The following is a 72,089-nucleotide window of genomic DNA, read 5'->3' on the forward strand; positions in this document are numbered from 1 at the left end:
GCGCGTACTCTGACCACCGGTTCTCTGTTCGGCTTTGCATTCAGGATGTCGATCTGGAGTGAGTGACCGACGTCGGTATTCCCTGGGCTTGGGCTGGTGAACTATGGGGTCGCCACGACATTCCCATGTGTTGTGTGTTCCTGACTGGTGGAACTTACAGAACATCGGCGTCCATTTTTTGCCCTTCTTCTGCCAATTGGTCTCCACATGCACCGCATGCGTTCTTGGCTCGGGTTACTGTGGCGCTCCTGCGGCCCGGGGCCCTCTTGGGGGATGATGAATGCTTGGTACTTTCCGATCGGATGGCGCATGGGGCTTGGCGGGCGCTTCTTTTATGCGGGCCGCCTGTGCTTCCTCCACATTGATATACTCCATGACCTTCTTCTGTAGATGAGCGAAGTCCCTCGGTGGCATGCGGATGAGTGACCTAAAGAACTCGCCTTCCGCGAGTCCCTGGGTGAAAGCATTTACCAGTACGTCCGAAGAGACCGCGGGTATATCCATCGCGACTTGGTTAAAGCGCTGGATATAGGCCCTGAGCGTTTCTCGCGGACCTTGCTTTAGCGAGAACAAGTTGACACTTGTCTTTTGATGTCGGCGACTGCTCGTAAAATGGTGCAGGAAGGCCGCTCGGAAATCTTTAAAGCTGCGGATGGACCCACTCGGCAGCCGTGTGAACCACCGTTGCGCGGGCCCCGATAGGGTTGTTAAGAAGACCCTGCACTTAACCCCATCGGTGTATTGGTGCAGTGTAGTCGCATTGTCGAACTTGGCCAAGTGATCGTCAGGATCGGTGCTTCCATTGTATTCTCCGATCGTCAACGGGGTGTAATGTCGGGGTAGGGGATCCTCCATAATTCCTCTTGAGAATTGATCATTAATCCTTTCAGGGGAGTCCTCGTCTCGTGCTTCCTTTCCCTTCCTAGCATCCCTTTCGGGCGCCTCATCTGACGAGGAGCCCCGGTCTCGGCGGGCTCGACCTCCTTCCTCCGAGGGCGTCCTAAACAACGCTCGGTGAAAAGGGATGAGCGCATTTGGTGCTGGCCTGATCGTGTCCGATCTTTTGCGGATTTCCTGGTTGGCTACGGGTTCAGCCCCGCGACCATGATCCCCTGGTTGGCCGAATCCTGAGACGGCTGGCTCCTGTGCCGGCCGATCGGCCAACATTCGTTGCTGCTGCTCCATTGCCCTTGCCACTCCAGTCTGGATTAGCTTCTCCAATTCTTCCATCGTCAACGTTACGGTCGTTGATCGTTCGGCGTCCTCCATCTTCTGCTTCTGGGTTTAGGTTGAGATTCCCACAGACGGCGCCAATTTGATCCTGCCCAGAAGCTGAGTAGATGGCCACCGGGAAGTAACGCTGAGGTGGCCCTTCGTCTTCACTGATGCTCCCGCACTCCTGCAACCACAAGTCGTTAGTGTCAAGCCGGGAGGGAGTTCCCGGCGACGACCCTCTGATGCTCAAGTCACACACCGACACACGAAGAGGACAAAGGAAGCAAAGAAGAAGAGAATAGTGGCTCCAGAAGACGTCTGTGCGTACCTCCGTTGGGGGGGGGGGGCTGCTCCTCTCCTTATATAGGGCTTCGACGAGTAGACTGCACGCTTCCCGGACGGACGCGTATTCCCAAACTTTCCCCAAAAGCTAATCATTGAGAAAGATCCCTGACCTCTTACCATAATGGGGCAAGCGTATCTCTGCCGCCGCGGCGAAATCTTCTTCTGTACGATTCTCCGTCCTTCCCCGCCGTCAGTCGGCGAAACTAACTCCCAAAAGGATTTTCTATCCATATGCCCCATTAATCGGTGACACTAACTCCCAGAAGGATGTTGGCTTATATCCCCGTTTTATTTGTCAGTTGCCGTCTGGCCGGCTTCCCCTTGATCGGGTCTACCGGCCTCTTCTTTGGCTTCTTGCGCCTATGTCTTGACCGATCGGCGTGAATGTCTTTTGCCTCGCTGGATTCCGCCTTAATCGGTCCGACCGGCCTCTTCTTTGGCATCATGCGCCTATGTTTATACCGATCGGTGTGCTGTCCCTTGCCTAGGCCCGACCAACCCCCTCCGAACTTCTTCTGATCAGACGAGAACGAGGGGCCTTCTGTCACCGGCTAGTCTCTCGGTTGACCACCCCTTGACTTCGACATCTACCAAAGCGCTGAACTTCCTTAGGGGACTTCCTTGGAGGTGGGCCCTTCTGGGTCACCACCGGATCAGATAATGCTTTAAAATTTTTTATCATACTTAGGAAAATATTCTTCCTTAGAATTTTTACTTGAAAAATCTTTAGAACTATTTTTGCCTAAGTTAAAAAGTCTTCTAAAGTTAATTTTTTTTTGTTTAACTTTAAAAAAAAATTTGCAAAAACTTAAGGAAAATCTTAGAAAGTTTTTCTAAAGACTTAGAATTTTTTTAACAGACTTAGAACTTTTTAGAAAATCTTTTTCAAATATCTTCATAATTAACTTAGAATTTATTTTGAAATATCTTGTACCCCGTTTTTGCTGTGATCAAAGGGGGAGAAATAGGTACAAGTTAAGTTTAGGGTGAATTAAAACTAACTTTGGTTAAATTTTTTTATTCTTGTTGCAATTTAGTTTAATTGCAAATTTAGACTTTAAACATTAGTTTTATAATTTTTTTAAATTACTACTATTTTTTTTTACCCTAACTTAAACTTGAGTTGATGCACGTCAAAAAGGGGGAGATTGTTGAACCCCGTGGTTGTTTTGATGTGATCAACCAAGTTAGTTAGGTCTTGTTTGTTTTTGATCCCTGTGTCTAAGTGTGCAGGAGCTTAGGAGTGCCGAAAGTCGAGCGGAAGACGCAGCTAGCGAGAAGGACGACACGGGATGTGAGCTGACGGGCTCGGTACGTCCGAAGGACGAGAAAGCTGCGGAAGAGTACACCGGTGGGTGAGAAGAACGTGCACGACGTTCGAGGGATGTAAAGTTGGGATGGAAGACTGCTCGAGGAAAAGACCGAAAATTAGGTTCGGGTGAGCCCTATTTCGGTTGGCCGTAATCACCCAATCAATCGGAGCTTCGGAAGGAGAAAGGAAGTCAAAAGGAGCTGAAGAAGCTAGCCAGCGGTGTCTCAGACCAATGCTGGAGGCGCCTCAGCTGCCTCCACTGTCTGAGGCGCCTCAGACAGCTTGGAGGCGCCTCAGACCCAGTCAGAGGCGCCTCCAAGGCCATTTGAGGCGTTTTAGACCCAGTAAAACTTGTCGTTTACAATCGGATAAAGCTTTATCCGGTCAAACAGTTAGAGGCGTCTTGGACCTTGTTGGAGGTGCCTTGGACCTTCAAGATGGGATTTCCAAGAGCTATTTAAAGGCCCCTGGAGCTAGGAAATATTAATTCATTCAAGCATTCAACTCTGTAATCAATTCCTAGCAACTAGTGAGCGTTCTAAGTGTAAAAAGGCTTCTCCGCCTACAATGAAGGAGACTCTGCTAGTGGAGTTGTTCAACCACCTTGGATTAACAACCGTCTTGGTTGTAACCAACTTAAATTTCTATCTCCCTTTTCTTTTCTGTTATTTCATTATTTTTTATAGTTGCTATTATTTTAAGTTGAAAGTCTAGAGGAGGGTATACTCTTATTTTTAGGCAATTCACCCCCTCTTGCCGATCCCGCTGCACCAACACTAAGTTCCTGCACACTTAGACACATGGGTTAAAAACCAACAGGACCTAACCTGAGTTGGTTGATCATATCAAAACTACCTTGGGGTACTAACAATCTCTCCCTTTTTAACGTGAGCAATCCCAAGTTAAGTTAGGGTAATAACAAGGTAATCAAATTGGTAAATTAATAATGTGCAAAAAAAATTAAATAAGTTGCATTACCCTCCCCCTAGACTTAATCTTCACTTCTCCCCCTTTGATCACATTAAAATGGAGTAAACTATGCAAAGTTTAAGGAATAAAATCAAGAAGTTTTTGAAAAAAAAATGTTTAAGTTCTGAAAAATGTGAGAGTTTTAAGCTTAAAAAAACTGTACTTAAAAATGAAAATAAATTTTACAGCTAAGTGAAGAACTTTTCTTTATTAGAAAAATTAAGTTCTGAATAATTTCTAACAAAAATTTTAACAAACAGTTTAAAACATTAGTTAATCAAATGATTCACAATTAGTCAATTAAATATTTTATTTTAGTAATTGGTTTCCAGCTGTGATGAGGCACTAGGACTTCTTAGTTATTGGAACAACAACCACTTCTAGACAAAGCATTTTAAAGAAATTAAATATTTAATTTTCTCTCTAAAAGCCCTAGGTAAAAAAAATCAATCTAAACATGATTTTAGAACCCAAAATAGATTCCTTCCTATAGGATTAATTAAATTTTTTTAAGAATATATTTTTGTGATATTTTCCTAATTCGACCCTTGTGGTATTTAAAGTACCAATTTAATCCATTGTATTTTCTAACATGTTGAATATGTGAGCATGCATTATTTTTCCAATTTTCTATTTCCTTTTTAAATTTTTAATTTTCAATTTTTACTTTGTTGAAATCTTCTAATCGACAAGAACCAACTAAACTTGATTTAAATTCTTTATTTTTCTTTTTTCTAACTTACAGCAATTTTTCGATAATATTTTTACAAACTGAAATAACTTGTCAGGAGGAAGAGACCATACCTGACTTAGCTTGTCAATCCCCTAATCTGAAGCCCCCATGAAGTGCTGCTTTCTTCTGATGTCGCTCTCCTTTATCGATGCTCTCGATACTCATTTCGAACGAGATTACTTCGTCTTCGTCATCGTCTTCTTGGTGACTTACCACTAATGCAAGTCCGGCGAGGGTTTCTATCTCCGATTCGGATGACATTTCATCCCACGTTGCTTTTAGAGTTTTATACTTGTTCTAGGTTGTCTTCTTGTCCTTTTCCTTGTCCTTACTCTTCAATTTTAGGCAGTTATCTTTCACGTGCCCTTCTTCATTTCAGTGGTAGCATTTTACTTTTTTTTGTCTTTGTTTACCCTGCATTTGATTAAATCTTTTAGATTTAAATAATTTTTAAATCTACTTACCATGAATGTCATTTCATCGTCATCGAGAGAAGATTCATAATCTCGTTCGTACATTTTTGCCTTTAAGGAAATATTGTGTTTTGTCTCTTTCTTCAGATCTACATATCTCATTTCATGGACTTCAAAAGTTGAAAATATTTCTTCTAAAGTACTTGATTCTAGATCCTTAGATATATAATAAGCATCTACTAATGATGCTCATTCAGTAGTCCTAGGAAATGCGTTAAGTGCGTACCTTAGCGAATCTCAATTGCTTATCTTTTCCTCGAGATTCCTGAGTCCGATGATGAGTTCCTTTATTCTTGAGTGAAGGTGTGCAACGATTCTCCTTCTTCCAACTTGATGTTACTGATCTGGTTCCTGAACAGATCCCGTCTCACGATTTTTGCCTCCGAGGCTCCTTTGTGTAGTTCTAGGAATTTCTCCCAAAGCTCCTTGGCTAACTCGTAGGCTTCAATCTGGTTGACTTCTTGAGGCGGTAAAACACTAAGCAGGTGAAACTCTGCTTTACCATTTGCCACGAAGTCGGCTTCCTCCTTCTTCGTCCATTTATATTCTTCTTTACCCTCAGGTACTACAAAACCGAATTTCATTATTAAAAGTAAATCGAAATATTTCTTAAATAATACCTTCATCTTTTTCTTCCATCTCGTGAATTCTCCCTCGAACTTCGGTGGATAGATGTGTTGGTGCAACCTTAGGTCAAGGTTGACCTGGTTGACCCGACTCGAGTTGACCTGACTCGAGGTATATTTTGATGTTTGACAAAAATAGAGAAGTTGTATTTTGATGTTTGACGAGGATAGAAAAGTTGTATCTTGATGTTTGACAAGAATACAAACTTGGGAGATTGTGGGTGCAACCTTCGGTTAAGGTTGATCTGGTTGACCCGACTTGAGTTGACCTGATTCGGGGAAAGTCCAAGTATGGAGACTTGGCACGGAAAGGTCCAAGCAGGGAGCTTGGCACGGGAAAAGTCCAAGTATGGAGACTTGGCACGGAAAAGTCCAAGCAGGGAGCTTGGCACCGGAAAAGTCCAAGTATGGAGACTTGGCACGGAAAAGTCCAAGCAGGGAGCTTGGCACGGGAAAAGTTCAAGTATGGAGACTTGGCACGGAAAAGTCCAAGCAGGGAGCTTGGCACGGGAAGTCGGAGAGGGCTCGGCAGCTCGTTCTCCGGACTAGGTCAGAGAGGGCTCGGGAGCTCGTTCTCTGGACCGGAGAGGGCTCGGCAGCTCATTCTCCGGACTAGGTCAGAGAGGGCTCGGTAGCTCGTTCTCTGGACCGGATGAAGTCGGAGAGGGTTCGGTAGCTCGTTCTCCGGACTAAGTCGGAGAGGGCTCGGTAGCTCGTTCTCCGGACTAGATTAGAGAGGGCTCGGGAGCTCGTTCTCTGGACCGGACGAAGTCGGAGAGGGCTCGGTAGCTCGTTCTCCGGACTAGGTCAGAGAGGGCTCGGGAGCTCGTTCTCTGGACCGGACGTGGAAGTCGGAGATGGCTCGGTAGCTCGTTCTCTGGACTAGGTCAGAGAGGGCTCGGTAGCTCGTTCTCTAGACCGGGAAGACTTTAGGATTTAGGGCTGGGAAGCTCTAAGGCATTGGATCGGTCTGGTGACTGATCCAGTGATACTCAGGTTTATCTGATCGGTCTGGTGACCGATCAGTAACCAAACAGTGGTTCGCTGTAGGTTATCTGATCGGTCCACAGACCGATCAGAGACCGATCAGGAATCGGCAACCCCTCACTGTGAAGAATTGGGATCGGTCTGGGGACCGATCAGACTAGGGCCTGATCGGTCCACAGACCGATCAGGAATGTCCTGGACCGATCAGGCTATGGCCTGATCGGTCCAGGCCTAGCCGTTGAGTCACAACGGCTAGAATTCTGTCTTCTTTCTTCGCAGGTTCAGGTTATAATCGTGTTCGAGGGCCTCTACAGTAACTCTTCTTCTTGTTCCTCACTCTTGCGATCTGAGCTTTGCTGAGCTCCCTATTCTTGAAGCTTCGTGTGAGCTTCCCTCGACTGGGTGATCAGCTGCTGTTGACATCGTGAAGTTGCTGCTTCATCGAACTCCAGTCGACGAGAAGGCAAGCAAAGTGTTTTTACATTTATATTGTTCTTGTTTTCTTTCTCTATTGGTTGTACTCCATTCTTGCTGTTGCAAGAGAGATTGTGGCGAGGTTTCTCCACCCAGAAGGAGTTCATATTAGCCGGTTATCCGGGGTCTCATCCACCGACGGATTGATAGGCTTCGTCCACCTTACGGACACGCCGAGGAGTAGGAGTATCATCTCCGAACCTCGTTACATCATCGTGTTTGAGGTTTGATCTTCTCGACTTTCGTTTCTACATTGTCTTTCCGCTGCGCTAACCTAAATTGTAGGAAGAAACGAAAATTTGGGGTCGGCTATTCACACCCCCATCTCTAGCCGCATCCGAAGGTCCTAACAAGTGGTATTAGAGCAAGGTTGCTCTTCGTCGAATTAACACCCGAGGGAGCACAAGCTAGAGAATGGATCTACTTGGAGAAGACATCACGATTCCACCCTTCTACGATCGCGACGACTTCGCGTATTGGAAGGTAAGAATGAAGTATTTTCTTATGACTAACCTAGTGAATTAGAATTGTGTACAAGTAGGTTTTACTCCTCCGGTGGATAAAAAGGGAGAACCTCTCGAGAAGAAGAAGTGGACGAAGGAACAAATCCACCAATCCACAATCAACGATGAGGTAACGAAAATCCTTGAATTTTCATTACCTAATGATATCTTGTGTAAGATAGGTGGATACAACGATGCCAAGGAGTTGTGGAACAACTTGGCTAAGTTCCATGAGGAAAGCTCCAATTCAAGTCATGAAGAGGAGTCAAGTGAGCCAAGTAGCTCACATCATGGAGGTATGGAATTAGAAGTTGAGGGCTACTCAACATCTAAGGAAGAAGAGGAGAAGAGTTCTTCTTCAAGATTGGAGCAAGAAGAAGAAATCTCTACCTCCGGAAGGGATGAAGAAGAGAGTTTATGTTCATCCTCAACCCTAGGTAACTCAAGCAACTTAATTTCAAGTAAATTACATATAATGTTCTTTGAGTGTAGGGAATATGGGCATTACAAGAGTAAATGTCCAAAGAGGATTAGGAAGACTCCACCGGCACCAAAAGTCAAGGAAGCCGGAGTCCCGATACGCAAGGGCAAGGAGCACGTGGTGTGCTTCCAATGCAAGCAAAGGGGACATTATAGGAGCCAATGTCCGAGGGGGAGGCAACCTCACAAGGACAAGAGACCAAGCACATCTATGGGGGGAGCTAAGGCAAACCCTAAGGTATCTTTTAAGGCACATTATTGCAATTCTAATAAGAAACATGCTAGTAGCTTTATTGCAATTGTCAATGATGATAAGCATGATAACCATAGAAACCGATACATGTGCTTAGGTGCCAAACATGTTAGTCTAGGTAAGGATGATACTAGAAATGCCAACCCTAGAATTAACTCATCTAAGGTTAAGGAAAACCTAGATAGGAATCTCAAAACAACAAGACATATGCCTAGGAATACCTCAAAGAAAAATGACAAATTAAAACTTGAGGTATTAGAGAAGGAAAATCAAGTCTTGAGGTCAAGACTGTTGGTGCAATTTCCAGTAGGTCGAGGTTGACCTAGTTGACCAAGCGTAAACCTTGGTCATGGTTTCGATGTTTGACAATACAGAAAGACATGTAGACATGGACAATGCAGGTGCAGTTGTCCATGCGGAGAGATACTAATCAAGGTCTGATCAGGTTGAATGAAGAAGAGTCAAGTAGGTCAAGGTTGACCGGATACTTGACTGGGAAGTCCTAACTGGGATGTTAGGCAGAGTGAAAATCCTAGTGAGTGAAGCTAGGTGAAAGTGAAAGTCCTGGTGAGTGAAGTCAGGCAGTGGGAAAGTCCTGGTGAGTGAAGCCAGGCAGTTGGAAAAGTCCTAGTGAGTGAAGCTAGGCAGTTGGGAAGTCCTGGTGAGTGAAGCCAGGCAAGGGAAAGACCTAGTGAGTGAAGATAGGCAGATTGGAAGTCCTGGTGAGTGAAGCCAAGCAAGGGAAATCCAGATGGGTCAAGGTTGACCAGACATCTGGTGAAAAGTCCAAGCAGGGAGCTTGGCACGGGAAAAGTCCAAGTATGGAGACTTGGCACGGAGAAGACCAAGTTGGAGACTTGGCACGGAAAGTCAGAGAGGGCTCGGTAGCTCGTTCTCCGGACTATGTCAAGAAAGGGCTCGGTAGCCCGTTCTCAGGACCATTTAGGGTTTAGGGCTGGAGCTCTAAACCTGGATCGGTCTGGTGACCGATCCAGCGATACGCCTGAGTATCTGATCAGTCTGGTGACCGATCAGATAACAAACAGAAGGGTTCTGTAAGTCATCTGATCGGTTTGGAGACCGATCAGAGGAGTTGAGCCAACTACGTGAGTGAACTCGATCACCGGGGACCGATCGCGAGGAGTCTGATCGGTCTCCACGATCGATCGATCAAGAGAGGTGGGATTCTCTGAGAGCTGGGAACTGATTGGTCCCCGGACCGATCAGAGGTGCCACAGCAGCCGAGCCTCCTGATCGGTAACCGTTGTGAGCCAACGGTCTTCTGTCTTCTGCTGTCTTCTGGTTTCTTCTTCGCAGGCAGTGCAGGTTATAAAAGGAGATCGAGGGCTTCTACAGAACTTCTCCCTTCTTCTTCCTCCTCTGAACTGAGCTGCTGTTCTTCTGAAAGCTGTACTCTTGAGCTTTGCTGAGCTCCGAAGCTTCGTGTGAGCTTCTTCGACTGAGTTGCTTGTTGGCATTCGTCCGTGAAGTTGGTGCTTCATCCGGGACTTCAGTCGACGAGAAGGCAAGCGAGTATTTGTACATTCATTGTGTATTTTGTTCTTGCTCTTCTTTGTATTTCCATATTGCTGTTGCAAGCTATTGTGGCGAGGTTTCTACACCCAGAAGGAGTTCATATTAGCCGGTTTTCCGGGGACTCATCCACCGACGGATTGATAGGCTTCGTCCACCTTACGGACACGCCGAGGAGTAGGAGTTTCATCTCCGAACCTCGTTACATCGACGAGTTTGAGGTTTGCTATTCTCCGTTGTCGTTTCTATTGTTTATTTCCGCTGTGCTAACCTTGATTTGTAGAAAGAAACGAACGATTTGGGGCGGCTATTCACACCCCCCTCTCTAGCCGCGTCCATCGATCCTAACAAGTGGTATCAGAGCGAGGTCGCTCTTCGTTGGATCAACACCCGGGGGAGCACGAGCTAGAGAATGAAGTTATTTGGAGAAGACATCACAATTCCACCTTTCTACGATCGCGACGACTTCGCATTTTGGAAGGTAAGAATGAAGTACTTTTTTATGACTAACCTTGAAAATTGGAGTTGTGTTCAATTAGGTTTCAAGCCTCCGATGGACAAGAAAGGAGAAACCCTAGAGAAGAAGGAGTGGACCAAGGAACAAGTCCACCAATCCCTAGTCAACGATGAGGTATTGAAATTTTTTGAATTTTCTTTACCTAATAATGTTTTGTGTAGGATAGGTGGATATAACGATGCCAAGGAGTTGTGGAACAACTTGGCAAAGTTCCATGAGGAGAACTCCACTTCAAGTCATGAAGAGGAGTCAAGTGAGCCAAGTAGCTCACTTCATGGAGGAATGGATTTAGAAGTTGAGGGCCACTCAACATCTAAAGAAGAAGAGGAGGAGAGTTCTTCTTCAAGGTCGGAGCAAGAAGAAGAAGCTTCTACCTCCGGAAGGGATGAAGGAGAGAGCGTTCATCCATCCTCAACTCTAGGTAACTCAAGCCATTTAGTTTCTAGCAAATTACACATAATGTGCTTTGAGTGTAGGGAATTTGGACATTACAAGAGTAAATGTCCAAAGAGGGTTAGGAAGACTCCACCGGCGCCAAAGATCAAGGAAGCCGGAGTCCCGATACGCAAGAGCAAGGAGCACGTGGTGTGCTTCCAATGCAAGCGAAGGGGACATTATCGGAGCCAATGTCAGAGGGGGAGGCAATCTCACAAGGACAAGAGACCGAGCACATCGATAGGGGGAGCTCCCCAAACCCTAAGGTAATCTCTAAGGCACATTATTGCAATACTAGTAAGATGCATGCTAGTAGTTTGATTGCAATTGACAATAATGATAAGTATGATAATTATAGAAATCGATACACATGCTTAGGTGCCAAACATGTGAGCCTAGATAAGGATAACACTAGGAAAGCCAACCCTAGGATCAACTCATCTAAGGTTAAGGATAACCTAGGTAGAAATCCCAAAACAACTAGACATATGCCTAGGAATACCTCAAAGACAAATGACAAGTTAAAACTTGAGGCCTTAGAAAAGGAAAATCAAGTCTTGAGGTCAAGACTTGACTCTCTAGAAAAGGCTCTTAAGGATTTGACTCTAGGGTCTAGGGGTCAAAAACCCAAGTCCAAGGACAAGAAAGATTTGGGTCACAAACCTAAGTCCCAAGTAGTCAAGCCCAATTATCATAATGTTCCATTTGATTATGGAACAAAACCTAGGGCTAGGAAGAACAACACCAAAGTCACAAGGGGAGTCACCCCTAGAGTTGATCTTGATGAGTCCCAAATGACCAAGGCTTCAAAGCCTAGGAGGGTCATTAGGAGGGTTGCTAGGGAAGTCATCCCTAGTGAATATTTAGTGAACCCAATGAGCTCAAATAGGTATTGGGTTCCTAGGAGCGTGATTTCATCACGCTAGATTAGTTAGGGTGTGCCAACCTTACTTGAATAGGTAGTTAACCTAATCATGGCAAAAGGTGGCACTTTAGGATTTTTCAAGGTATAATCAAGCCTTGAAAATGAAATTAAGAATTATTCCTAAGGTGATTAGAATGTGCCAATCAAATTTGAGGAGTTTTCTAGAGTCAATCTAGTTGGCACATAGTGATCTAAAAGTCTTGAGGATATGATTTTAGGTCTATTACACTTAGGAATATAGAATTTATGGCAAAATGATCAAAATTATCAAAAATGGCAACTAAGGCTAGAATTAGGTATTTTCTATACCTTGACATGTTATTTTCCATATATTGTTTGTCATATGCCATGTCATGACATCATATTTAATCTATGATCATTTGAAATGTCATGATAATGCTTAGGTTATTTATATGTCATGCTTTATTTAAGTTTCATACTTTATGTCATGACATCATGACATTGGCACATGTTATTATGTATGATATCATTTTATGCCATGTCATCATTTCTTGCATTTATAATCAATGAAATTGATTTAAGGTTAAAAACACAATTTGATATGGAGATCAAATTGATGTTTAGAAAATGCATGAGGCCTTAGCCTAAGATAACCTAAACCCATATCTCACATCAAAATTGACTTGGATGTGTTTGATACACCTTAGATGTGTGTGAGATATTAGGATGATGAGTTAGGAACAAGGTGCATAGTTCTTGTACCTAGATGAGACTAATTCAAAATTGGGGATCATAGGGAAAGCTTATGTACAAGTCATGTACATTTAGCCCAAAGATTGTGGTCCTAAATTAAAGGGTTTAAAATCATTTCAAAATTGATTTGAAAAACCTTGATGAAGCTTTTCTAGTGATAGCATTCATCATTGAACAAGTTGATACAAAGATAAGTTAACTTTGAGCTATTTCAAAGACTTTTGAACTTTGTATCAAGATTGAAAAATGGAAGTTATTTTCATAGAAAACTATTTTTCCATGATAATATATGTTATGAGGAATGTATCCTTAAAGTTTCACAATTTTTGGAATTTTCTGTAATTTTCTAGAGGTTTCTGAATTTCGTGGAGAGAAATCAGAACTTATCAGACCTTTATCAGGTTTGTGGACCGATTAGAAGCGTTTCTGATCGATCCAGGGGAGCCTGGATCGGTCACTGTGACCGATCCAGAGGGAGCCTGATCGGTCTGGTGACCGATCAGGGCGTGCCAACCTGCTAAATTTCGACTGTTTGTCTGAAATTGCAGCTATGGAAGTGGTGTTTTAGAGTTCTAAAGGTTTGAAACTCTCCAAGAAATTGTTGGTGCAATGGTCAAGGGGGAGTTGACCTTTATGGGGAGTTTTACCTATTAGTCAAGGAGGAGTTGACTTTTAGGGGGAGTTTTTACTCGTCGAAATTTTTGAGGATGAGTGATATGGGATTATCACTAAGTTGATTGTTGAATTTAGTATCAAGGGGGAAATTAAGGGTTTCAATGAAAGGTATGAGACTTTCATTAGGAAGAAACTCTTGACCTTGATTCACTCCTTTTGATGTGTGTCAAAAAGGGGAAGAATGTCTAGAGAATGTTCAAGGAAGAACATTGGAGTTAGTGGGAGAGTTTGTTGATCACGACGAGTGAAGTTGTGAACAACGATAACTTACTCTTCAGGGGGCGAGTTTGTTGATGTGTGCCAATAGGGGGAGAATGAAGGGTTTAAGTTAGGCCTTCATTATCTAAGAAGGAGGTTGCCTTCTTAGAAGGAGAATGTAAGGTTGTAACTTATGTTTCATTACCTAGTGGCATGAGGAAAGTTGAGGCTATTAGATTAGCCTAACTTAAAGGTATTGTCAAACATCAAAAAGGGGGAGATTGTTGGTGTAATTTCCAGTAGGTCGAGGTTAACCTAGTTGACCAAGCGTAAATCTTGGTCATGGTTTCGATGTTTGACAATACAGAAAGACATGTAGACATGGACAATGCAGGTGCAGTTGTCCATGTGGAGAGATACTGATCAAGGTCTGATCAGGTTGAAAGAAGAAGAGTCAAGTAGGTCAAGGTTGACCGGATACTTGACTGGGAAGTCCTAACTGGGAGTTAGGTAGAGTGAAAATCCTAGTGAGTGAAGCTAGGTGAAAGTGAAAGTCCTGGTGAGTGAAGCCAGACAGTGGGAAAGTCCTGGTGAGTGAAGCCAGACAGTGGGAAAGTCCTGGTGAGTGAAGCCATGCAGTTAGAAAAGTCCTAGTGAGTGAAGCTAGGCAGTTGGGAAGTCCTGGTGAGTGAAGTCAGGCAGTTGGGAAGTCCTGGTGAGTGAAGCCAGGCAGTTGGGAAGTCCTGGTGAGTGAAGCCAGGCAAGGGAAAGACCTAGTGAGTGAAGCTAGGCAGATTGGAAGTCCTGGTGAGTGAAGCCAGGCAAGGGAAATCCAGATGGGTCAAGGTTGACCAGACATCTGGTGAAAAGTCCAAGCAGGGAGCTTGGCACGGGAAAAGTCCAAGTATGGAGACTTGGCACGGAGAAGACCAAGTTGGAGACTTGGCACGGAAAGTCGGAGAGGGCTCGGTAGCTCGTTCTCCGGACTAGGTCAAGAAAGGGCTCGGTAGCCCGTTCTCAGGACCATTTAGGGTTTAGGGCTGGAGCTCTAAACCTGGATCGGTCTGGTGACCGATCCAGCGATACGCCTGAGTATCTGATCGGTCTGGTGACCGATCAGATAACAAACAGAAGAGTTCTGTAAGTCATCTGATCGGTCTGGAGACCGATCAGAGGAGTTGAGCCAACTTTCTGTGAGTGAACTGATCAGTCTGGGGACCGATCAGCAGGGAGTCTGATTGGTCTCCATGATCGATCAGAGACGCAGCCACCTCTCTGTAAGAGAGGTGGGATCGGTCCGGGGACCGATCAGACTGGGGCCTAATCGGTCCCCAGGACCGATCAGAGGTGCCTTGGACCGATCAGGCTGAGGCCTGATCGATCCAGAACTATCCATTGGCTCACAACGGTCTTCTGTCTTCTGCTGTCTTCTGGTTTCTTCTTCGCAGGCAGTGCAGGTTATAAAAGGAGATCGAGGGCTTCTACAGAACTTCTCCCTTCTTCTTCCTCCTCTGAACTGAGCTGCTGTTCTTCTGAAAGTTGTGCTCTTGAGCTTTGTTGAGCTCCGAAGCTTCGTGTGAGCTTCTTCGACTGAGTTTCTTGTTGGCATTCGTTCGTGAAGTTGGTGCTTCATCCGGGACTTCAGTCGACGAGAAGGCAAGCGAGTATTTGTACATTCATTGTGTATTTTGTTCTTGCTCTTCTTTGTATTTCCATATTGCTGTTGCAAGCTATTGTGGCGAGGTTTCTACACCCAGAAGGAGTTCATATTAGCCGATTTTCCGGGGACTCATCCACCAACGGATTGATAGGCTTCGTCCACCTTACGGACACACCGAGGAGTAGGAGTTTCATCTCCGAACCTCGTTACATCGACGAGTTTGAGGTTTTCTATTCTCCGTTGTCGTTTCTATTGTTTATTTCCGCTGTGCTAACCTTGATTTGTAGAAAGAAACGAACGATTTGGGGTGGCTATTCACACCCCCCTCACTAGCCGCGTCCATCGATCCTAACAAAGACTTGATACCTTAGAAAAGACTCTTAAGAATTTGGATGAGTCAACTCTAGGGTCTAAGGGTCAAAAGCAAAAGTCCAAGGACATGAGAGGTTTGAGTCACAAACCTAAGTCTCAAGTGGTCAAGCCCACTTACCATAATGTTCCATTCGATTATGGAACAAGACCTAGGGCTAGGAAGATCATCACCAAGGTCACAAGGGGAGTCACCCCTAGAGTTGATCTTGATGAGTCCCAAATGACCAAGGCTTTAAAGCCTAGGAGGGTCATTAGGAGGGTTGCTAGGGAATTCATCCCTAGTGAATATTTAGTGAACCCAATGAGCTCAAATAGGTATTGGGTTTCTAGGAGAGTGATTCCTTCACGCTAGATGGTTTAGGGTGTGCCAACCTTAATTGGATAGGTAGTTAACCTACTCATGGCAAAATGTGGCATTTTAGGAAGTTTCAAGGTATAACCAAGCATTGAAAATGAAATTAAAAATTATTCCTAAGGTGATTAGGATGTGCCAACCACATTTGAGGAATTTTCTAGGGTCAATCTAATTGGCACATAGTGATCTAAAAATCTTTAGCATATGATTTTAGATCTATTACACTTAGGAATATAGAATTTATGGCAAAATGATCAAAGTTATCAAAAATGACAACTAAAGCTAGAATTAGGTATTTTCTATATCTTTATATGTTATTTGCCATATATTGTTTGTCATATGTCATGTCATGACATCATATCTAATTTACTATCATTTGAAATGTCATGATAATGCTTAGGTTAGTTATATGTCATGCTTTATTTAAGTTTCATACTTTATGACATGACATCATGACATTGGCACATGTTTTCACTTATGATATTATTTTATGTCATGTCATCATCTCTTGCATTTATGATCAATTAAATTGATTTAAGGATAAAAACTCAATTTGATATGGAAATCAAATTGTTGTCTAGAAAATGCATGAGAACTTAGCTTAAGATGACCTAAACTCATATCTCATATCAAAATTGACTTGGATGTGTTTGATACACCTTAGATGTGTGTGAGATATTAGGATTATGAGTTAGGATCAAGGTGCATAGCTCTTGTACCTAGATGAGCCTAACTTGAAATTGAGGATCATAGGGAAAGCTTGTGTACAAGTCATGTACATTTAGCCCTAAGATTGTGGTCCTAAATTGAATGGTTTAAAATCATTTCAAAATTGATTTGAAAAATCTTGATGAAGCTTTTCTAGTGATAGCATTCATCATTGAGCAAGTTGATACAAAGATGGATTAACCTTGAGTTATTTCAAAGTTTTTCGAACTTTGTATCAAGATTTGAAAATGGAAGTTATTTTCATAGAAAACTATTTTTCCATGATAATATATGTTATGAGGAATGTATCCTCAAAATTTTACAATTTTTGGAATTTTCTGTGAATTTTTAGAGGTTTCTGAATTTCGGGAGAAAAATCAGAAATTCCTATCAGTCCCGATCGGTCCAGGGGATCTGGATCGGTCACTGGACCGATCCAGGGAGATCCGGATCGGTCCGGTGACCGATCGGGCGTGCCAAATGCTTTCTGAATTTATGAAATTTCAGCTGGAAGTTGGTATTTTAGATTTCTAAAGGATTGAAACTCTCCAAGACATTGTTGGTGCAATGGTCAAGGGGGAGTTGACCTTTAGGGGGAGTTTTACCTATTGGTCAAGCAGGCGTTGACTTTTAGGGGGAGTTTTTACTCGTCAAGATGTGTGATATGAGATTATCACTAAGTTGATTATTGTCTTTAGTATCAAGGGGGAAATTAAGGGTTTCAATGAAAGGTATGGGACTTTCATTAGGAAGAAACTCTTAACCTTGATTCACTCTTTTTGATGTGTGTCAAAAAGGGGGAGAAATGTCTAGAGAATGTTCAAGGAAGAACATTGGAGTTTGGGGAGAATGTTCAAGGAAGAACATTGATTAGAGAACTATTGGAAAACCTAAGTTAGGTTATCGGGTTAACCTAACTTGATTATGATTTTTGTCAAACATCAAAAAGGGGGAGATTGTTGGTGCAACCTTAGGTCAAGGTTGACCTGGTTGACCCGACTCGAGTTGACCTGACTCGAGGTATATTTTGATGTTTGACAAAAATAGAGAAGTTGTATTTTGATGTTTGACGATGAAAGAAAAGTTGTATCTTGATGTTTGACAAGAATACAAACTTGGGAGATTGTGGGTGCAACCTTCGGTTAAGGTTGATCTGGTTGACCCGACTTGAGTTGACCTGATTCGGGAAAAGTCCAAGTATGGAGACTTGGCACGGAAAGGTCCAAGCAGGGAGCTTGGCACGGGAAAAGTCCAAGTATGGAGACTTGGCACGAAAAAGTCCAAGCAGGGAGCTTGGCACGGGAAAAGTCCAAGTATGGAGACTTGGCACGGAAAAGTCCAAGCAGGGAGCTTGGCACGGGAAGTCGGAGAGGGCTCGGCAGCTCGTTTCCGGACTAGGTCAGAGAGGGTTCGGGAGCTCGTTCTCTGGACCAGACGAAGTCGGAGAGGGCTCGGCAGCTCGTTCTCCGGACTAGGTCAGAGAGGGCTCGGTAGCTCGTTCTCTGGACCGGATGAAGTCGGAGAGGGTTCGGTAGCTCGTTCTCCGGACTAAGTCGGAGAGGGCTCGGTAGCTCGTTCTCCGGACTAGATCAGAGAGGGCTCGGGAGCTCGTTCTCTGGACCGGACGAAGTCGGAGAGGGCTCGGTAGCTCGTTCTCTGGACTAGGTCAGAGAGGGCTCGAGAGCTCGTTCTCTGGATCGGACGTGGAAGTCGGAGAGGGCTCGGTAGCTCGTTCTCCGGACTAGGTCAGAGAGGGCTCGGTAGCTCGTTCTCTAAACCGCGAAGGCTTTAGGATTTAGGGCTGGGAAGCTCTAAGGCATTGGATCGGTCTGGTGACTGATCCAGTGATACTCAGGTTTATTTGATCGGTCTGGTGACCGATTAGTAACCAAACAGTGGTTCGCTGTAGGTTATCTGATCGGTCCACAGACCGATCAGAGACCGATCAGGAATCGGCAACCCCTCACTGTGAAGAATTGGGATCGGTCTGGGGACCGATCAGACTAGGGCCTGATCGGTCCACAAACCGATCAGGAATGTCCTGGACCGATCAGGCTATGGCCTGATCGGTCCAGGCCTAGCCGTTGAGTCACAACGGCTAGAATTCTGTCTTCTTTCTTCGCAGGTTCAGGTTATAATCGTGTTCGAGGGCCTCTACAGTAACTCTTCTTCTTGTTCCTCACTCTTGCGATCTGAGCTTTGCTGAGCTCCCTATTCTTGAAGCTTCGTGTGAGCTTCCCTCGACTGGGTGATCAGCTGCTGTTGACATCGTGAAGTTGCTGCTTCATCGAATTCCAGTCGACGAGAAGGCAAGCAAAGTGTTTTTACATTTATATTGTTCTTGTTTTCTTTCTCTATTGATTGTACTCCATTCTTGCTGTTGCAAGAGAGATTGTGGCGAGGTTTCTCCACCCAGAAGGAGTTCATATTTGCCGATTATCCGGGGTCTCATCTACCGACGGATTGATAGGCTTCGTCCACCTTACGGACATGCCGAGGAGTAGGAGTATCATCTCCGAACCTCGTTACATCATCGTGTTTGAGGTTTGATCTTCTCGACTTTCGTTTCTACATTGTCTTTCTGCTGTGCTAACCTAAATTGTAGGAAGAAACGAAAATTTGGGGTCGGCTATTCACACCCCCCCTCTCTAGCCGCAGCCGAAGGTCCTAACAAGATGCTCGGTCCAATCATCTCGTGTGCTTTATTCGACGGTTAGTCCTCCTGAAGTAAACCCGCTCTGATACCACTTGTAGAACCCTAGGCGGCCGGCTAGAGGGGGGTGAATTGTCCTATAAAGGAAAACAAACCTTCTTTAAAGTTTATAGCTTTATAAGAATCAACACTTGCATAAAAGAAATAAGAGACTAAATAAAGAAAGAAAAAAAAAGCATAAAATGTTTACTTGGTTATAATTGGGGAGGTTGTTAATACAAGGAAAATGAAAAACTCACTAATGTCTCCTTCAGGTGGAGAAGCCTCTTACAGCAGTTGAAGTACTCAATTACAGAACAAAGTAATTGAGTACTACTGCACTTCCAATATCAAGAGGCGTTCCACAAGAAGAAGAAGAAGTTAGGGTTATGGTTTCATGTTGTAAGTCTTGTAAGATTTTACTTGTATTTACTTCCCTTTTCTTTCTTCTTGTACTGAGAGTTTGTACAAGGCTTCTCTGCCTTTGGTAATTACCGAAAAGGAGTATTTTTCATAGTGGAGTGTGTGTCGCATGTAGATCCTTGGATTAGTCACCTCTTCTTGAGGTGGATACTAAGTAAATCCTAGCGTTAGCATTGTAAGTGTGCTTTGTGTGTATTTCTGCTGCATATTATCATCATCAAAGCAAGCAACGAGTGTGCGACGAGCTATTCATCCCCCCTCCCTCTAGCACAAATCAACCTTAACAACTCATTGGAACCTCTGCCAAGTGATCCAAAGAGTCAATCTAGCATGTCAATAGAAAATGGTCAAACTTAGTTAATCGATTAATGCACACTCAATTTGAATCATGCACCGTCTAAAATCCATCATACTATGCTCCCTTTTCACTTAGGTACAAAATCTCCCGAAGTAAGCTTGCTAGTCTCTGACCCTCCTTGTGGGTTATGGGTCCACCATGCTTTCGTTGCATCACTCTGATGTTCTACCTTTGCTTGTTGACACACCAAACATCGAACTGCAAGGTCCCCAACATCCTTTACTTGAGACTGTGCTTCTTGATCTCCAATAGGTTATTGGCAATTCCACTCCCTACTTTCCAACTCGATTTTAGTTGGTGTCATAGAAGATCTACATCCTCTGTATCAGGTTCAGGTCCTGAGTGTCAAATGGTCGCTTCCGTGATCAACCCAGACCATGACTATGAATAAGACTGACTCACTAAGTGTCAGAGCCAAGTAAGTGAGTAACTAATAGATAGGTATTGAAACAACAACATAAGCCAACTAAATTGGAGAGAGCTTAACCAACCATATCTTAATTCCAATGATATTTGACTTGTCTAATAATAAACTACATCAAGTAGCGAACACAAAAAAAAAGGTAAGATAATCATTAAAAGTATACCTTACTTTCCTATATCTCAAAGATGTCCTTCGGTTTGCCTTGCGTACTAAACTTGAAAAATGTAAATCGACATGAGATGAAAATCCTAAAAAACATAAAACCCCAATATTCAAACTCGAACCATGCTCTGATACCAATAAAATTGTCACACTCCGAGGATGTACTTGTCCGTCAAATCGGACGGTACCCTCTAGTGACAATATAGGAAATATGATATTGAACCAATTCAAGCTAACATAAAATACCAATATAATATAATAACACCAAGTCACAAATAACAATGCGTGTATGTATGCATAAACATGTGATCATATTAAACTGACCAAATAGTTATACCATTTTAATAAAACTTCATCGATTCGATAAAAGAAAACATAAATAGTGGCAGCAGAACAAAAGAATAAAATAACTCGAACAACTGAAACAGAAATTCAACTCAAGTGGAACTACAACCAAGACCTCTGAGTAACACGACATATCCCCTACCTGCTAATATGGAAATAGAAGGGGTAGTGAGTACAACAACTCAATGGGTAGAAGAAGATAATGAGACCTATAGGCTAGAGCTCATGGGGCCAAGACCTATAAGCTGGGACCTATCTTAGTCTGCAGATTGTTTGTGTCTCAAACATTTGGTTCGGGATTGATTTGATCTAGAGCATCTTTATTCAAGATCTTCTTCGTACTTATTATTTTGGCATGACATTGTAGTTATTATCCAGTATTAGAGGCAACAATCAAGATTAAGCAAATTAAAGTCTGATTTTTAGTGATAGATCACATTATATAATACACTAAATCAAAATACATAAATATACTTAATTATTTGAAAGTAAATTTTTCTTTCTTTGTCTCAAGGACTAGCGTAGATGGTTGATACGCAACATTCTTGCCTTGCCACATATAAATATACTTAATTAAAGTGCACAGTAAGTTATAATTTTATAATCATGTACTATAATTTTACATACCAATTTATCATAATTTCATATATTATAGTTTTAAAATATCATATGTCTAATTTCAAAAATAAAAATAAAAATAAAAATATAATATATTTTTTATATATACCATAATTTTTAAATTTAATATAATAAAATTTAAAAATGTATAAGGGGGTCCACCAAGTACGGGTCAAAGGATAACATCCAATGTAGAGGTCAAAGTCAAGGAGGTCAACATCAGAGAATGAACGTGCTCACCAAAGGAGGGTCGAGCGGAGCCCTACTATAGTGGCCGATCGAGCGTGCAGCGCCCGATCGGCAAATGGCTGGTCCAAGCAGAATGCCCATATATCCAAGATCATCCATCACTAAGCAGAGAATGTTGGGACGACCGGAGCGTTAGTCCGGTCGGGCGCAAACAATCTACCGAACCAAGTCATTACAGGAAAGCAGTAGAGGTCGACTGAGCAGGGATCCCCGGTTGAGCGGCTCCCCCGCTCGACCAATCAGTGGGACCCCTCTCATATCCTCTGATATCTTTTTGGGAGATAATGTCGCTGGTAACGAGGTATGGTCAACAGGCGGATCGTACGACGGAAACTTCTACTATCTTGTCAGGGATTTGCATGCTCTATTAAGATATGGTGTCAGAGATACTTTCCTGACAGATCCTTTCATAGGACAAATTAGAGAACGTGGGCATGCCTTGAGGAGCGTGCATGTCATCCGCTGGGGTGCTATATAAAGAGGGGTCCATGCACCGGCAGACGTACGCGTTATTCACTATTCACGCTTGCACTTACTGTTGCTCCTCTTTCTTCTACTATTCCGGTGACTGACTTGAGTGTCGGATGGCCAACGCCGAAGACCCCTTCCTGGCCCGACACTGACGTTTCTTGTGTTACAGAATGGAGCGGAGTCTACATCTAGTTAACACAGAAGCCACATCTTCGGCTAGCCGTCTCCACGATTTTCAGACATGATCAATTATGTATGGCTCATCTTTTGATGCATATTTGGATAGTCTATCTAGAGTGTTGCGTAGATGTGTTGAGACTAACCTTGTGTTGAATTTTGAAAAATGTCATTTTATTATCGAACAAGGAATTGTATTGTAGGAAAGGAATTGGGGTAAACCCTGCTAAGATTGGTGTCTCAGCTTAAAGTTCCCACAAACGACACCAACTGATATTGCCAAAAAGTTTAGCAAACTCAAGTTTTCATAACCAAGGGATGAAGTTTAGGAGTCATGAATCTAGGGTTTTTTGTTTCCTACCGGGATGTTTACCTTTTATATTTAAAATGCCCTAGATCTTATCTAAAAGTAAGATCGGGTCCTCCGTCGTAGAAGACGGATCTTCATGTTTTGTCCTATCCTACTACAGAACTTTACCTCCCCTTCAGGTGGAATCAAGATATGGTTGGGAGACCCAGTCTCAAGTTCACGGTTATGGGCTTGACAATGACTAGGCCTCCCAATCAGGCTTTGTGTAGTGTAATCTTACTTGTTCAGCCTGTCCAAGGCAGAGGTTATTATCGTTGAGACCTATATTGTCGAGACCTCTAAGACTTATGCGGTCGAGACCTATGTTGTTGAGAGCTCTAAAAACCTAGGCGATGGCCGAGACCGTAGGAACCAAGGCCATTGTGCCAAGACTTTTAAGCCTGAACCCTCAAGGTTGAGACCTCTAAGTTGAGGCTCACGAGGCTGAGACCTATAGGCTGGAGCTCACGGGGCCAAGACCTATAGACTGGGACCTATCTTAGTCTGTAGATTGTTTGTGTCTCGAACATCTGGTTCGGGATTCATTTGATCAAGATCATCTTTATTCAAGATCTTCTTCGTACATATTATTTTGGCATGACGTTGTAGTTATTATCTAGTATTAGAGACGACAATCAAGATCAAGCAAATTAAAGTCTGATTTTTAGTGATAGATCACGTTATATAATACACCAAATCAAAATACATAAATATACTTAATTATTTGAAAGTAAATTTTTTCTTTCTTTATCTTGAGGACTAACGTAGATGATGGATACATAACATTATTACCTTACCACATATAAATATACTTAGTTAAAATACACAGCAGGTTATAATTTTATAATCATATACTATAATTTTACATACCAACTTATCATAATTTCATATATTATAGTTTTAAAATATCATATGTCTAATTTCAATAAAAAAAAAATATAATATATTTTTTATATATACCATAATTTTTAAATTTAATATAATAAAATTTTAAAATGTATAATTTAACCGCTCTCTCCGAAATTTCCCACATAATATTAGGATATGTAACTAAGACTCAAATCTCTTAATTATCCCGGATTACCTGCTCTCTTCCATAAAATAACCGATGGGGTAGCTCATAAAATTTGTTGTGTCCGGAAAGCCGTAGACTGCAGATTAATATTGTGTAAAAAAATGGCCTTCTCTGGAGCGAAGGAGTCTTTGTTGTGCACGAGACGAAAAGTCAATGTTTGAACGCTTTATAATATTAATATTTACTGCAGAGTCGGAGGTTGTTTTCTTCTAACATGTGTCGCGTGTTTTCTTCACAAATCTCAACGACTCACACTCCAGCAAATAAAAACAAAGAAGAAGGAGAAATAATAATCCCTAATTACATGTAAGTCAACACACTGATCTCGTTCCCTCCTCCTCATCCGATGGTGGAGGACGGCGCCGGACGAGGAGGCGCAGGCGAAGGGTCGGCACCGGCCCAAGTGGGAACCAAGCCGCCGCGCCCCTCCATCACGCTCCCCGCCCGGTATTCCCTGGAGAACCTCTTCCGCAGCGGCGCCGGGAGCGGCAGCGGCGCCGGCCCCTCAGAGGCCAGCCCCGGCCCGTTGACTCTCGTGTCCAGTTTCTTCGCCGAGGACCCCGAGTCGGAGAGCCACTCCTTCACTCAGCTCCTGGTCGGAGCCATGAATTCTCCCGCGGATGGGACGACGAAGGAGGAGGACAGGGGGGATTTGGATGGAGGCGGAGTCGTGCGGCTAGGGCAGGAACCTCCTGAGAGCCTGTCGGTGGGCCAGCATCAGGTGCTTTCGATTCCCCCAGGACTAAGGCCTGCGAGCTTGTTTGATTCTCCGGCCTTCTTTTCTTCCCGCCAGGTAGGCGATGAGCTCGAGTAAAATTGATCTTTTTGAGCAGCATGTGATTCAGCTACAGAAACTATTTGATCTTGATTTACGCTCTTGTTGTTCCTTTGATGATAATGCCAACAATTTGACTGGTAGAAGTTACTTTGATTTTGTTCTTGCTCTTATAGTTTGGAATTCTGAAACTCTTTGGCGTAGATGAGAAGAAAATTGTGATACGTAGCCTTTTGTTAATGGATTGTTTATACTCAAGGACATGGTATTCTCCATGTGTGTTCATGCAACATGATGTGTTGGAAGTTGGTGGACTCTTAAATAGCTTTCTAGGAAGAGAAGAGGAGTTGTAGCATAATGCCTTGTATTGCAAAAATTATTTGTCTTGCAGCTTCACATTACATGACTATTTATACTACTCAATAGAAACTCCTAGATCATACTTCATCAATTAGATTCGTGAATTTATTTTATCTAGTTATGTGAATTACAAGATTCACGTTTCACTTGGTTCATGTACATCAAGCATTTATGATGGTTCATATTCAAGTTTAATTCAACTTCTAACACTCCCCCCTAAACTTGAATCTTCTGACTCCAAGCATGAACCTCAGTCTTCGAAAATCATCAAATTTCAATGGCTTTGTAAAAATATCGGCAAGTTGATTCATAGTCTTCACATATTCTAGTTCAACTTCTTTCTTTGCAATGTATTATTGAATAAAATGATACTTGTGTCATATGCTTGCTACCTTCATGAAACATAATGTGTGTTCATGCAACAAAATGTGTTCATGAACCATGTGGTATTCTCCATGTGTGTTCATGAGGATTCTTGTGCTTAAAGGTGCGATCAAAAGTAGCAGCTTGTCTAGTCGTGGAGTATGAAGTCTTTACCAATTGTCTGAATCTTACATATCAAGAGCCTACCAAAGAGCTTTTTTTTCAGAGCTCTCTTACCGACCAATAAGTTCAAAGCATAACACGAATGCATTAGATTGATCTGAGTAAGTCTGGCGGTAGTATATTGGAGTGAATACATATGGACCACATTAGAATAACTGAGGAAGACTAAAACTAGTTTGATTTAACCTCAAATTTTATAGATCATGGTGATTCTGATTATTAATTGGCGCAACACAACTAATGGAAGTGGCTCAGTTTACGTGACTCTCTTATCACTGATATGGTTGATTTCTTGGGTTTTTTTTTACTTATGCTACTATTTGTTAACATAGAGATTCTCTTGTAGAGGTTCTTGTATCAGTCTTTAGAATTATTAGTCATTTTTATGCAAGTTATCTGATCTCATCTCCACTCCTGTTGAATAAGTATGATGTGTTCTCTCAATGCTCTTTCCTGATTCTGTGTTAAACTTTATGCTGTCTAACAAGAGAAAAAAAAGTTTGCTTTGTTGTTGCACATAACTCTATTGATTGCATCACTTCTTTTTTGTTACATATAAAAGGCCTCCAATTCTCAATCAAAGATGTTGCAACAGACAGAATATCTGCCCACATCAATGACGACTTCATCGGCTCAGGAACAAGGCCAGGAGTTTGTTACTCTAAAGTCACATAATATTGCCATTCAATCTGCTGAAGGCTCTCATTCTGATCAATGGTCCCGGCCTAACTCTATCACAGTTGATAAGCCTGTTGAAGATGGCTACAATTGGCGAAAATATGGCCAGAAGATGGTAAGAGGCAGTGAATATCCTAGAAGTTACTATAAATGCAGCCATTTGAATTGTCCAGTCAAGAAAAAAATAGAGCATTCTGTGGATGGTCAAGTTACTGAGATTGTTTATAAAGGACAGCATAATCATCAGCGCCCAGCACCAAATAAGCGTTCTGGCAGTGGTGGGAGTTTTTCCACTGGATCAAATCAAATCACTGATAGTCTTAACAATCCTGCTACACCTGAATTAAGTTTTCATGATCATCAAGCAAACATCAGGATATCGAACAAGATATCTGCCGTTATGTCAGCTCCTAAAAGGGACCGAGAATCTGATTATGAGACACCTGATCAATTATCCGTATATGGTGAAGATGAAGAAGCATCTGAAGTTAATGGCAATGTAAGGGATAACAACAATAGTGATGCTAAAAGACTGTAAGTAGCATTTACATAATAACATTTCCTTTTATATACACATTCTTCAATTTATGGATTCTATTTCTGCATGTTGACAGGAATGTGTCTGATTCTATTCAAAAACCAACGTCAGAATCTAGGATCATTGTGCAAACAACAAGTGAGGTTGATCTTTTGGATGATGGTTACCGGTGGCGCAAGTATGGACAAAAAGTTGTAAAAGGAAATCCCCATCCAAGGTAACACTATCCTCTAACACTATTCAGCTATTTGTCTGAGAAAATACTCATGTATCTTGATCCTTTGAACGATGCAGAAGCTATTACAAGTGCACCTTCACAGGATGCAATGTTAGGAAACATATCGAGCGAGCTGCTATAGACCCCAAAGCTGTCATAACAACATACGAGGGTAAACATAACCATGATCTACCAGCTTCAAGGAACAGCAGCCATAGCATGGCTGGCACTGGTATTACTATTACAGCTCTAATATGCAAGTTCTCCATACTTCCCACAAACTTCAGAAATAATGATCAACATCTGATTGCCGCTAATTTACAGGTCAAAGATGAACATGAAACCAAATAAACCTATTCCAATTCACTCAAAGTTCCGTATCGAAGCTCGATCAGAATAACAAAGACACCGTTGGTTGATACTCTTCTGTTGTTCTCTTTTTATTGATAATCACAGTTAATTTACATACTTAGTTGGGCACCTTTGGAGGTGTTTGACGATATCAGTTTTACTAAATCTTCCTCTGCTTCACAGATACCACACTGTTAAACTGGCTATAGAAATGTTTGTATCTTATATTTTTGCACCAGAAAATTGATTATAGTTACTTGAACATATACTTTCAGAGTTTATGTATAGCAATTAATGAAACACTGACCTGTTGAGAGTGATTATGTCTATGTTCAATTTGATTCCTTTTCATTGTCTAAACTTTTGCTACGTAAGAAACTTTAATTCGCGTAATTTGTGTTGTTATAATCACAAGGAAGCTTCCATTCACTCAAGTAATACAACTGTTTTTGGCCATTATCTGTCGTATCATAATTCAAGTTTTGTCTAATGGTGCAATGAATCTGTCACTTTGTAAATGGTTGATCGGATTCGACTTCTCGATCGTATAAAATTTAATTCGTTTTGGAGTTTTATCAACAAGAACATAGAAAATGTCAAGAAGCTATCTTTATGTATTTTTGACAAGCACATACAAAACTAAAGCACAGAAAAAACACTGTGATATAGAGAATAAAAAAAAGTTGTCCCCAGTCCACACGAAGCTCGGAGCATATTGGATTTATTTTCTTATTAGAGAGTAAAATATTTTACAAAGTCTAGGACATTTCGAAACCAAATCTTACTGAATATTAGACAAAGATAACCTAATTAACAATTAGGTCATGCCATTAACAATTGCTCGCATGCGGTCATTGGGTGTGTTCATCTTGTACAGCCTAATATTAAACAAAGATAAGATATAATTCGCACTATGACTTTGTACAGATTAATCTTTGATTTAATCTGATTTGTCAGATGGATGAGTATATGTACACATCCTCATTTGATCGCGACAGATTCGATGAATATGATTACCCTTTGAACACATCAGACGAGCGCATCCTATCGATTTCAGATGAATTAAACTTAAGCAAATTTAATTATTATCTTCGTTCCTAATAAAGTAACAATAGAAACTGAAAAACTCTAGTGGTCATCTAAGCTGACAACTTTAAAAATTCAAGAATCATGCCGTTTCTATTTTTATTTTATTGGATATTTATAATTAATCGGGTCAATCGATATTATCATAATGATCTCTTATAGATATAAGAGAATTATAAATGGTGTGATAATTGTAGTTTCACTTATCAAAATTACGTATCATAGTGGGACTCCTCGGATTGGACCATTTGGCATTGACCGTTTTTGGAAGATACGTTACAAATAGCTACTCATCAAATAATTAAGGCCACCAAGTTAGAATCCACAAGTCTTGCAACATGCCCCTTTATAATTCATAGGTTTGTCAAATTAGAATTCACAAAGTTAGAGCATTTTATTGCATGAAGTAATAGACAGTGTGTGGATGAGTATGTAATTTTGTAAAAATATTAGGGGAATAAATTAGGTAGGGCAAGGTTTATAGCTTGGGAATATATTCCCATGGCTAGTTGTATGTTTTTTTTTTTTTTTTTGATAAAATAGTTGTATGCTTTAGATAGACGCAAGAAGAGAGAGAGAGAGAGAGAGAGAGAGAGAGAGAGAGAGGAGGTGTGATTGAGTTGTGGATGACTTGGTATGGACCATGTGTTGGACGGTAGGGGCTGTTAGACCAAATTTGATTTAGTCAGCGACCCGAGCTAGGCTATGTTGCATACACAATATGAGCCTAGTAGCCATTAAAAACTTTTTTTTTTAATCAGAAAACTTAAAATTTTAAATTATTGTAATTTTTTTGTTTTTATTAGTTAGCTCGATTTAGATTATACTTGGCATAAATTTTGTTCATGAGTGAGAAGGATGAGAGTGACATGAGTTGCAAGTCATGCATTCCCAGGGATGTTGAGCTGATTGGTTGTTAGGGTTGTTTAGTTTAAGTGAAAACAACTTCAATTTCGTAGGGATGTTGAGCTGGGCTGGTTGTTAGGGTTGTTCAATGAAAACAACTTCAATTGAAATAATTTTGATCAAACTGTATTAAATAATTTTGATAAACTATTCTATTTTATAACAATTTTGATTAAAAATTACTCAACATAATAATAAATTTGATTAAAATTACTCTAATTTTAGTTTTTTTAATTGATTAATATTGAGAGTGATCGGTCCGATTTCATAAAAATTTTCTACTGACCACCTAGATAAATTGAGAAATACTAATAAAGGTTTATCTAAACAACCAACATTCTTAAATCTACTTTTCATTGTAGAAAAATTTTCTAACACTACATCATAACTAAATTCAAATCTTAAATCTTCTGATTATCCATTAAAAAATCTAACCATTATCCCAAGACCTCATTTTAATAATATTTGATTGGTGGTAATCCAGTGGGATCATTTTAATTAATATTAAAAAATTTATAATTATTTAATAATTTTGATGAAAGCAACTATAATTATGTTAAAATAGGTATATTTTAAGAATATATAAAATAAAGGTATACTTTTTAGAAAAAATCAACTAAACACAGCATAAGAAAAAGGATAGATTCTGAGGGTGTAAAATGAAATTGTGTCATTAATTTATATTTTGGAACTATCTTTTGTCACATTCCACGTGCTTTAAAAGGCATGGAGAATGCCATACTTTAGTCAAATATTTTTCTTGATAATAACATTATAACAACATTAATTGTTTATAATATAAATGCGATATATTCTAACGTAATTACTTGTTTATTTTTTTCATTCTTAATATTGAAATTGTCATGAATTGTTTTTTCAACCTCGCTTGAGGTGAGGGATTCGACTCTGACCTGATGGAAATCCTATTTTGGATTAGAGCGAATCATTTTTAAAATAATATAAATAAACAACTTGTTAGATAAAAAAAATATTAACATTGCACTCTATCTACCTTTTGAAAGAGTAAAGAGAATATATATAGTTATAAAAACTCTCAATTTTTATTTTTATTTTTATTTTAATCTATATATATATCTTAATATCGGGTTCAACTAATCGTAGAAATGGACTATCTGACCCCACTGACTATTAAGTAAATCAGAAAATCACAAGTGAGTCTTAGTCCATGGTATCTTAGAATCACCCATAATTCAAATTTAGCAAACATTTAAAAATATGAAATTTAAACTCTCATTATATGAAAATCATCCTTATCTCTTACCAACGCACCGAGGGCAATTATAAAAGCTCTCAAGCATATATATGAAAGTTCAATAACTAAATTTGAGTTTGCACAAATAAAAAAAATCATAAATTTATTTTTAAGACCCAATATCTATATATTAATTAGTTTTCATGACTTCTACTTTAAAAATTTTGATAGAAAATAAAAAATATCTCTAATTATTTACATAATAAAAGTTTTTTTTAAAAAAAAATTGTTTTACTTTTAAAGTGATATAATTTTAATTAATCGAATTGGTGTAATTTTGATTAAAGTTGTTCATGCCTTTTGAAATAATATAGAGTAGAAAGGATATTTCATATATTAAATTATAAATGAATAGTATGTTAATAATTTTTAAAAGAGAATATCTTTTAATGACACGAATATTTTAATTTAAGTGTCCTTTTTATTAGATGATATATTTATTAAAATTATTTATTTATAGTCGTTAGGGTAATTTAGGATTTAGATTTTTTTAATCTAGTTATATAAGATTTTATACTCTTTATTTTTAATATACATTTTAGATTTATCAAGATATTTATCTTTTTCTCTTCTCAATTTCTGCGTAGTATAAGAATATGCATCTTCATAATTTTAATAGTTTAATTGAAGAATTATTAATTCGATTCATAATTTTTTTTGGTGCATCCTTACCGTTTTTTTTTAGTCTTACATTTTTTTAGTTTCTTTTATTTTCGCATCAACTTGGTTTGTTTACTGTTCGATTATTCGTGAGTACAATTCGTTATGTTATCATGAGTGGTCGTACTGATGATTCGTTTCAATTGATTAATGTTCAACTTGATAGAAAAAATGATTCGTATTAGGGATATGTCATGAAAAAACTTACAGGAAAAATCTATGCGGAGATATTTTTCAAGTATGCGAATTAAACCTATGAACAACAAAATTGATGATTATGTAAAATCATTGGATGTTTGGGAGACTGATAATGCGAAGATTATTACGTAGATCAATAATTCTGTTTCACACTCTATTGGTGTTGAGTTGCCAAAGTACGAACATTCAAATAGGTTTGGAATCATCTAGAAAGATTATACACACAGTCTAACTTTGTTAAATAATATCAATTGGAAATAGATATCCACACACTTCGACAGTAAGATATGAGCTTCCAAGAATTTTATTTTATCATGTAAGAACTATGAGACCAATTGACACTCACAGAATCCTCAGAATTGCGGGCATTCCCCACTTATATCACTCATAGAGAAGAATAACGTTTAGTCCAATTCTCGATTGCTCTTCGTGATGATTTTGATGGAATTAAGTTTTTGAAATTTGAATTACTCGTTGTTTCGCTATGAAAGACTTGACTTGACTATATTATTTTCTGGGGATCGAGATCTCCTTTTCACCAAAAAGTTATCTCTTATTTTAGTCAAAATACATAGCTGATCTATTTGAGCATGCACGTCTCACTGACAACGAGGTAGTTGATACTCCCCTTAAGACTAATACTCAGTACTCTCCATCAAATGATTATCTTTTGCAGATCCTAACATCTACCGTACAATTGTGGGAAGTTTGGTTCATCTTACTGTGACTCGTCCTGATATTGTGCATATTGTACATGTAGTTAGTCAGTTTATCACTGCACCGATCGACTATAGTTCATTGAGTTGTTGTTCTTCACATTCTCCGGTATCTTCGAGGAACTCAATTTGAGAGTTTCTTATTTCCTTCTACTTCCTCGTTAGAGCTATGTGTATACTTTGATGTTAATTGGGTAGGTGACCCTACGAATTGTAAGTTGACTACCGACTTCTGTATTTTTCTTGAAAATTCTATTATATCTTGGAAGAGTAAAAATAAGATGTTATTTTCAGATTTTTCACAGAAGCTAAGTTGACCACCACTTGTGAGATTACTTAGCTACATTGGTTGCTTGTAGATATGAGAATTTTTCTTCGACAACCTACTTCTCTTCATTGTGATAATAAAAGTGTTATTCAAATTACGTGCAATATAATTTTTTTTATAAGAGAACGAAGTATATTGAGATCGATTGTTATCTCGCTCATCATCATCTACAGCTTAGTACTATCACAATATTTTTTGTTCCTTCCTCGCTGTAGATAGTTCATATATTTATCAAGACTCATTCTACTTTGCGCTTATTGTTTTTGTCTGATAAATTTTTAATATTTTTAATTGTAACATCGTGAATTTAATGGAGAATGTTATATTGTATATATTTATTAGAATTATTTATTTATAGCATTTAGGATAATTTAATTTTTTTCTTTTTAGATTTAAATTTTCTTAATCTTTATACTCGTTATTTATCTCATATACTTTTTACATTTATCAAGACAACCACCTTTTTCTCTTCTTAGTTTCTATCCTCTTAATTTTTTAATCAAAAAAATTAATATTTTTAAAGTGTTATTTTTACTCGAGTTAAAATATGTTCTAATATTTTAAATTTATTTAAAACCCAATATTTGTTTTACCTGCTAATTGTTATTTAAATTATTTATTCTTTATAAAAATTATTCACTTTTTTTATAAATAAAGTGACATATCATAATACATTTTAATATTAATGAAATTTTATTGTTTTTAAAAAAAGGTTAAAAATCGGAGACATTTTTAAAAATGACCCTCCTTAAAAGGGAGAATATTAAATTACATGATTTGGAGAGGGATGTTTGCAAGATTGCCATTAATGCTGAACCCGAAGCTTCCTTTATATGCTTTACCCCTCCAACTGCTTGAGTACTGCTTTTCGTGCTCGTCTCCGAGCTCGGCAATGACGTCCGCTCCGCTCCTCGAAATCCGATCCCTCGACGAGGACGAAACGGCCTACGACTACGAAGAGAAGGTGGTCATATCGGTCTCCGACCGTGAAGATGAATCTGAGGCCGCGGAGGGGGTCGCTTCTCTCCCGCCCTTCTCCTGGCGGAAGCTGTGGCAGTTCACTGGCCCTGGTTTCCTCATGTCCATCGCTTTCCTGGATCCTGGTAACCTCGAGGGGGATCTCCAGGCCGGCGCGGCCGCCGGTTACTCTCTTCTCTGGCTGCTCCTCTGGTCCACCGCCATGGGGCTCCTCGTCCAGCTGCTCTCCGCGAGGCTCGGAGTGGCGTCGGGGCGCCACCTAGCGGAGCTATGCCGCGAAGAGTACCCCAGGTGGGCCACCGTCGCGCTCTGGCTCATGGCCGAGCTCGCTCTCATCGGGGCCGACATCCAGGAGGTGATCGGGAGCTCAATCGCGATCAAGATCCTCAGCGGCGGGGTGATTCCCCTCTGGGCTGGAGTGGTTATCACCGCCTTGGACTGGTACACTTCTACTCTCTTTTGTCCTTTTCCCATGACGTTTTCAAATCAAAGAGTTAATTTTGTGTGTGCTGGTGTTGCTTACGATATTACACTTTTAAAATCTTTCCTTTCCTTTTATACGGTGAAGAACTTGACCCTTGTGGTATTTTGTTTGGTACCTTTTGCGTAATTTGTTTCATTCTTAAGCTTTTTTTCCATATTAATTTTATCAGTGGAAATAGGAAAAATTCCTGGGTTTTTTTGTTAGAGTAAATACACAAAAAGATTGTTGCTTGATTAATTTTGTTCTCTTTAGTTTAATTTATTTGTATCATATTTTTTTTTTTAACTTTGATTACGTTTTGATGTCCATCCCTTTGTTTCTGAATTTTTGAGGACACCATATTTTCTTATTCTGTTTCATTTCCTGTTAAGCTATTCACCTTGAGACTGGGCGTGGCTCTGTTCCGTTGGGCTGTATTTTTATTTTTTTTTTGGTTTGAATTGTTACCGTAAACTTTGATTTAAAAAAGTATAATGTCTTCCATCTGTTTGGCAGCTTCGTCTTCTTGTTTCTTGAGAACTATGGTGTGAGGAAACTAGAGGCTTTCTTCGCAGTTCTTATCACAACTATGGCTGTCTCTTTTGCCATTATGTTTGGCCAAGCCAAGCCCAGTGGCAAGGAACTTCTAATTGGTAGTTGTTTTGAAAGAATTCTTGGTTTAACTGCTTTTACTCTATCTTTAAATCTTGCACAGTAGGATCTTACATTGAGATCTTCACAGGTATTATTGTTCCAAAACTAAGTACAAGCACAATAAGACAAGCTGTGGGAATTGTTGGTTGCATTATCATGCCTCACAATGTGTTCTTGCATTCTGCGCTTGTACAATCAAGAAGAGTTGGCGATGAAAATAATAGACACCTTAGAGAAGCAATGCGCTACTATTCCATAGAAGCCACTGTTGCTCTTGTTATATCCTTCTTCATCAATGTATCCGTTACGACAGTTTTTGCAAAGGGGTTCTATGGTACAGACATAGCCAATACAATAGGGCTAGAGAATGCTGGGCAATTTCTTCAAGAGAAATATGGGGGCGCACTATTCCCTATTTTATATATATGGGGTGTTGGACTATTGGCTTCTGGACAGAGCAGCACTATCACTGGGACATATGCTGGACAATTCATCATGGGAGGCTTTCTGAATCTTCCTTTAAAGAAGTGGATTCGCTCAGTGATTACAAGAAGCTTTGCGATAGTGCCGGCTATGATAGTTGCTCTATGGTTTGACAGTGAAGGCTCGGCCATGGATACCTTGAATGAGTCTCTTAATGTTCTTCAATCTATTCAGATACCATTTGCTCTCATTCCTCTTCTCACTATGGTATCCAAGGAACAGATCATGGGAATTTTCAAAATTGGCCCTTTTATGAAAGTAAGCAGGATCATTGTTTCTTTATACTTGTCAAATGCAGTTTTGTCATAACCCTAATGCAAGGAATTATTCTTGTAATGCTCCATTTCTTCTATATTAACTAATTACCTCATCTGAATACTTCTCTGACACTATTAGATGTTGTAATGCAGGTGGTAACCTGGATTGTGGTTGGCTTTCTGATAATCATCAATGGCTACCTTTTGCTAGATTTCTTGTCAGCTGAAGTGCATGGCTTACTCTTAAATTCTCTCCTCTCTGTCACCGTGGTAGTATACATAATGTTTATCATATTTCTTACCATATGGAGGAGTTCTTTATATACATGGCTTACCGTAACAATCGGCAAAAGTTTCTGCAGTGGCAACTAACAACTTGGATTTCACAATTTGCAAGAAATGCTTGGTCGTTTATGTTAGACTGGCATTCTTGAATTGCAATGTTTGCTTGGTCCTTTAGCTTTGCGAGCTCAGCCCTAGCTCTCAAGAAGCAGGTGTTAACCAAGAATTTGTGTATTATTTTCTTCTTATATCCTTGTTATATTAACATTGTTGAATCAAAGAGTGCACAAAAATGTGAAAAAAAAAAATGAAGACAAAGAAGCTCTGTAAAATAGTGTGCTACGTGATGTATGCATTTACAGTATATAATAATATCCAAAGGTTGATGGGAGTTATTTTTCTTACATTTCCATCTACATTTAGACTAAGCAAACTTGAAAAAGATAAACTCTTCCATGATTGTAGCTTGGAGGGAAGAGGCAGTGAGAAGCAGCAGCAGGAAGTAAGTTGAGATCAGAAAATGCCACAATATATATAGATTAAGAAAAGAAAAAACAAAGTAATTTGGCAATTTTGACAAGATGATCATGATTTATCATGGCCGTACAAAGGTTCCATGCAAAAGATCTGAGATTAGCCAGCAGAGTTTCTTATAATTAACATGCTAAAGATGAGAGCATTTTATGCCATGTAGATATAAACCATGAGAAGTTCACAAACGTAGCATCATATCTCATAATCTGTCAGCGTAGGGTTCAATGCTTTGAAGTCTGTAATGTTAACATATTCGATCATCAAGCTAGGAGTTTTTGAATGCTGATCTCTGACAATATCAAGAAGCTTGACCATACTTGGACCACTGCAGAGATTCTAAAGCCTTTTGATCTCCTTCTTTATCTGCAGAAAATACAAGTTGGCTCGGTCATCACCAAAATACACAAGCTTTCACACACCATTTAGTTATGATTCTAGAATGTAATAAAAAAGTGTGCCTCGATCTCATTATCATTTTTATCAAAAGAACATTCCTTTTATATAAAATATTAAAATAGTATTTTGTTATATTTTTCATATTGAGAATACGCTTTATTCTAGTAATATTATAGTAGGTATGACTATAATTATTGTAACATAGAACGAAATTACTTCAATTTAATCAAAATTAAATTACTTATATATACACTTAATCTGATAGTAAAGGAGGGGATCAGGCTGTACAGTGATCAACGACACGTGGAAGCTAAAGTCAGTCGAAATGGTCAACCCAATGGCCTTGCCGAGCGGGAAGGTCACCTCGTCGATTGGCGGTGATGGCGCGCAGGCTAGCGCGAGGATAGCTCAAATGCGGGTCGGATTTCTGACGCTCCTAAGTCGATCCACCGAGCGGCCTACCCGCTCGGCTGAGTGAGCTCTAGATCAACTAAGACTGCAGGCCCGTCCGAGTATGTGATCGAGCGGCCTTCTCACTCGGTCCGGTACACTTAAACCACCGAAGGCCAAGATGGTCGAGCGGACATCCCGCTCGGCCTAGCAACTGACAGAAGATTCAGAAGAGGACAAAAGGGGCAGGAGGTAATATCCTTCTCGAGACGTGTGCCGCCGACAGACAGCATGGCCGGCGGCCGAACTGGACAGAGAATCATACGAGAGAAGTTTCCACTGTCATGTCAGAGATATGCTCGGACGGTTGCGGTATGGCGTCAGACACACTTTTCTCACACATCCATTCCCAGGTATGCTTCGAGGAGCGTACACGCCTCAAGAAGCGTGCTTGCGCTTCCCAGGGATCTTATATAAGGACCCCCAGGCTTCGACGGAGGGATGCGATATTCTTCACTGTAGCTACAGTCTCGTTATTTTGCTTCCGCTTCTTCTCCTCGTGGCCTGACTTGAGCGTCGGAGGGTCGTCGCCGGGAACCCTTTCCCGGATCGGCGTTGCTGCAGGTTCGCCGGGGGTCCACGTCATCTGGGAGGTCATCCGAAGATAGGATAGAGCGCCACGTCCCCATCATTCGTCGACTCGACTCTTGGACAAGATCAAATTGGCGCCGTCTGTGGGAACGCACCTGGATCCAGAGTCGAGATGATGGAAGAAGCTGAACGTCAACACATCGTGATGCTCTCCCAAGAAGAGCTCGACGCGCTCGTCCAGGAGCAAGCAGCGAAGATAGTGGAGCAGCAACAAAAGACTATCGCCGAGCGACTGGCACAGCAGGCCACCTTAGCGTCAGGTGGCCGAGCGGCACCAGAAGATCGACCGGAGCAATTTTCTACGTGGGCGCAGAATAGAGGGCAGATCGGCACACCAGGAGAGGCACCCGCTGCCCTTATTCCATTCCATCGGGCCCTGTTCCAGACTCTGTCCGAGCTGGCCCAAGCCAACCAGGGATCATCCGATGAAGCGCCCGTGCGGGATGCCAGGGAGGGGAAGTCGCCTCGAACCGAGTTATCCCCCGAGCGGATCAATCGCCAGTTCTCTGAGGCAATTCTACAAGACCTACTCCCAAAGCATTACTCTCCTCTAGCGATCGGAGAGTATAATGGTACAACCGACCTGGACGACCACCTCGGTAAGTTCGACAATGCCGCTACTCTCCATCAATACACCGACGGAGTCAAATGCAGGGTCTTCCTCACCACCCTGTCCAGCTCCACACAACATTGGTTCCGGAGGTTGTCGGACGGATCGATTCGAAGTTTCAAGGATTTCCGGATGATTTTCCTCCACCACTTTGCGAGCAGCAGGTGCTACCAAAATACCAGCGTCAGTCTGTTCTCTATGAAGTAAGGGGCTAAAGAGACTCTCCGAGCTTACATCCAGCGATTCAACCAGGCCGCTCTGGACATTCCCGCAGTCTCATCCGAGACCATGATGCCCGCCTTCACCCAGGGGCTGATGGATGGCGACTTCTTCCGTTCGCTCATCAGGAAACCACCGCGCGACTATGACCATATGCTGAAAAAGGCGAGCGAATACATCAACGTGGAGGAAGCACAAGCGGCCCGTAAAAAGGAAACACCGGCAGAGTTAGCAGCGCTTGCCGAGCGGAGGCCTCAAGTCATTCATCAACCACCTAGAGGACCCCGGGTCGAGGGGATGAGGTCGCATCAGGAATCAAGGCCGCATGCTGTCCAACACGTGGCGGTCGAACGACCTAATTAAGCCGAAAGGAAAGGTATGGACTCCCATGTTTTGTTCACTTCATCAGTCGTCAACCCACAACACCCGCAACTGTCGGAGTCTCGCCCCGATCACTAAGCCAATGAGCTATCGTCGCCGATCGCCTTCGCCTGACAGGCGACATAATCATCAAAATGTCGGACGGCCAGACAGTTACCCGAGCAGCGACACCTGCACCAACCAAGAAGCAACCCTCGAGTCTCCCATGAGTGAGCCAGACCGTCTGCTCAGGAGGTAGAAAATAGAAGCAACACCGCTCGGGGGAAATCAACATCATCGCTGGTGGGACAACCAACGGTGACTCCAACCGCGCCCGCAAGTCGTACGCCCGACGGCTGGAGATCCATGCCGTGGGATGCAGCCAAGAGAAGGCGAGCGGGCCCGAGATCAGCTTCGGCCCTAGCGACCTCGAGGGAGTTGAAGTGCCTCACGACGACGCCATCATCATCCGAGCGATAATAGCAAACTACACTATTCATCGCATCTTTATTGACACATGGAGCTCGGTCAACATCATCTTCAAGAAGGCGTTCGACCAGCTTCAGATCGACAGGGTTGAGCTGCTGCCTATGACAACGCCCCTGTTCGAATTCACTGGTAACGAGGTTCAGCCGGTCGGCCAGATGAAATTGGCTATTTCGCTCGGTGAAGAGCTGCTCAGAAGGACGCGGACCACTAACTTCATCGTAGTGGATGCGGACCACTAACTTCATCGTAGTGGACGCGGACCACTAACTTCATCGTAGTGGACGCGGACCACTAACTTCATCGTAGTGGACGCGCACTTGGGGTACAACGTCATTTTGGGCCGACCAGCCCTCAGTGAATTCCGGGCTGTTGTCTCGACATTCTATCAAAAGATCAAGTTTCCTGTCGAAGACCAAGCGGGAGAGGTCAGAGGCGATCAGTTGGCAGCACGGCGTTGCTATGTGGAGATGATCCGAGCCGAGTCGAGGTCCGCTCGGAAGGCCCCTCTGATCGAGGTAAATGTTATAACTGAAATGCCTCCCACCTTAGCTTATGAAGAAAAAGAAGAAGTGCAGATCCGGGATGGCCGACCGAAGGCCACCACCTTCGTTACATCAGACCTGGAAGCGGGCCCGAAGGAGGAGTTGATCAGGTGCCTACAGCGCAACAACGACGTCTTCGCGTGGTCAACGCACGAGCTACCAGGCATCTTGCCGATCGTCGCGCAACACGAGCTCCATGTGCTGCCGGACGCTCAGCCCGTCAAGCAGAGGAAGCGAGACTTCAGTGCGGAGTAGAATGTCATCATTTGAGCGGAAGTCGAGAAACTCCTGGAGGCCAGCCACATACGGGAGGTACAGTTCCTGAGCTGGCTCGCGAATGTAGTGTTGGTCTCCAAGCCAGACAATAAGTGGAGGGTCTGCATCGACTTCCGGGATCTGAATAAGGCGTGCCCGAAAGACTTTTATACCCTCTACCCCGAATTGACCAGATGGTAGACTCGACTGCTGGATGTGAGTTGATATGCATGCTGAATGCTTATCAGGGTTACCACCAAGTGCCACTCGCTCGGGAAGACCAGGAGAAAGTGAGCTTCATTACGGCGGACAACACCTACTGTTACAACGTAATGCCATTCGGATTGAAGAATGCCGGTGCTACATACCAGCGGCTCATGAACAAGGTGTTCTGTAAGTAGATCGGGCGAAACTTGGAGGTATATGTTGACGACATTCTTATTAAATCAATCCGAGCGGCCAACCTTTGTGCAGATATAGAAGAAACCTTCCAGACGCTGAGGACGTACGGAGTCAAGCTGAATCCCCAGATGTGTCTGTTCGGAGCAAAAAGCGGTCGCTTTCTGGGGTACATCGTTACCGAGCGGGGCATAGAGGCGAATCTCAGCAAAGTGAAGGCGCTGCAGGACATGCCGCCTCCCAGAAACTTAAGGGAAGTGCAATGCCTTACCGGTCGGATAACTGCCCTGTCATGGTTCATCTCCAAGACGCCCGATCGGAGCTTACCTTTCTTCAAGATTCTCCGCCGAGCCACCAAATTTGAGTGGGACAGAGAATGCGACCAGGCGTTTGAGGAATTGAAGGGTTATCTAAACTCTTTGCCTATACTAGCTAAGCCCAACATCGGTGAGCCACTCCGCATCTACTTATCCTCGGCCGGGCTTGCTGTAGGCTCAGCATTAGTACGACAGGACGGTGAAGAACAACCCGTGTATTTTCTAAGTCACATTCTAAAGGATGCTGAGTTCCGTTACACTGGTCTTTAAAAGCTTGCCTTTGCGCTGGTCCTCGCAGCTTGGAGGCTTCGATCTTATTTCCTCGCGCACACAATAATCATCATGACAAACAACCCTCTAGGGAGAGTTCTCCTCAACCCAGAGGCATCCGGGCGGCTGATTAAGTGGACAATCGAACTTAGTGAATTCGATATCCAGTACCAACCCCGCACGGCGATTAAGGCGCAATCGCTGGCGGACTTCATCACTGAAGTGCAGAATCCCAAGCCCGAAGCTTTGTGGAAAGTACATGTGGACGGATCATCCACTCGGCTCAGGAGCGGTATTGATATTCTATTGACCTCCCCTCAAGAAGAGTGGATGCATCTGTCAGTCCGGCTGGACTATCGGGCAACCAATAATGAGACAGAATATGAAGCCCTTATTGCGGTGTTGCAGGTCGCTCAGCATGTGGGAGCGAGTCGAGTAATGATCTATTCAGACTCTCAGTTTGTCGCTCAGCAACTTGCAGGATCTTTCGAGATAAACATCCCCAAACTCAGGCTCTACGCGGAAGCCTTCGAAAGGCTCAAAAAGAACTTCTGCGAGGTTATCATACAAAAGATCCCCCGAGCGGAGAACCAGGTGGCAAATGAATTGGCCAAACTGGCAAGTTCAATAACGTCGATCGTCATCCAGCAAACAATTGAGCATGTAGCCTTAGTGGCTCACATTGACCAGATGGAGGGCCTCACGTTCCCAAGTGACTGAAGGACAGCTTTAATGGAATTTTTGCGAACAGGAGCTACGCCATCCGACCGGGAAGAGGCCCAGCTGCTGAGAAGAAAAGTCGGTCGGTTCACCCTCATCGAAGATCAGCTCTACAAGAAGACTTTCTCCCGACCATTGCTAAAATGTGTCAGCTCGGAGGACACAGAATATATACTAGAAGAGGTACATCAAGGATCTTGTGGGGGACACCCGGGCGACCTCTCGTTAGCGAGGAAGATTCTGCTAGCCGGGTACTTTTAGCCAACCCTCCAGGAAGATGCCGCTCGGACCGTCGCCACATGCCTTTCCTGTCAGAAATATCACAACTCCACCCACCGTCCCACTGAGAAGATGAAGGCGTCTATAGTGTCCTGCCCGTTCGACCAGTGGGGCATGGATATTGTGGGACCTTTCCCTATGGTGACTGGGCAGCGAAAGTTTTTACTTGTGGCAGTGGACTATTTCTCCAAATGGGTTGAAACTGAGCCGCTAGCAAAAATAACCGAGCAGATGATCAAGAAGTTCATTTGGCAGCACATAATATGTCGGTTCGGCATTCCACGTCGGCTCGTGTCCGACAATGGGCGACAGTTCGTTGGGCAGCAACTCTGTGAATGGTGCGAAGGGTACGACATTCAGCAACACATCACCTCCGTGGCAAATCCGTAGAGTAACGGGCAGGCCGAAGTCACCAATCGGGAGATCCTTCGGATTCTTCGAGTTCGGCTCGACCATGTCGGGGCCAGCTGGGTAGATGAGCTCCCGGGCATGTTATGGGCAATCCGCACTACCCTAAGGAGGGAACGTGGTCACGCCTTTCCACTTGGTATATGGAGGGGAAGCCGTCGTGCCCGTGGAGGTCAGAATAGAATCTGATCGGGTGCAACAGTACGACGCAAGTAACGTCGAGGGAGGCAGCTGGAGCTGGACTTGATAGAAGAGGGGCGAGCCAAAGCAGCCATCCGACTAATGACATATCGACAAAGAATGAAGCAGAGTTACAACAAGCGAGTAATTACTAGGGCGTTCCAGGTCGACAATTTCGTATAGAAGAAGGTGAAGCCAGTCGGGGATGTGAGCAAGCTGGAGGCTCCCTGGGCTGGGCCCTTCAAAGTTATTAAGAAGCTCAGATTGGGCGCCTACTACCTGGAAGATGAAGACGGACGACAGCTAGAACGACCATGGAGCGCTATCCATCTCCAGCCGTACCGGGCTGGGTGAAAAGTGTGCCAATGTAATCAGTTATGTGTATTTCCGTTATTCGATACCCTTTAATTATAGGAATGAAATCATGAAACACAAGGGTATAACAAATTTGCGCCGAACGACCACTCTCCATGAAGACCGTCGAGCGACGAAGTTAAACTCTATAGTCGAGCCGGTGACTATAAACCCCCCGGCCTGAAGACCGTCGAGCGGCGACGTTAAACTCTAAAGTCGAACCGGCGACTATAAACCCCCCGACCTGAAGACCGTCGAGCGGCGACGTTAAACTCTAGAATCGAACCGGCGACTATAAACCCCCGGCCTGAAGACCATCGAGCGGCGACGTTAAATTCTAGAGTCGAGCCGGCAACTATAAACCCCCCGGCTTGAAGAGTGTTAAGCGGCGACGTTAAACTCTAGAGTCAAACCGACGACTATAAACCCCCCGGCCTGAAGACCGTCGAGCGGCGACGTTAAACTCTAGAGTCGAACCGACGACTATAAACCCCTCGACTTGAAGACCGTCGAGCGGCGACGTTAAACTCTAGAGTCGAACCGGCGACTATAAACCCCCCAGCCCGAAGACCGTCGAGTGGCGACGTTAAATTCTAGAGTCGAACCGGCGACTATAAACCCCTCGGCCTGAAGACCGTCGAGCGACGACGTTAAACTTTAGAGTCGAACCGGCGACTATAAACTCCCCGACATGAGGACCGTCGAACGGTGACGTTAAACACCCAGGCCAAACCGGTGGCTATTAAGAATCCGGCTCGAAGATCGCCGACCGACAACTATAAAGTTCAGCCTTGGCATCGCTTAAACTTAACAGAACTTACGGAAAATAGGTGGTCTTGTGCTCGACTGCCGAGCGGCAGCTCGGGGATCAAAAGACGGAGGCTCTCATGAATATAGTAACAATCAAGGAAACAGATAACTCGCTCGAATGCACACAGCGATAGAGCAAGCAGACAATGAAAAGCCAAAAAGTTAAAGTTCATTAAACAAAATAAGCCGAATGGTGAGTACACATAGTGAAATTGGTCGAACGGGCAGTACACATCCACGACTTCACTCTAGATAATTAAAAAGCTCATCCAGAAGCGTGGTTAGAAGCTCGGCATGGTCATGAACAGGGATGGTGAAATCCTCAGGAAACAGACCCTTCGTCTTCAGATAGTTAGCCGTGGCAGTGATGGCCAGCTCGAACGCGTGGACTAGCCGAGCGCAGGCTTTCTCTACAAATTTCTTCGAACGGATGTAGTTCTGCCACGCGACAGCGAATCGGCTAGGCTCGACCTCCTGATATTCTTTGAGGGTGGCTCGGGAGGCCTCCAGTGCGTCTTGAAAGGTCTTCAGGTCAGCCTGGAGAGCGATCACCTCTGTCGATCGGCCAACCTTCTCGTCGGTGAGTAGATCCGTTAATTCCTTGACTTTCAGCTCAAGCTCCCGGGCCTCGACATTTTTCGCCTCCAGGTATGTTATGGCCTTATTCTTCCTGTTGGTGGCCAAAATGATCTTCTTGTCGTACGTTTTGACCTGGGTCTCGAGCTAGTCCACCATGGTTTGCAGGCCCGAGGATTTGTGCTGCTCGATCTCCAGCAGTTTCTTGGTCTTATCCAGGTCTACCTTCAGCTCGGCATAAGTGGGGCTTTGAGAGGAAGCCCCGCCAGAAACCTTGAGTTTCTTGAACAACTCCTCTAAGAACGCCAGGCGGTTGCATACCGCAACACTTTCCACCCAATACTGTAATCAGGTTAGAAGGGAAAAAGTCAGTACCGAACGGAAAGGAAAGAGTGAAGGGGATGGTAATAGTTACCCCGGTGGCCTGTTGCAGGTGGCTATTGCCGAGCAGCCCCGGGGGCATCAGAGCAATATGCGCCCGAGCATCCTCCCAGAAGGTCAGTGGTCCCCGGATGGTTATTTGGTGTTCGGGCCTCACCGACCGTGCGACCGCCTGCAGATATTCCTCCGTCGGTAGGTGAAGGATGGCCTTGATCGTCCTACGTCCGCTCGGTGCAGACTGAGTAGACGCTGAAGGGGCAGAGGTCTGGTCGATCGGCTCAGAGTGAATAAGAGATCGCCTGATTGTCCGTGGAGCCGGAGGAAGTGAGCTGAGAGGCTGAGCAGCGATGGGGTCGGAAGGCCAATCTCCTTGAGATGGGGTCCGGTTAGAAGGCAGCGCTTCCACAGTCGTTGGAGCCCGTGGAGGATGATCGTCGATCTGCTCAGCCACGTGAACGGCTGAGGTGGCCGAGCGGGTTGGTGTACCTATTCATCGGCGTTTGCGTCCAACCAACGGGAGTTCGTCATCGGAAGACTCGGCTTCCTCGGGCCGAGTGGCCGATTGAGTACTTGACGGAACGGTCTCTCCAGCTGCATCAGTAGTAACAGTCTGGGCGGTAGATGCATCGCACGTCGTCTGCACCTCTTCGCTCTCGCCCTCATGAGAGACGACCGGGGTGATGCCCAGTCTCGCCACCTCCTGCGCTGCAGCCGCCTCTATCTCGGCAGCCTTGAGTTTCAGCATGCCGAGCACTACCGATTTCATCATGGTCGCAGCTGCAAGAAAGATAAAAGAAATCAGTTAGACTCAAAGAAAAGGAGAGAAAGTTATTTCTTACCAGGGCCGTTCGGAAGCCGCGTTCGGATCGGGCTTAAGCCAAACAGATACAGCATCCCTTCGGGTAGCAACTTGTGGATGTCCAGCTTCAGCCCGGCCAGCAGGTTAGCCGCGTGTAAAAAAGCGGGCTCGGTCCTATACCTTTTCAGATCGGGAGGAGGTGGCAGAGCTGTTTGCCATTGGGTTCGGAAGGGTGGCGACTCAGGAAGACTCAAAAAGAAAAAATAGTCTTTCCAGTACTTGTTGGAGGTCGGCATCTTATCAAAGAAAACCAAGCCGATCCGAGATTGAAACAAGAAGGTTCCTATCTCGGATTGCTTGAGATAATAAAAATAATGAAAAATCTGAGGCTTAAGGGGATGTTGTGCACTCGAAAGAGCACAACCACTCCACACAGTAGCCTAAAGGAGTTGGGCATGAGCTGATCGAGCGAAATGCGAAAGTAGTTACACACTTCTATGATAAATGGGTGGATGGGAAACCTAAGGTACGCTACGAATTGGTCTTTGAAGAAAGTAACAGTGCCGACCGGCGGGTCATGGGGTCGGTTGGACGGCTCGGCCAGGATAAGCTTGTGGTCGGTAGGGATATCATAGGCATTAACTAGATTACAGGCATCTCCCGAGTCGAACCGACTCTCCATAGCTTGATACCAGAGGCCAGGGGAAGGGTCGAAAGAGCTGGCCATGATCGGAAAATGAAAGCGCAGAAGCTTCGTCGGAAAAATTGACGGAAAGAGCAACGAAAGAGGCGATTTCAAGGAAAGTGAGGGAAAGCAAACGCGAAAACAAGAGGATCAGAGAGCTTACAAAAGGAAATCTAAGAGAGGAAGGTGGAAGATCGCCGGAGCGCTGGAAGCCGAGGACGTTGACCAAGCACGCTGAAACAGCAATGATGGAATCCTTGTCGACGCCGGTGCTTTATAAAGGGCGGGCTCGGTCAACCCTAGCCGTCTGATCTAGGTCACGAAGATCGAAGTTGGCATCCAGTCGTTGAATTTAAACTGCCGTCTGTCCCATCGGAGGTGATGCCCTCATCGTACGATGACGACGACGGCGCCGCGTGGCGATAGGTTAGAGGGCGACATTCAATGAACGCCATTACGCGGGCACGGTCGCGTGCTCGACTTTAATGACAAGGATTTGCACGAATTTTGAGGATATCCTAAAGACGTTAGCATTAATCGTCCTCGGGTCGGCAAGGCAATCAGCGGCAAGCAAAACTCTCCAAGGCCCAACAGGTGGGTCGCCGAACGGTTAAATGGCACCCTCACTGCCCAAGCGGAGCACTCATATCAGTGGTCGGGCGGTCGTTACACCACCAAACCAATAGTCCAGTCAGTCGGACTCTCAGCCTCCTTCGACTAGACTTTAAGGGAAAGCACGTGATCCGGTAGTAAAGGAGGGGGCCAGACCGTACAGTGGTCAACGACACGTGGAAGCCAAAGTCAATCGAAATGGTCAGCCCAATGGCCTTGCCGAGCGGGAAGGTCACCTTGCCGATTGGCGGTGATGGCGCGCAAGCCAGCGCGAGGATAGCTCGACTGCAGCTCGGGTTTCTGACTCTCCTAACCTGATCCACCGAGCGGCCTGCCCGCTCGGCTGAGTGAGCTATAGATCAACTAAGACTGCAGGCCCGTCCGAGTATGTGATCGAGCGGCCTTCTCACTCGGTCCGGTACACTTAAACCACCGAAGGCCAGAATGGCCGAGCGGACATCCCGCTCGGCCTAGCAACCGACAGAAGATTCAGAAGAGGACAAAAGGGGCAGGAGGTAATATCTTTTTCGAGACGTGTGCCATCGACAGACAGCATGGCCGGCGGCCGGACCGGACAGAGAATCATACGAGAGAAGTTTCCACTGTCATGTCATAGATATGCTCGGACGGTTGCGGTATGGCGTCAGACACACTTTTCTAACACATCCATTCCCATGTATGCTTCGAGGAGCGTGCACGCCTCGAGAAGCATGCGTGCGCCTCCCAGGGATCTTATATAAGGACCCCCCAGGCTTCGACGGAGGGATGCGATATTCTTCACTGTAGCTACAGTCTCGTTATTTTGCTTCCGCTTCTTCTCCTTGTGGCCTGACTTAAGCGTCGGAGGATCGTCGCCGAGAACCCCTTCCCGGCTCGGCTTTGCGGTAGGTTCACCGGGGGTCCATGTCATCCGAGAGGTCATCTGAAGACAGGATAGAACGTCACGTCCCCAGCATCCGTCGACTCAACTCTTGGACAGGATCAATATATATATATAATTGCATCAAAAAATATAGTGAATTAATTTGCTTTGATATGTTGTAGCAACCGCATTTACTACAAATTATAGTAATTGCAGACGTAGTTGCTACCAGATCAGACACTAACATTAAACAGCAGTCTAACAAAGGAATTGATTTTTCTTTGGACTTAATGGGTAAAACTTCATTGATATGTGCTAGTGAATGAACAATACCTTCTTTTTCATAACGGGATTCAGGATCTTAATGATGCAGCCAGCGCTCGTCATTGGTTACATTTAAGTTTCTGAAATTCAACTCACAGATTTTTGTATGTTCCCAGTGAAACGTGAAAGATTCAAAGAACACATCATTAACAAACAATCCAGCTCTCAAAAGTCAAAAATACACTTGTGTTCGCTGTATTAATTAGTCCCAGCGCAAGGGCTCTGCTTCAAGAATCTAGAAAGAAAACGAGTAGGGATAGTGGCTTAAAAACCATGCATAAATCTTCTAACCTTGACCAATAAAATTAAAGCTCTATAAATCCTCTCTGTTTGACCTATTTCTTTTTTCTCTTCTTTTTGTTTTTTTCATGAAATTGGCTAGTCCAGGACATTGATCCTAGTTTGAAGAGCACTGATGCTGTGGTGAGGGGTTCAAGTTGGCATTAGGCGAATGTGCTCGTCCCCCAGTGCCTTTGTTATCTCGTCCTAAGTCAACACGGAGGAAATAAATCATGAATGACTGCTAATCCAATGACTGACTTATAAGGAATGCATTATCTCAGCTATACCAAGATTCAAACCCTAGATCTCAAGTTGACAACACCTTATGCGCTAGCCTAGCCACAAGACCGTCCCGAGAGGACTATGGTGAGGGGTTCAAGAAGTTAGGAATGGTGATCAATGTAGAAATTGATGCCAAAGAAAAAGTAGCCGTCTTGATTTGATGAATCCCAAAAGTAATTAAAAAATAAAGAGTACAAAGCCTTATATAGTTAATTGCAAGAAAAATCTAAACCCTAAATTAAAAAGGTAAAAGACTAAATTGCCCTCAAGACTATAAATAAATAATTCTAATAGAATTATATAATTTAACATCCCCCTAAACTCACGATGTTATAGTCAAAAGTATTGAGAGTTTGTCAGAACAAAACCAAAAACGCGAAGCGGAATGAGCCTTAATAATCATATCAGCTATCTACGGTGAGGAAGGAACAAAAGGTAGTGTGATAGTGCCAAGCTGTAGATGATGACGAGTGAAATGACAATCTATCTCAATATGTTTCGTTCTCTCGTGAAAAAACTATATTGCGCGTAATCTGAATGACATTCTGATTATCACAATAAAGAGCAGTAGGTTTCTGAAGAAAAATTTTCATATCTACAAGCAGCCAGCATAGCTAAACAATCTCACAAGTGGTGGTAGTCATGGCACGATACTCAGCTTTTGTGGAGGATCTAGAAATAACATCTTACTTCTTACTCTTCCAAGATATTAGAGAATCTCCAAGAAAAATACAGAAGTCGATGGTCGACTTACGATCCATAAGACCACCCACTCAATCAGCATCAGAGTATGCACAGAGCTCTAACGAGGAAGTAGAAGGAAATAAGAGACTTTGAAACTGAGTTCCTCGAAAATACCAAAGAATACAAAGAACAGTAGCCTAATGAACTGTGGTCGGTGCAGCGACAAACTGACTAACCATATGTACAACATATGCAATATCAAGACGAGTCATAGTGAGATAAACTAAACTTCACATAATTATACGGTAGAGGTTAGGATCTAGTAAAGGAGAACCATCTGATGGAAAGTACCTAGCATTAGTCTCAAGGGAAGTATCAACTACCCTATTGTCAGTGAGACGTACATGCTCAAATAGATCAGCTATGTACTTTGATTGAGACAAGAGATAACCTTTAGGTGAAGAGACAATCTCGATCCCTAGAAAATAGCGTAGTAAACCCAAGCTTTCATAGCGAAATAGCTAGCTAATTCAAACTTCAAAGACTCAATTCCATCAAAATCATCACCAGTAATTATCATGTCATCCATATATAAATACAAAAGTATACGACCTGCATATGTACTCTTGACAAATAAAGTTGAATCATGATTATTGGGACAAAATCCAAGCGAGGTAATTACCATGGAGAACTTCACAACCAAGCACGTGGTGCTTGTTTGAGTACATAGAGAGCTTTGCGAAACCTGCAAACTTTACCAAATCGGTGAACAACTCCAGGAGGAGGCACCATATACACTTCTTCTTGAAGATCACCATTCAAGAAAGCATTTTGACATCCATATGAGATATTTTCCATTAACGAACAAATGCAACGACAATTAACATATGAATAGTGGTCATTTTAGCAACAGGGGTAAAAATTTCCTCATAATTCATGGCATACTCCTGAGAGTAACCTTTAACAACAAGACGAGCTTTATACTGTTTGATAGAACCATCAGATTTAATTTGAATCTTATAGACCCAACGAGAACCAATGACACATTTCCCTGGTGGCAGAGGTACTAAATCTCAAGTATGATGCAGAGAAGTTAATTCCTCGTCCATAGCATTTTGCCAAAGAGGATTACCAATAACTTCTCTGTAGAACAAAGGCTCAGAAAGCTGATGAACAGAGGCAACAAAAAAGCAAAGGAAGTATAGACTTATGAGGATGTGTAGATCAACGAATATGATTGTCCGCAATCTCTAGAGGTGATGAACAGTCAAAGGCGGGTGGGTGGGGGGGGGGGGGGGGGGGTATGTCTCAAGAATATCAGATACAGTGAAGTCGTCTTGTGGAAGAGTAGCCATGGGGGAGGTTTCGTCAATGTTGGTACTGAAGGGATAAATGCGAATAAGATTTGCATGAGTCATGTCATGTGGTAGAAGAGGTATGAAGAAGAAATGAATATGCTCAAGAAATACAACATAATGAGAGACATATAATTTGTTACTAACTGGATCAAAGCAATGATATCTCTTTTGACCAACACCATAACCAAGGAAGACACACAAAGCAGACTTAGAGAACAACTTATCATGCTTGACGTGTGGTCAGAGAATAAAATAGGTACAACCAAAAATACATAAAGAGAAATAATCAAGAACATGACCATACAGTTTTTGAAAAGGAGATAAACATGAATTGTGAGAAGTTGGAATCCTATTAATTACATGAGTAGCAGTAAGAACTGCTTCTCCCTAAAAAATACTAGGAGCATCTGCAGATAATAAGAATGAATGGGTTATTTTAACTAGATGTCTATGTTTTCTCTCTGCAATCCCATCCTGTTCAGGTGTTTCTCAACATGAAGTTTGATGTATAGTACCTTCTGATGCAAGTAAATAAGAAAAATTATTGGAAGTATATTCGCCTCCCAAATCACAATGAAAACACTTGATAACTGCAGAATGTTGAGTTTTGACAAGAGCTTTAAAGTTATTGAAGATGGTGAGATAATCAAATTTGTGTTTCATAAGATAAACCCAAGTATAGTGAGTGCAATCATCAATAAAAGAAACATAATATCTTGATCCCCCTTTTTATATAACAGGAGAAGACCCCCATACAACAAAATGAATAAGATCAAAAAGATTAGGAGAAAAAAATAGACCTTTATTGAAAGGTAATACAGAAAATTTTGCTAGTTTATAACTACCACAATCTGAAATATCATGACTTTTTAAAGTTCCTAATATTCTAGACATAGTTAAAAATTGTAAACAAGAGACCGAAACATGACCTAGACGAGTATGGCATAAATAAAAATTAGAAGATAAATGACTCAATTGGAAAGATGACAAATCGACACTAGAAGCTGCAATATTTGGTACTTGAAGCTTATCCAAGACATAGAGTCCCCTTGCCTATGGTCTATCCCAATCACCTTCTGAGATTGCGGGTCCTGAACATAACAATTGGACGAAGAAAAATAGATTAAATATCCTGACTTATATAATTGACTAACAGAAATAAGATTAAGTGTAAGACTAGAAATATAATAAACATCAGGAAGAGACAAGCAAGTTATAACAACAGAACCAACACCTAATAATGGCATTGGAGTACTATCAACCGTTATAACTGATAAAGATGAATTAGATGATAAGGAGATAAAAGATGACAAGTTAGGTGACATATGATGAGAGACTCCAGAATCTAAGATTCATAAAGAGAAAGATATATCTGATGTACTAGAGGATGACAAACCTATATAAGAAGAAGCAGACATGGCAGAGGGTTGTGAAATAAGGAATTGTTGAAACTGCTCAAGTATATGTCGATCTAAAGAGGGGGTAACCACTGCATTACTAAATTGAGATAGTCCATTTGACAACTGTTGTGGTTGATTACCAGATTTCCATAAAGCATTCTGATGTAACAATGGTGGTTGTTGAGACCATTGTTGCTGATATTGCTGTTGTGGTGGTCATTTTTGCTGCTACGATAGTTTACCTTTGTTCAACAATAATGGACACTGAGACTTCCAATGTCTTTTTTCTTTGTAATAGGCACACTCATCACTAGAAATCTTCAAAGTTGACCTACTTTGATTATGTGGCATAGACCACTGTGGTGCTGCAAAACAGATGGCATAGATGGTGCAACATTCCTCTTATCAACCTGAGACTTAAGACGAATCTCCTCAGCTAGCAGTTCATGTACTACTGAATCAATGGAAGAGAGAGGACTATGATGTAAAATTGTTCCACACAATCCTTTAAAGTCATCACGAAGAGCCATCAAAAATTGGACCAAACGTTGTTCTTATCTATGAGTGACATAAGCTGGGAATGCTCTCAATTCTGAGGATTCTGTGAGTGCTAACTGGTCCTATAGTTCCAACATGGCAGAATAAAAATGTTGGATGCCCATATCTTACTACCCAAGTGTGTGGATATCTACTTTCAATTGATCTTATTTGGTAAAATTAGACTACATATATAATCTTGCCAGATGATCTCAAACCTCTTTGGTTGTCTCGTACTTAGACAACTGAGCACCAATAGAGTGTGAAACAGAATTATTGATCCAAGTAATAATCTTCGCATTATCGGTCTCCCAAACATCCAACGACTTTACATAATCATTAGCATTGATGTCTATAGGTTGAACTCACACACCTGAAACATATCCCTACATAGATTTTTCTCGTAAAATTTTTTTCTTAACATATCTTCAATACGAATAATTTTTTCCATCCAGTTAGACACTGATCAATTGAAGTGAATCTTCTATGCAACCACTCATGATGATAGAACGAATTGTGTTCATGAATAACTGAATACCAAACAAAATCAAGTATTGCAAAAACAAAAGAAACTCAATCAAAATTATGGATTGAAGTAACACTTCTTCAATCAAATTATCAAAAAACATAAAGATGAAGGCTTTGATACCATATAAAAATTGACACCAAATAAAAAGTAGTGATCTTGATTTGATGAATCCCAAAAGTAATTAAGAAATAAAGAGTACAAAAGCCTTATATAGTTAATTACAAGAAAAACCTAAACCCTAAATTGAAAAGGTAAAAGACTAAATTGCCTTCAAGGCTATAAATAAATAATTCTAATAAAAGTATATAATCTAACAATCAAAATATGATACTCACACTAAGATATGGAGTTAGCAGTGATGATCAGACTCATGAACCAATCCATCATACAAAAAGGTAGTTCTATCACGAGACACTTAGATGCAGAAGTCCATAATAATGGTGCCAACGAGCACTGCCATCTGATCAACAATGTTGAAGTTAATAATTAATCGAGGATCAAAGTCAGGGTCAGTGACAGAATAACTCAAACCCTTCTACTTACATTCGACTAAATAGACTATCATGATTGTGTTTAGTTGAAAAATAAAACCTTGTGATCAAAATAAAACCTTGTAACAAAATGTCACCAAACACTAACATAATGCAAGTGGTTGCAACTTACAACCAAGATGATGAATAAACACATATATGTTGGAAATGTTAATGGAATAAAGAGGTGGTGAGCTAATAATTGCCAAAGAAGAATGTACCTCTGTGAGATTTAGTTTGTGAATCTTGAAGAGCTTTTTGATTCATTCATGATCATTCTTCCGAAGACAAGCGAAGATCAAGATCTACTATAGGAGATCACTGCAAGGTGAGAGTTCCTATATAAGGAGGTTGGATATTGAGCAAAGGATAAGAGTAGTGAAAGCTAAGAAAAAAAGAGAGCAAGAGGAAAAGCAGGAAGCGAACCACTGCCCACCCGTGTTCTCCTCCAAAAACTCTCTTAGTCGTGAATTCGTTCAGCTGAACTATTCGTGATAGCACTCGGGTGCATTCTCAGTTCACCACGAATAACCAATGCTTGGTTGTGTATGTGGTTTTGTTGTTGTATCCTGAGAAACAAATGACCTGAGAGAACCTCAAAGCACAACTGGAGGTGGGGTGAATATGTTTCAAGGAAACTGCGTTGAACACATACCTCGATATCTTACTAGGCGAATTTCCTTCCCGACTCAGAGATCAACTTCCGATTCTGCTACGCACCACATCAACTCCATGACTCAGATCATTAGAAGCTTGGTAGAACCAGCCCCACAGGAAGCCTAAGATTATCTACTCAGGTTATCTCAACAGATAAGTTAGAATTGATTTTATATAATTTCAATTCAGTTAATTTCCTAAAATCTCTGGCAGATTGTCCAATAATCTTGAAACAGACTCCGGTTCTATTGAGATGACTACAGAACAAAGTGTTGAGGTGCAACAGACTCAACACATGAAGCTCCCTTCCACCCTGATTGGAACTGTGTTAATCAACCATAGGGAAAGGCCAGAGAAGTTCACTAGAGTGAACTTCAAGAGGTGGCAGTAGAAGATGCTCTTCTACTTGACCATGCTCGATTAGGCTCGATTTTTTACCGAGGACCCTCCCAAGCTTGCTGAGGATGCTGATGCACAGACCATTAGTGTAGTAGAGACATGGACTCATTCTGAGTTTCTTTGCCGAAATTATATTCTCAACTGTCTTGCCGACTCACTATACACTGTGTATAACATTAAGAGAATGACTATGGAGTTGTGAGAGTCCCTAGACAATAAATACAAGACGAAGGATACAAGGGCCAAGAAGTTCATCGTGGGTCGATTCCTGGACTACAAAATGGTTAACTCTAAGACGATGATCAGCCAAGTCCAGGAGCTTCAGGTGATCTTGGATGTGATTCACTCAAAATGGATGGTTCTGAGTGAAACCTTCCAGGTGGCTCCTATCATTGAGAAGATGCCTCCCAAATGGAAGAACTTCAAGAACTACCGAAACATAAGAGGAAGGAGATGAATGTGGAGAAACTCATTGTTAGACTTCGCATCGAAGAAGCCAATAAACGTTCAGAGAGAAAGTTGTTCTCTCAGGCTACTATAAAAGACAACGTAGTCAAGCACAATCAAAACTCGAAATAGAAGAACCACACTCTAAAGGACATCATGAACACACTTCTATTAAACTCTGAACTGCTAGAGTTCATGTAGGGGGAAGCTATGTTAATAGCTAATTACCTTTTGAATAAGGTGCCCCAAAATAAAATAGATAAAAGCCTTTATGAATTGTGAAATGGAAGATAATCGTCCTATAAATATTTATGAATATAGGGGTGTCTTGCAAAAGTTTTGGTGTCTGATCCAAAAAGGATTAAGATAGGATCAAAAGCTATTGATTTCATATTTATCGAATATGCACATAACAGCAGTGTGTATCAGTTTTTTGTGTATGAGTCACAAATACTTGATATACACAAGAACTCAATAATAGAATCAAAAAATGCCTCATTCTTCGAGCATGTATTTCCATATAAGACCTGAGAGAAAGCTAGCTCTTCAAAATGGGCATATATAACACAAGGTGAAGATGATGAAGACGAACCAATTGAGATTGAGCTTAGACAAAGCAAAAGAGCTTGGGTAGAAAAATCCTATGAATCAGATTTTATCACTTTTATGTTAGAAAGTGAGCCCCGAAGTTACTCAGAAGTAGTAAACTCTTCTGATAGACCTCACTGGAGAGAGATAATTACATATGAGATAGAATCTATCGTGTAAAATCACACTTGGGAATTTATGGATCTTCCTCTGGGAAGTAAACCACTAGGGTGCAAGTGGATCTTCAAGAAAAAAATGAAGTCAGATGACACAATTGTTGTTGGTTGCTACTCGGAAAACCTATCGGTTCCACTATACAAAAATTTTGTACAAAGGTCTGAACCTTTTCCTAGCTACCATGTGTTCTTTTAAATTAAACTTGGATTGCCTGTGGAACTTAACACGTTTGATCCTAAGTTTAATTTATTTGTTCTTTTAGGTTTAGATTTGGATCTCCTGCAGAACTTAACACGTTCGATCCAAATCACCTAGGTCACAAAGACAATTAAATATCTATTTCCAAAATCGGCTTCCAGTACTGCATGGCGAGGCACATGACCTTCTTGGATATGGGAGCAACCACCACCGACTAGACACAACCTTTTAAGGAAATTAAATATTTAACCTTCCCATAGTAACCCTAGGTTAACCGCTAAGAACAATCAAATCACAAGGAAAATAAAAAACAAAAGAACACAACTTCGAAATCTAATTCGAAAAAATAGAATCGCATGCCTCTTGTATTTGGTATTTTTACAAAGAAATAAAACTAGTATGATGCGGAAAATAATTACTAGTTATACCTCTCTTTGTGAACTTTCAATGACCTCTTGATCTTCTACCATATTCCTCTTCTAACCTCGGACATTGTGTGGGCAATGATCTTCCGAGATGAGAACCACCAAGGTACCTTCTTCTTCCTTCCTTCAAGTTTCGGCCAAGCAAAAACTTCCAAAGGATGAAGAACTTTTTCCACCAACCAAGCTCCAAGGGATGCAAGAAACAAGCCTCCTTTCTCTCCTTTTCTCCAAGCTAGATCTGACCACTTCTATGTCTCCAAGAGGTGATGAAGTCTCGGCCACAAGAAGGAGAAGAGAGAAGGGGAAGGGGAACCTCTAGGGGCCGGCCACACCTAGGAAGAAAAGAGAGGAAGAAAAAGAATAGAGGTTGTTGTGTATTTTTGAAGGCACCTCTACCCCCTCTTTTATAATCCTTGGCCTTGGCAAGTAAGGAAATTTAAATAAAAACTTCCTTAATTCCTTTGCCATGAAAAAGAAAAATTAATTAATTAAAAATCAATTTTCTTTTTCCAACTTGATCCGGCGGTAAGAATGGAGGGCTGGCCCAACGGATAATGGTCCGAGCGGAGCTATAGATAACCCATCCATGGGCTTGGGTTTCTGACGCCAAGGCAGGAGGATCTAAGGGCCGAGCAGGAGTCCGCTCGGCTGGGACCTAAGGGCCGAGCGGGTGGTCCGCTCGGCCAAGATAAGGGCGAGGGTACAAAGGTAGTCGAGTGGCCTATGCACTTGTCTCGAGATATGGGATGTCAGAGAAGGCACGTCTGATGATAAGGCCGTACACGAGATTGCACGATGGAAGATCCCGCCGTCACATCAGGGAGAGGTGGATACAGTAGCAGTATGGTCTCATATATGCTCTTCTGACAGACCCATACCTGGGCATGGTCAAAGGCAGGTGGTTGCTTTGATTGGCACGCCCAAGCTTCTTTGAGAGATCTATATAAGGCTTCCATTTCTCCACTGGAGGTAAGAAAAATCTTCATTTTTAAGCCACCTTTTTGTTATTCCTCGCCTGACTTGAGCGTCGGAGGGCCGTCGCCGGGATACCCCTCCCGGCTCGGTTTCGTTGCAGGTTCACCGGAGCATTCGAGGATCTAGCAGGAAGCGCCACGTGCCCAGCGTCCACTGATTCCCGGTTCGGACAGGATCAAATTGGCGCCGTCTGTGGGAACGCTCCTGCATCCGATCAGAAACAATGGACGAGGCTGGACGACAACACACGGTGACGCTTTCTAGGGAAGAACTCGACGCTCTGGTCGAGATAAGGGCCGCCAAAATTGTTGAACAAAAACAGAAAGCAGCGGCCGAACGGCCGGAGCAACAAGCAACATCTGCGTCGGGTGGCCGAGCGGAAGCACCTCCAGCCACCGTCGCATTCCACCGGGCCTTATTTCGCACCCCTGAAGCCGGACCAGCTCGGAGAGATAGAGACTCTTCTTCAGACGAAATGCCAAGGCGAGATGACAGAAAAGGGAAAGCTCACCGGGCGGATTCATCTCCCGAGCGGACCAATCGCCAATTCTCGGAGGCTATTCTACGAGACCCTCTACCCAAGCACTACGTGCCTCCGACGATAGGCGAGTACAATGGAACAACGGACCCGGATGACCATCTGGGTAAGTTTGACAACACAGCCACGCTCCATCAATACACCGATGGAGTGAAATGCCGCGTCTTTCTTACCACTCTCTCGGGATCTGCTCAACGGTGGTTCCGGAGGTTGCCGGACGGATCCATCACGAGCTTCAAGGAATTCCGAACGGCCTTCCTCCACCACTTCGCCAGTAGTCGGCGGTATCAAAAGACAAGTGTCAGCTTGTTCGCCATCAAGCAAGAGCCGAGAGAATCGCTTCGAGCTTACATTCAGCGATTCAACCAAGTGGCGATGGACATCCCAACGGCCACTTCGGAGACGATGATGAACGCCTTCACGCAAGGCCTTGCGGATGGGGACTTCTTCCGGTCGCTCATCCGAAAGCCGCCCCGAGATTATGATCACATGCTACATCGAGCCAACGAATATATAAATGTGGAAGAAGCGCAAGCCGCTCGGAAAAAGGAAGCTCCAGCCGAGCGGGCATCTACTCATGCCGAGCGGAAACAGCACACCGCTCAGCAGCCCCCTAGAGGACCGAGGGCCGATGCAATCCGATCCCCCTCTCACGTACAAGAGGTGCCGTCGCCGCCCAAGCCAAAGAAGAGGTGGACCCCTATGTTTCGCACCCTCCATCGGACGGACACGCACAACACGAGGGATTGCAAGCCTTCCCTTTGTATCAATCTCGTTCCCGGAAAGCCGAACGACGATCTCCTCCCATCGAGGGAGACATAGGACCCATGAAACGGACCGACCCGCACCAAGAGCGACATCACAGACACCCGAGCGCACCGATCTCCAGGCGGGAGAATCGCCGCCCGTGAGAACAGTCACCGCTCGGGAAGAGGAAAACCGAACAATACTTCCGGCGAATCAATATTGCGGCGGACCGACCGAGGAGACTCAATCGAGCCGGAAGGCGGGCGTCCGACACCGCAGATCCACGCTGTGGCCAAGAGCGGCAAGTGGACCGAAAATCACTTTCGGACCCGAGGACTTGGAAGGAGTAGAAGTGTCCCACGACACGCTGCTCATTAAAGCGGTAGTAGCAAATTATACCATTCACGCATATTTGTTGACACGGGGAGCTCGGTCAACATCATATTCAAGAAGGCGTTCGATCACTGCAAATTGATCGAGCCGAGCCGCCATGACGACCCCGCCTACGGGTTTATCTGGCAACGGTTCACCTGGACAGATCCGGCTAGCCACCTCACCGGGAGAGGAGCCGCTCAGGAGGACCACAATAAACCGTGGTGGTCGACTCTCCATCATCCTACAACGTCATTTGGCGCTCGGCGAATTCCAAGCGGTTGTCTCAACCTTCCACCAAGATAAAGTTCCCCGTGGAGGACAAAGTAGGAGAAGTGAGTGGAGATCAGCTAGCAGCTCGGCGGTGCTATATAGAGATGATCCGAGCAGAAGCTTGCTCCGCTCGGAAGACGCCCCGAATCGAGGTAAATGCCATAACCGAGAAACCTCCTGCTTTAATTTATGATGAAAAGGAGGAAGTTCAGATCCATCCGACCCAACCGGAGGCCACGACTTTTATCGCCTCGGATCTGGAGGAGGAGCAGAAGGAGAAGCTGATCCAATGCCTCCAGCGAAATCATGATGTCTTTGTCTGGTCGACACATGAGTTGCCCGGAATTTCGCCAAGCCTGACGCAGCATGAGTTGCATGTCCGACCGGACGCTCGGCCAGTGAAGCAGAGAAAAAGGGACTTCAGTGCCGAACAAAATGCCATCATCCGAGCGGAAGTAGAAAAACTTCTGAAGGCCGGCCACATACGCGAGGTGCAGTTCCCGAGCTGGCTGGCCAACGTAGTATTGGTCTCCAAGCCGGGCGGCAAGTGGAGGGTCTGCATCGACTTTCGAGACCTAAACAAAGCATGCCCCAAGGACTTTTATCCTCTGCCCCGGATAGATCAGCTGGTGGACTCTACGGCCGGCTGCGAATTAATTTGCATGCTTGACGCCTACCAAGGATATCATCAAGTGCCGCTCGCCCGGGAGGATCAAGAAAAAGTAAGCTTCGTAACGGCCGACGGCACATATTGCTACAAAGTGATGCCGTTCGGATTGAAGAATGCCGGGGTCACCTATCAACGCTTGATGAACAAGGTGTTCAAGGAGCAAATCGGGCGGAATCTGGAAGTTTATGTGGACGACATTCTTATCAAATCCGTCCGAGCGGCCGATCTTTTCAAGGATATAGAAGAAACCTTCCGAACGCTGCGCAAATATGGAGTCAAGCTAAATCCCCAGAAGTGCCTGTTCGGAGCTAAAGGAGGGCGTTTCTTGGGGTATATAGTGACCGAGCGGGGAATCGAAGCAAATCCCAGCAAGGTGAAAGCACTGCAAGACATGCCGCCCCCAAGAAATACAAGAGAAGTGCAAAGGTTGACCGGCCGGATAATTGCTTTATCCAGATTCATCTCCAGAACCGCCGACCGGAGCCTGCCATTCTTCAAGATCCTGCGCAAGGCTACTAAGTTCCAGTGGGATGAAGAGTGTGACCAAGCATTTGAAGAGTTGAAGACATATCTAAATTCTCTGCCTGTGCTGGCCAAGCCGATCGTGGGTGAGTCACTGTATATGTATCTGTCGTCAACTGAGCATGCTGTAGGCTCAGCACTTGTGAGGGCGAGCGGCGAGGAGCAGCCGGTGTATTTTCTAAGCCACATTTTAAAAGACGCTGAATCTCGTTACACTGGGCTCGAGAAGTTGGCCTTAGCTTTGGTTCTAGCCGCTCGGCGCCTTCGACCGTATTTCTTGGCCCACACCATCATTGTCCGAACGAACAGTCCACTCGGAAGGGTGCTGTTGAATCCAGAAGCGTCCGGACGGCTTATCAAGTGGACGACAGAATTAAGTGAATTTGACATCCAATATCAGCCCCGCTCGGCGATTAAAGCCCAATCCTTGGCTGATTTTGTGACCGAAGTGCAAAGACCAGAGCCGGAGGCTATGTGGAGAATATATGTGGATGGATCCTCCACCCGGCTCGGAAGTGGGATCGGAATATTACTACTCTCACCTCAGGAGGAAAAGATGCACTTATCCATCCGGCTAGATTACAAAGCGACTAACAATGAAGCCGAGTACGAGGCCCTTATAGCCGGATTGCAGGCCGCTCGGCATGTGGGGGCCGGTCGGGTGACACTTTATTCGGATTCACTGTTAGCCGCTCAGCAACTCTCCGGCACCTTTGAAATCAACTGTGTTCGGCTTAAGCTCTACGCTGAGGCCTTTGAAAAACTCAAAGCTACTTTCCGAGAGGTGCTTATTCAGAAGATTCCCCGAACGGAGAACCAGGCGGCCGATGAGTTAGCCAAACTCGCGAGCTCAATAACACCGGTCGCCATTCAGCAACCAATTGAAAAAACGCTGCTGGTGGCGCATGTCGACCGGATGCAAGGCCTCACATTTCCAAGAGACTGGAGGACACCTATTATAGAATTTCTCAGTTCGGGCACCACACCATCCGATGAATATGCAGCCCGGCTCCTCAGAAGAAGAGCCGGTCGATTTACACTCATCGGAGATCAGCTTTACAAGAAAGCTTTCTCGCGTCCTCTGCTGAAATGTGTAAGCTCGGAGGACTCAGCTTACATCCTCCAGGAAGTACATCAAGGATCATGCGGAGGTCATCCGGGAGGACGCTCGTTAGCCAAAAAGATCCTCTTAGCCGGATACTTTTGGCCAACTTTACAAACAGATGCCGGATAGTATCTACTTGCCTTTCATGCCAGATATCACAACTTCTCTCACCGACCGGCAGAGGAGATGAAGGCATCAACCATCTCATGTCCGATTCGATCAATGGGGAATGGATATTGTGGGTCCATTTCCGATGCGGCGGGCAGAGGAAATTCTTACTAGTGGCGGGATTACTTCTCCAAGTGGGTGGAGGCCGAGCCGCGCAAAGATTACTGAACAAATGGTTAAAAATTCATCCGGCAACACATCATTTGCGGTTCGGCATCCTCGCCGACTAGTGTCCGACAACGAATTCACATGGAAGATGTTAGAGGATTGGTGCAAGAGCTACGGATTGAGCAACATTTCACATCCGTGGCCTATCCTCGAGCAACGGTCAAGCTCCTCAGATTCTTGTACGCTCGGCTCGACCATTTGGGAGGAGTTGGCCGGATGAAGTGCCAGGCGTCCTGTGGGCCATCCGAACGACGCCGAAAGAAGGAACAGGAGTCACACCGTTCCATTTGGTATATGGCGGTGAGGCTGTCATTCCGGTCGAAGTTGGAGTTGAGTCAACCCGGATCCAGAGCTACGATGATGACAACACCGAACGAAGAAACATGGAGCTGGACTTGGTAGAAGAGGAGAGGGCGAAGGCGTCCGTTCGGCTGATGGCATACCGTCAGCGGATGAAGCAAAACTACAACCGGCGCATCATTCCCCGATCATTCCAGGTCGGCGATCTTGTGTGGAAGAAGATCAAGCCGGTCGGTGACGTCGGCAAGCTTGAAGCTCCATGGGCAGGTCCTTTCAAAATCATCGAAAAGCTCCGCTCGGGCGCGTATTATCTGGAGGATGAAGACGGTCGGCAGTTAGATAGACCGTGGAGTGCGAACCACCTCCAGCCTTACCGGGCGGGGTGAAAGGTGTATCACTATAAATCACCATGTGTACATTTTTCGACTGATTACTGAAAATGCAGAAATGAAAAGTCAAAAGAGCGAAAATAAGGCATTATCATCAAAAAACGAAGGCCCCGTGCCGCTCGGCCGGAGGTATATGGGTCGAGCCAAGCGCTCGAAAATCGGGGGCCCCGTACCGTTCGAACGGAGGTAAATTATCTGAGCCAAAATGCTCGACGAAATAGACCATGAGCCGTTCGGTCGGGAGTACGTTCTCCGCGCTGGGTGACAGGTGCGCTAAATATAAATGTATATACTTTTTCGTCGCCTATATGCTTACGATGCAGGAAGCAAAAAGATAAAAACACATCGAGCATTCTCCGATGAACGGTTCACCGTTCGGCCGTAAGGTTCATATCCGAGCCGGGAGCTTGGACTCGAAGACCCCAGGCCGCTCGGCCGGGCTGCGTATAGAATATAAGCATCGTTCGAACTTGAAGACCCCGAGCTATTCGGCTGCATACTAGGTGGCGTAAAGAAAACCAAAACCGATCGTGGTGATAGCGGAAGTTATTGCTCGACGAAGGCCCGAGCTGCTCGCCGGTGTGTATCTCATCCGCGCCGACGAGCCCCGCCGTTAAAATCGAGGCGCTACCGGCTATAAATATCCGAGCCGACGAGCACCGTCGTTAAAATCGAGAGCCGCGCCGTCTATAAATAATCCGAGCGGAAGATCGACGAGCCCCGTCGTTAAAAATCGAGCCGCACCGACCGGCTATAATATCCGAGCCGACGAGCACCGTCGTTAAAATCGAGAGCCGCGCCTATAAATAATCCGAGCGGAAGATCGATGAGCCCCGTCGTTAAAATCGAGAGCCGCGCCAATCAACGAGCACCGACGTTAAAAATCGAGAGACGGCCGGCGTCTATAAATAATCCGAGCGGAAAGTCGACGAGCCCCGTCGTTAAAATCGAGAGCCGCGCCGACCGACCGCTACTGCCGAGCACCGACGTTAAAATCGAGACGAGCCCGGCCTATAAATCTCCGATCGGAGCCGACGAGCACCGTCGTTAAAAATCGAGACGGCCGGCGTCTATAAATAACCGAGAAGATCGACGAGCCCCGCCGTTAAAAATCGAGAGCCGCCGACCGCTATAAATATCCGAGCCGACGAGCACCGTCGTTAAAAATCGAGACGGGCGCGCCTATAAATAATCCGAGCGGAAGATCGACGAGCCCGTCGTTAAAAATCGAGGCCGACCGGCTATAAATATCGAGCGGCTAAATTTAAAATCGAGAGCCGGCGTCTATAAATAATCCGAGCGGAAGATCGACGAGCCCGTCGTTAAAAATCGAGAGCCGCCGACCGCTATAAATATCCGAGCCGTCGAGCGTTAAAATCGAGAGACGGCGCGCCTATAAATAATCTCGACGAGCCCCGCCGTTAAAAATCGAGACGGGCGCCGACGAGCACCGCCGTTAAAAATCGAGAGACGGGCGCTATAAATAATCCGGAAGGAAGCCGACGAGCACCGCGTTAAAACCGTCGTTAAAATCGAGAGCCGCACGACCGGCTATAAATATCCGAGCCGACGAGCACCGTCGTTAAAAATCGAGAGCCGCGCCAATCGGCTATAAATATACCAAGTGGAAGAACGGATATCGGAGTAAGAAACTGCGGAAACTATAAATATTAAAGCATTTAGGCCCGAAGGGGGGTTGGTCCTTCGACACTCGGCGTCTGTTGACTCCACGCAAGCAGGATACGTGCAGAGCGAGTAGGTCTGCTCACTCGCACTTTATGCAATGAGCCAAGCCGATCGGACGCGTGAGGGAGAAAGCTTAAGAGCACGACTGGCGAAAATTTTACAAGCATTAATGTTAAGCAAACAGAAGAACATTATGGACAATAAGTAAGAAGACAGGAAAAGGGATATCGTTTCATTAGAAGAAAAATTTGGCCGAACGGCACGTACAAAAATTTCACATCCGCCGAGCGGAGGAAGTACAAAAAGTGCTTGAATAACCCACATCACTCCGGATCCTCAAAATTAAAAAAGGTGTCCGGGATGTCGTCGATCATGGCCGCCAGTTCGGGAGGGGGAATGCTCAGGTCAGCAGGAAGATGCCCCCCCTTCTTGAAGTACACCGTGGTGACCTTGACCGCCTCGAGGAAGGTTGAGGAGACGTTGCCACCAAACTTTTCGCCAAATCGCTCTGAGCGGATGTATTCTTGGCGCGCTACGGCTAGGCGACTCGGCTCTCCCTCCTTGTATTTTTTGAGCAACGCCTGGGAAGCAGTTAAGGAATCTTGGAGGGCCTTCAAGTTTGCTTCAGCCTTTGTGCATTCAGCCGAACGGACCTCCCGTTCGGCGTTCAGCTGGGCCTCCAGATCCTTAGATCGCTGATTTAGCGCATGGACATCTACTTTCATTCTGTCCAGGTCAGCAATCGCCTGCCTCTTCCGGCTACCGGCGCGCTTCACCTCTTTGTCACGCTTCTTCACCAAGTCCTCTAGCCGAGCTACCTCAACAGCCAGGGCCTTCTTTTGTTCGGCAAGAGCTTGTTTCTCCCGCTCGGCCGAGGGACCTTCCGACACTTGGAGTTTTTCCAGAAGGCCCTCCAACTCGGCTAGCCGATGGCTAGTGGCAATTTGTTCAGCCCAGCGCTGTAAGGGAAATAATAATGTCAGGAGTCAAACAATAGCATGACACGGGAATGAAGATGGGTTTACCTGAGTGGCCTGCTGCATATTGTTATCGCCGAGCTGCTTGGGCGTCATAAGGGCCACCTGAATCTGGGCGTCCTCGAAGAGCTTGGCGAGCGGACCAGTCAGGGTTATTTCGTGAACGGGGCTCGATGGCCGATCGGCAGACAGCAAATATTCCTCCGATGGGAATCGGAGAGTAGTCTTGATAGTAGGGTGGCCGGACGGCGCTTCTTCAGTCGCGGCCGCCTGATGCGAGGACTCCCCTATGGTGGAAGTTTCGCCCAACCGACGTAAGCGGCGGCGAGGTCGAGGAGGAGAGCCAGAAGACTGTGCGGCAGGCGAAGCCATAGGGGTCCCGATCCGTGACGGCGGTCGGGCGGTTACTCGATCGGCGCTGTGGTTCCCTCTTGGGCCGAGTGAAGGCGGGGTCTCGCGACGCTTCCGCCGAACCTCCAAAGGCGGATCTCCAACCTGAACGCGCTGGGAGCCGAGGAACAGATCGATTACCAATCGCCGAAGCGGATGAGGCACCTGCTTGTGAGCGGATGTGCCCTCCCTCTCCGCACTGCCGGCGGCTAGGATTAAACCCGCTCGCGAGCTCCTTTTGGTGGCCGCTTCAATTTCTACTGACTTCAATTTCAAGTGAGCGGTGGCCTTGGATCGCCACATGACGTCAGCTGCAGTGAAAGAAATTAAAATCGTTAGACAAAAAGACTAAGAGAGTAAAGAGTCCTTACTCATGCGGAAGGGAGATTCGCCCGAACGGGAGATAATCCGAAAATATATAGCACCCCCTTCAAGAGCAACTGGTCGATCTTGTATCGCTGGCCGGACAACCAGTTCGCCGCATGAAGATAGGCTGGATTACTTCTGAACTTGCCAAGCTCCGGCTGGGTCGGCACGACGGTCCGCCATTGGGTGCGGAAGGCTGGCCGATCGGGAAGTCGGATGAAGAAGAAAAACTCCTTCCAGTGTTTGTTGGAGGTCATGTTATCAAAAATTTAAAGCCTATTCTACTTTGGAAGATAAAAGTGCCGGCTCGGATTGTTTAGGGTAGAAAAAGAAGTGGAATATTTTGGGGTTAAGAGGGATACTATGCAGCTTAAAGACCACTCAGCAGTCTAAAGGAATTCGGCACAAGTTGGCCGAGGGGGATGCGGAAGTAATTACAAACCTCAAAATAAATGGATGGGTAGGAAATCTAAGGCACCTGAATTGGTCTAAAAAGAAACAAATGGAGCCGATCGGCTGGTCATGTGGACGGTCATCGGGGCGGCTATAATTATTTCATGGTCATCGGGAAGCCCGTATGTCCGAACAAGGCGCCGGGCATGCTCCTCATCGAATCGGCTCTCCATGGTCGGATACCAGGGGAAATGTTAACATCGGGTTCGGAGGAACTCGCCATCGTAAAAAATCAAAAAGGAAAAGGAGCGAAATGCGCAGGGAAAACCTATTAAGTGAAGGCAGAGGACTCACTGGAAGGAACGGGTGGAAAGAATCACCGATGAGGTGATCTCCGCCTAAAAACCAGACACTAGATCGCCGGAGACCGCCGCAACAGAACGAAGCAGAAGGCAACGCGCGAGCGAATATACGGCCAAAAAAGGGACGGAGGCTTTATACGGCCGAGGCCGGTCAGCCTCCGCCGTCCGATCCAGGTCACGAGAAACAAGGACGCCATCGGGTCGTCCATTTCAAACGGGTGCGTCCCATCGTAAGTGACGCCGCCGCCACACAAGAGTCGACACGTGGCGCCCTGTCACCGAGTGCAATTAATGCGCCCATACCGCGCATGCTCCGACTTAATGGAGAGGATTTGCATAATTTTCGAGGAGATCTAGACAAGCAAATGTCAACATTAAGCGACAAGACAACCAAAATAAAGAGCCGAGCAGCTGAATTTGGATGAAGGGCTGAACGGCCCCACGGATACTATAAGCAACGGAAAGGCGACGACCGCCCGCTCGGACACATAGTCCAGTCAGTCGGATTCACTATCTCCTTCGACTAGACTTGAAGGGAAGGCAAGTGATCCGGCGGTAAGAATGGAGGGCTGGCCCAACGGATAATGGTCCGAGCGGAGCTATAGATAACCCATCCATGGGCTTGGGTTTCTGACGCCAAGGCAGGAGGATCTAAGGGCCGAGCAGGAGTCCGCTCGGCTGGGACCTAAGGGCCGAGCGGGTGGTCCGCTCGGCCAAGATAAGGGCGAGGGTACAAAGGTAATCGAGCGGCCTATGCGCTTGTCTCGAGATATGGGATGTCAGAGAAGGCACGTCTGATGATAAGGCCGTACACGAGATTGCACGATGGAAGATCCCGCCGTCACATCAGGGAGAGGTGGATACAGTAGCAGTATGGTCTCATATATGCTCTTCTGACAGACCCATACCTGGGCATGGTCAAAGGCAGGTGGTTGCTTTGATTGGCACGCCCAGGCTTCTTTGAGAGATCTATATAAGGCTTCCATTTCTCCACTGGAGGTAAGAAAAATCTTCATTTTTAAGCCACCTTTTTGTTATTCCTCGCCTGACTTGAGCGTCGGAGGGCCGTCGCCGGGATACCCCTCCCGGCTCGGTTTCGTTGCAGGTTCACCGGAGCATTCGAGGATCTAGCAGGAAGCGCCACGTGCCCAGCGTCCACTGATTCCCGGTTCGGACAGGATCACAACTTATTTGGCCGGCCACTTTCTCCCCAAAACAAGGAACGTTTTAATTAAAACAAGAATTAAAACTTCCTAATTTGTTTCCGAAAATTTATAAAAATTTCTCCAATAATTTTTATCCCTTCATGATTGGTTAATAAAAAATAAATTTTATAAATTAAAATCTTTCTTTTAAACATGTGGATAATTTCCAAAAATGAAAGTTATCTCTAAAAATTAAAATATCTCTTCAATCTACAAATAAGGAAAGATATTAAATCTTTTCTTAATCTTTTGTAGAAACTAATAAAAGATAATTTTTAATTTTAAACTTTCTTTTAAATCATGAACATGATTAAAAGGAAAGTTTTTACCAAAATTAAAATCAACCTTTTAATCTACAAATAAGGAAAGAAATTTAGCTCTTCTCTTAATCTTTTGTAGAATCTTATAAAAATAAAGATTTAAAATTTTAAACTCTCTTTTAAATCATGTTATCCACATAAGAAAAAATTTTAAAATTAAAATTCCTTTTTATTTTAATAGGGTTGGCCACCTAAGCTTGAGTTCAAGTTAGGGTCGGCCACATGAATTCACCCATGAACCAAGCCATGGCCGGCCCTAGCTTGGTCTCCAAGCTAGCTTGGCCGACCCCTATAGGATGGGTAAGAAAGTGGGTATAGGTAGGTATAGTACTCTATAATTAAGAGGCTACGATAGGAACCGAGAGGAGGAATTGGTTTTGGTCTCCCGATAAAATTAAGCATCCTGTGTTCGCCCCGAACACACAACTTAATTTTATCAATAATAATTCATTCCACTAGAGAACTATTATTGAACTACCGCACCAATCCCAAATTACATTTTTGGGCTCCTTCTTATTATGAGTGTGTTAGTCTCCCTGTGTTTAAGATGTCAAATGTCCACTAATTAAGTGAGTTACTGACAACTCATTTAATTAATATCTTAGTCCAAGAGTAGTACCACTTAACCTTATCGTCATATCGGACTAAGTCCACCTGCAGGGTTTAACATGACAATCCTTATGAGCTCCTCTAGGGGACATTATCAACCTAGATCACTAGAACACAGTTTCCTTCTATAATCAACAACACACACTATAAGTGATATCATTTCCTAACTTATCGGGCTTATTGATTTATCGAACTAAATCTCACCCATTGATAAATTAAAGAAATAAATATCAAATATATGTGCTTATTATTATATTAGGATTAAGAGCACACACTTCCATAATAACTGAGGTCTTTGTTCCTTTATAAAGTCAGTATAAAAGAAACGACCTCTAATGGTCCTACTCAATACACTCTTAGTGTACTAGTGTAATTATATAGTTAAGATAAACTAATACCTAATTACACTACGACCTTCCAATGATTTGTTTCTTTCCATCTTGGTCGTGAGCTATTGTTTATAATTTATAAGGTACTGATAACATGATCCTCTGTGTGTGACACCACACACCATGTTATCTACAATATAAATTAATTGAACAACTACATTTATCATAAATGTAGATACTTGACCAATGTGATTCTTATTTCTAGATAAATGTTTATACCAAAAGGTAGACTTTTAGTATACATCCTAACAATCTCCCACTTATACTAAAAGATTAAGCTGATATATCTGCTGCCATACATTTGATTCCCAACTCTTCAACATGCCTATCAAAAGCTCTTGCCTTAAGGGCCTTAGTGAAAAGATCTATAGGTCATCATCTGATGCAATCTAGGAAGCAACAACTTCTCCTCGTTTATACGATTTCTCGTATTGGGTGGTACTTGCGCTCTATTGTGTTTACTTGCCTTATAGACTCATGGTTTCTTCGAGTTTGCTACTGCACCACTATTATTACAATAAATTTTAATAATCTTTGGACAAGCCAGAAATCATATCTAAGTCTATCTTGAGGTTATTGAGTCATTCAACTTTTATGACTACCTCAGAGGCTTGCCATATGCTCAGCTTCTATGGTGGAGTCCAGAAAAACACCTATGCTTATCACTCTTCCATAGTTATGACTTTACCTCCTAAAGTAAACACAAAATCCCGAGGTTGACTTACTATTGTCCCTATCCGATTGGAGGTCAAAATCCGTGCAACCCACAGGGACCAAATTAACTGCCTTGTAAGCTAGTATATAATCTCTAGTGCCTCTAAGGTACTTCAATATATGCTTTACTGCAGTCCAATGTCCTTGTCTAGGGTTACTTTGATATCTGCTAACTATGTCCTTGACAAAACATATTTCTGATCTCGTGCATAGCATACATTAGGCTTCCGACAGCCGAAGCATAAAGAACTGCCTTCATTTCCTCTATCTCCTTTGATGTCTTCGGAGACATCTCTTTAGATAAAGCTACTCCAAGCCCAAAAGGTAAGAAACCTTTCTTGGAGTTCTGCATGCTTAAAACGAGCAAGGATTTTTTTTGATATATGAAGCTTGGGATAAGTAAAATATTCTTTTCTTGCGATCCCTTATTACTTTGATCCTAAGAATATATACATTCTCCCAAGTCCTTCATATCGAATTGTTTGGACAACCATACCCTTACTTCTGACAACACTTTGATATTGTTTCCAACTATCAAAAATGTTATCTACGTATAGTACAAGAAATACCACCACGTTTCCATCACACTTTTTGTATACACAAGACTTATCCGGTTACTAAATAAATCCATAGGTCTGGATTACTTTGATAAACTGGATGTTCCAAGACCTTGAAGCTTTGCCTCAGTCCATAGACTGATTGAGCTTGCACACAAGATGCTCTTTGCCCTTTGCAATGAACCCTTCTGGTTGCTTTATATGGATGCTTTCTTCAAGACTTCCATTAAGGAATGATGTCTTGACATCCACTTGCCAAATAGATAAAAGAATCCGGATAGACTATGGCTACCAGTGAAAAAGTTTTCTTTTTCATCAAGCTTTGCTTTGAAAGTTTCCACCTTCCCGTCTATCCATCTTTTCCTATTGTATACCTTTTTCCACCCAATGGCTTTTACACCATCTGGTGGTTCTACAAGTTTCCAGATTTTATTAGAATACATATATTGATCTAATTCTATATTCATTGCTCTTTGCCAAGATGCTGCATCTTTATATTGGAGTGCTTCATCATATGTCCGGGATCAGGCTCATGTTCATTTGGGATCAAGTCGAAAGATTTTTCCAAAACATGAATCTTTTAGGTTGTTTGATAACCCTCCCACTACGATGATGCACTGTCTATAATTGTGTATCAATTGTGATACGTGTTGCAGTTTCTTGTGAAATTTCATCTTGTACAGTTGGTACTAGATTAGACGTGTCTTTTATTAAGAGCAAATTTACTTATGGGCTTGTGGTTCATTATATAATCCTCTTCTAAAAATCCGTCATTGATGCTAACAATGACCTTCTGATTTTTAAGACTATAAACCTACTTTCGTTTCTCTATGATAACCCACAAACAAGTGAATTCCTATCCAACTTATCATTGTCTCTCTTCAGCATATGTGCTGGTCTACCTGAATCTGAATATGCTTCAAAATAGGCTTACGCCTATTCAGCAATTCTATATGAGTAGAGAGTTCTGACTTTGGAAGGTACTATATTCACTTTCTTTTTCAGAGTATATCCTTAAAACGAACTTGGTAATTTTCTGAATAACTCATCATCAATCTAATTATTTTCATAAGAGTCCTATACCTTCTTTCTACTACACCATTCTGTTGGGGTGTACTAGGTGCAGTTAGTTGGGATTGAATCCCTACTTTTGATAAGTGACTCCTAAATTATCCCAAGAGGTACTTGCCACTACGATCTTGCCATAGTGACTTGATACTTTTACTTTATCGTTTCTCCGCATCAGCTTTGTACTCTTTGAACTAATCAAAGCACTTAGTCTTACGGCATATTAAGTAAATATATTTGTATCTTGAATAGTTGTCTATAAAATAGACGAAATATTTGATACTACCTCTTGTTTGGATAGTCATAGGATCGCACAAATCAGAATGAACCAATTCCAATGTATCTTTGGCTCCATAC

The 72,089-nt window shown here is 43.4% G+C and overlaps 2 protein-coding genes across 3 annotated transcripts; both read left to right on the forward strand.

The window, feature by feature from the left end:
* Positions 1-24,073: 24,073 nt before the first annotated feature.
* On the forward strand, positions 24,074-27,551 carry LOC122017416 (probable WRKY transcription factor 4). Of its 2 annotated transcripts, none has more exons than XM_042575031.1 (5): positions 24,074-24,598; positions 26,082-26,698; positions 26,779-26,919; positions 26,997-27,151; positions 27,244-27,551. In XM_042575031.1, the coding sequence occupies exons 1-5, from the start codon at positions 24,152-24,154 to the stop codon at positions 27,252-27,254; spliced, it is 1,371 nt and encodes a 456-aa protein (XP_042430965.1). In that variant the 5' UTR covers positions 24,074-24,151; the 3' UTR covers positions 27,255-27,551. The 2 variants fall into 2 exon arrangements, with proteins under 2 accessions (XP_042430965.1, XP_042430964.1); XM_042575030.1 differs by having other exon boundaries at positions 24,076-24,598; positions 26,049-26,698.
* A 5,745-nt stretch (positions 27,552-33,296) lies between these two features.
* LOC122017174 (metal transporter Nramp2-like) lies at positions 33,297-35,958 on the forward strand. Its single transcript, XM_042574714.1, has 4 exons — positions 33,297-33,856; positions 34,395-34,531; positions 34,621-35,273; positions 35,426-35,958. Exons 1-4 carry the CDS (start codon positions 33,330-33,332, stop codon positions 35,642-35,644), a joined length of 1,536 nt encoding a protein of 511 aa, XP_042430648.1. The 5' UTR covers positions 33,297-33,329; the 3' UTR covers positions 35,645-35,958.
* Positions 35,959-72,089: the final 36,131 nt, after the last annotated feature.

The sequence above is a fragment of the Zingiber officinale genome, chromosome 8B (genome assembly GCF_018446385.1).
Source record: "Zingiber officinale cultivar Zhangliang chromosome 8B, Zo_v1.1, whole genome shotgun sequence".
Classification (NCBI taxonomy): domain Eukaryota; kingdom Viridiplantae; phylum Streptophyta; class Magnoliopsida; order Zingiberales; family Zingiberaceae; genus Zingiber; species Zingiber officinale.

Excerpts from the sequence above, each read along its gene's own strand:
- LOC122017416 (XM_042575030.1), top strand. The coding sequence starts at position 24,152 with ATGGTGGAGGACGGCGCCGGACGAGGAGGCGCAGGCGAAGGGTCGGCA. Across the intron at positions 24,599-26,048 it reads CCTTCTTTTCTTCCCGCCAG|GCCTCCAATTCTCAATCAAA; the intron begins GTAGGCGATGAG and ends TACATATAAAAG. Across the intron at positions 26,920-26,996 it reads AAAGGAAATCCCCATCCAAG|AAGCTATTACAAGTGCACCT; the intron begins GTAACACTATCC and ends TGAACGATGCAG.
- LOC122017174 (XM_042574714.1), top strand. The coding sequence starts at position 33,330 with ATGACGTCCGCTCCGCTCCTCGAAATCCGATCCCTCGACGAGGACGAA. Across the intron at positions 33,857-34,394 it reads GTTATCACCGCCTTGGACTG|CTTCGTCTTCTTGTTTCTTG; the intron begins GTACACTTCTAC and ends TCTGTTTGGCAG. Across the intron at positions 35,274-35,425 it reads AAATTGGCCCTTTTATGAAA|GTGGTAACCTGGATTGTGGT; the intron begins GTAAGCAGGATC and ends GTTGTAATGCAG.